The sequence below is a fragment of the Parambassis ranga genome, unplaced genomic scaffold, assembly GCF_900634625.1.
Source record: "Parambassis ranga unplaced genomic scaffold, fParRan2.1 scaffold_21_arrow_ctg1, whole genome shotgun sequence".
In the NCBI taxonomy this organism is placed as follows: Eukaryota; Metazoa; Chordata; class Actinopteri; family Ambassidae; genus Parambassis; species Parambassis ranga.
The window spans coordinates 1,906,051-1,976,181 of NW_021144767.1; the positions used below are offsets into that span (position 1 = coordinate 1,906,051).

The following is a 70,131-nucleotide window of genomic DNA, read 5'->3' on the forward strand; positions in this document are numbered from 1 at the left end:
AAACGCCGAGGAAGAACAGGGGAACTCCGGTCTGGCCTTTGACACTGGTTGGAGTCTGCATAAACGGGGCACAACCGGTTGGATGAGGTCCGACAGATCTGGCCATTCTCCTGCAGACGCCCGTTTTGCCATCAGTCTGCGCTTCAGTGTCATCTTCATTTTCAAGGCATCCCCGACAAGTGACGTTCAAAACGCCGAGGAAGAACGGGGGAACTCCGGTCTGGCCTTTGACACCGGTTGGAGTCTGCATCAACGGGGCACGACCGGTTGGATGAGGTCCGACAGATCTGGCCATTCTCCTGCAGACGCCCGTTTTGCCGTCAGTCAGCGCTTCGGTGTCATTTTTACAAACAATCCCCAACAAGTGACGTTCAAAACGCCGAGGAAGAACGGGGGAACTCCGGTCTGGCCTTTGACACCGGTTGGAGCCTGCATAAACGGGGCACGACCGGTTGGATGAGGTCCGACAGATCTGGCCATTCTCCTGCAGACGCCCGTTTTGCCGTCAGTCAGCGCTTCGGTGTCATTTTTACAAACAATCCCCAACAAGTGACGTTCAAAACGCCGAGGAAGAACGGGGGAACTCCGGTCTGGCCTTTGACACCGGTTGGAGTCTGCATAAACGGGGCACAACCGGTTGGATGAGGTCCGACAGATCTGGCCATTCTCCTGCAGACGCCCGTTTTGCCGTCAGTCAGCGCTACCGTTTGCTGTTAATCTTCAAACAACCTCCAAAAGGTGGACGTTCAAAACGCCGAGGAAGAACGGGGGAACTCCGGTCTGGCCTTTGACAGCTGGTTGGAGCCTGCATCAACGGGGCACAACCGGTTGGATGAGGTCCGACAGATCTGGCCATTCTCCTGCAGACGCCCGTTTTGCCGTCAAGTAGCGCTACCGTTTCCCTTTAATTATTGAAATAACGTCAAACAAGTGGACATACAAAACGCCGAGGTAGAACAGGGGAACTCCGGTCTGGCCTTTGACACCGGTTGGAGCCTGCATCAACGGGGCACAACCGGTTGGATGAGGTCCGACAGATCTGGCTATTCTCCTGCAGACGCCCGTTTTGCCATCAATCAGTGCAACCATTCAGGTTTATTTTTTCAAACGGTCTCCAACAAGTGGACGTTCAAAACGCCGAGGTAGAACAGGGGAACTCCGGTCTGGCCTTTGACACCGGTTGGAGTCTGCATAAACGGGGCACAACCGGTTGGATGAGGTCCGACAGATCTGGCTATTCTCCTGCAGACGCCCGTTTTGCCGTCAGTCTGCACTTCTTTTTTAGGTCTGGGGCTGCGCTCTGTTTATTTACTATATTTGTTATATGTAGTAGCCTCATGACCAGGTTTTAGAATGTTCAAAACGTTGTAGGTGGACACAGAAAACGCTTAGGTAGAGCGGGAGAACCCCGGTCTGGCCTTAGACAGCTGGTTGGAGCCTGCATAAACGGGGCACGACCGGTTGAATGAGGTCCGACAGATCAGGCTTTTCTCCCGTCGACACCTGTTGTGTTCAGGTCTGGGGCTAATTGTTTTTGTTCATTGCTGTGTTTCATATGTTCAAATGTGTTCTTATGTATTTTATGTGCAGCACTAACCCAGTTTTCAGAATGTTCAAGATTTTTTAGGTTTCTGGGTGTCGCTGCAGTTCTGGGGAGAATAAAACAATGAGGGAAGAAAGTGAGGTAAATATGAAGATATTTTATGTTTGTGTGTTATCAGACAATGACGTTCCTTGTACCTGTTAACTTCATTCCAGTTTTGATGTTTTATTCAGTCCAAGAAGAGGCTTCTCAGATGGATCATCACAGTTTGTTCAAGGGAGAAAAAAAAAAACATAAAGATAAGTATTGTATTTATATTAAAAATTATTCATCAGATCACTTACATTGAACTGTGCACTGATGCAACTGTTTTTGTCTTTGCTGAATATGAAGCAGACCAAAGGATTCCAGGGACCCAGGCCGCACCACCAACACAAAGATAAGTATTTTACATTCAAACATATTGACCAGACTGCTCATAAAGAACTGTGCACTGATGCAATTGTTTTTGTCTTTGCTGGACAGGAAGCTGACCAAAGGATTCCAGGGACCCAGGCAGCACCACCAACACAAAGATAAGTATTTTACATTCAAACATATTCATCAGATCACTTACATAGAACTGTGCACTGATGCAATTGTTTGTTTTGTCTTTGCTGGACAGGAAGCTGGCCGAAGGATTCCAGGGACCCAGGCCGCACCACCAACACAAAGATAAGTATTTTACATTCAAACATATTCATCAGATCACTCATAAAGAACTGTGCACTGATGCAATTGTTTGTTTTGTCTTTGCTGGACAGGAAGCAGACCAAAGGATTCCAGGGACCCAGGCAGCTACACTGGAGCAGGAATAGCAGCTGGACTTCCTCTTTGGTCCAGGTACGTGTTGTAAATGTGACAGGAGGTTGTTTCATGCTCAAAATGTCCCATACACACAGTAACATTTATTTTCATGTTGACATACTTATTTATAGGACACGAGGAGTCCACGAAGATGATCCAGACCTCGGAGACCTCATCAGCAGCTGTTGCTCACAAACAGCCAGTAAGTTTGCAGACTGTCATGGCAGTTCTGACAAATGTGAGCAATGCTATTATATAATATTGTGGTTGATGATTTGTCTTTTTTGTGTCTTTCTAGAAAAACCTGAAGAGCACTGACCTCATGTTTAAAGTTCAATTGTAATCATAGTTCTATTTAGTGTAGAAATAAAATTGATTTAGACCTTTGAACTTGTCTGTGTGTGTTTCAGGGAAATGTTTGGTCTCCAGTAATCATAACATGTTGTGGTTTAAAACATAAAGTTATATATTTGGTAAGATGTTGGTCAGAAACCTTATCTCTCACTGATCATCCAGTATTCTATGAAGTTTAAAGAATCTCCATTCAAATTATGGTGAAACATGAAAAATGGACATTTATCAGGTGCAGGTTACATCTTGTGTGTTTGGAAGCATATGTTATACATTAGCATAAACACAGTAGCCTTTAATAGGTTTGTTAATATGTGTGTGGCCTTTTATACACTTTCTAAGACTTTATCCCACAGTGATCATCCAGTACTCCATTAACTTTAAAGGGGAATGTCCATTCAACTTAAGCCTGGTGACACATGACAGATGGACATGTTGTGTGTGGTTTGAACATCACAGCAGCTATCCATAGGTTTTTAATATCTTGTTTAGTCAGTCTAAGTGGTGAGTTCCTCAAAATGATGAAAAAATGTACTGAAGCCTGTTGAGGGGACACAGTGCTGAAGATGCCCAGAAGATCTCCAGTTGGTGTTCCCTGCAAATCCTGTCTGAGACATGGGAAGATCATGAAGCAGCATCAGTGGATTCATGGCAAGATGGTGGTCCCCCTGGGAAGGATTCTTTGGCAGCAGCACACAGAAGCAGACGGGAGGCTCAGCCAGCACAGTCAGAGGTCACAGGTACACACACACACAGTCTGGCATACCTTGATGCAGAATCTTTATTACAATCAGACATAAATCCAGTTACAGTCCATTTTCAAACAGACATTTTCTTACATGCACACTGCTGTGGATATTATGACTGCTTTGTTATTGTGGACACTCAGTTTCAAATCTGAATCTACATCTGACAGCTTTTTATGTCATTTTTAAACAGTGGATGAAAAGGATGAGGGACACTATGGACCAGGCAGAAAATCCAGGGGACAGGGAGGTCACATGACTGCAGGGAAGACAGCAGAATTCCATCTGGTGAGAGAAAGTAAAACACACAAACATTAGACCTCTGACATATTGAGTCCTCATGTCCGTGCCACTTACCTTTTTCACAGACAAGCCGCTTAAGCTGACCTAACCCTCCTCATAGGAAATAATGGAAAATCACTGACAACCCTGACAAAACCCAGCCAACTTTGGAAGCCTATCAGTCTGGCATGCCTCTACACAGAATATTAATTTCAAGTTTAGACTCAGTAGTAGTTGGACTATCTTATTGAATCAAAATGTTATGGTTTTGGCAAGTGGGATGGATGGACCGGCAGCAGAGTGTGGGCGAGCGCGCATTGGCCCACTCAAAATTTCTTGTGAAATTTTCTAGTATTTACTTATAACTGCACTTTCAGAAACTTTGACGCGTATCTCCTCCCGCAGTTTTGAGTCCAGCCACACATGTTATACATCAAATCGACCGGCTCGGTCTGGAATGGTGTGCTATGACTTTTGGTAGCGATTGGAATGATGGTGTGTGAGAACCGCCCCCAGAACTAAACTGAATTCTTCCCATAGGAAATACAGGGAAAACAGCCAAGTGAGGATGAAAACACACCTAAATTTGAAGGCATGCCGTTTGGGCATGCTTTCACGTAGAACCTTCATTCAAAATGTTAAATGTAGATAAAGATTAGACCTCTGACATATTGAGGCGCCATGTCTGTACCACGTACCATATTTACAGGCAAGCCGGTTAAGCTGACACAACACTCCTCATAGGAAATAATGGGAAACTGGTGAGATCCCTGACAAAACCCAGCCAACTTTGGAAGCCTATCAGTCTGGCATGCCTCTACACAGAATATTCATTTCAACTTTAGACAACTCAGAAGTAGTTGGACTTTATCATATTGAGTCCTCATGTTCATCTGTTTTGCCCAACTTGTCCTTATGGCTGCTTAAGTTGCATCCACATCTTTAGGATTTCTCCATTCATTCTGAATGGAGCAACTTAGGGCCTATTAAACCTTATATAAAACCAATCAGAAACACTGTAAAAGCATGAAATGTCATCAGTGAGACGTGGCAGTGATGGTGGTGCTGAGGCTATCAGGTTTTGGCAAGTGGGATGGATGGACCGGCAGCAGAGTGTGGGCGAGCGCGCATTGGCCCACTCAAAATTTCTTGTGAAATTTTCTAGTATTTACTTATAACTGCACTTTCAGAAACTTTGACGCGTAACTCCTCTCGCAGTTTTGAGTGCAGCCACACGTGTTATACATCAAATCGACCGGCTCGGTCTGGAATGGTGTGCTATGACTTTTGGTAGCGATTGAACAGACAGTGTGTGAGAACCGGCCCCAAAACTAAACTCAATTCTTCCCATAGGAAATACAGGGAAAACAGCCAACTTAGGATGAAAACACACCTAACTTTGAAGGCATGCCGTTTGGGCATGCTTTCACGCAGAACCTTCATTCAAAATGTAAAATGTAGATAAACATCAGACCTCTGACATATTGAGGCACCATGTCTGTACCACCTACCATATTTACAGGAAAGCCACCTAAGCTGACACAACACTCCTCATAGGAAATAATGGAAAAACGGTGACATCCCTAACAAAACCCAGTTAACTTTGGAAGCTTATCAGCCTGGCATGCCTCTACACAGAATATTGATTTCAACTTTAGACAACTCGGTAGTAGTTGGACTTTATCATATTGAGTCCTCGTCTTCATCTGTTTCGCCCAACTTGTCCTTATGGCTGCTTAAGTTGCATCCACATCTTTAGGATTCCTCCATTCAGAATGAATGGAGAGACTTAGGGCCTATTAAACCTTATGTAAAACCAATCAGAAACACTGTAAAACCATGAAATGTCATCAGTGGAGTCGTGCAGATGTGGCAGTGATGGCGGTGTCTTCCAAAAGCATTTATAGGGGGGCGAACCGGCAGCAGAGTGTGGGCGAGCGCGCATTGGCCCACTCAAAATTTCTTGTGAAATTTTCTAGTTAGTGGGCCAATGCCCTAGGGCAGAGCCTATTGTAAAGCCGCAGGCTTTACAATAGGCTCTGCCCTAGGGCATTGTTCCACTATTACTATTGCTCATACTTCTTCTTATTATTATTATTATTCTCCATCTTCCGGACAAAATTTCGCCGCGTAACTAGTCCCACAGCTTTCGCGCCAGCGACCTGAAACTTTCACAGAACGTCCGGCCATATCGGGAATGGTGTGCTATGACTTTTCTTTCCGTTCCGACGTACGGTTTTCGCGTTATTCGCGAAAAACCAGTGGGCGAACGACATAGACGATGAATGGGGAGAGCGAGAACCCGCTAGAGTGGGATGATGTCACGCACTCTAACTTTCCCTGTTTTTTCCAAAACAGAAAAAAAAGGTAAACTACTTCAATTTGTGGCCACACTGGGTGCTCCACATACATAAATATGCTATCAAAACGTAGGGATTTTTGTCCCGGACAAGCTGGTGCGCCCCTTTTTGTCATGTGACCCACGGTTTTTGGTCAGGTGACCCTCAAGCGAAGGGAGCGCCACTCCCTCCTCCCATCCGCTCCCATGTTAAACTTGGCCAAGATTTCAGATGAAAATCCTGATGGGCAAGGCATTTCTAACCTGCCAGAAAAATCACATACGTCGATCAAAACACATGAATTTGAAAATGGCATTAGTAGACAAGTGCCTGGCGCTCACGGTGAAAGAATTTTTTCTCTGTGACTTTTCGTTGTCCAGTAAAAAGAAGTTGTTTGGGAGGCTTTTTCTAGCTGCCTCTGAGTTTTCTCAGAAGCAGCTACAGAGTCTGTGCTCTCTCACTCTGCAACAGAAGGGAGGGGGGTGGGAGGGCCGAGGGGGCCGTTTCCAGGGTAACCTCCACAGGTGCTTTAACTGACTTGGAGGCTTCTCTGATGACATCACCTAACATGGCCGCTCCCATTGACAATGCATTGGGCTCATTCAACCCAATGTAACTAGACTGTATTGATCCATACAGAGGCAGACACACACACCTCTGCAACAGAAGGGGGGCTGGGGGGGTTGAGGCAGCCGTTTCCATGGTAACCTACACAGATGCTCTAACCGACTTGGAGGCTTCTCTGATGACATCACCAAAGATGGCCGCTCCCATTAACAATGCATTGGGCTCATTCACACCAATGTAACTACACTGCATTGATCCATACAGAGGCAGACACACACATACATACACAACCATACAGGAACATACACAACTACACTCACACATGCACACAGACACACACACACACACACACAGACACACACACACACACACTGATTTTCAAAATAAAAGCCTCCAAATCATTACAGACCTTACTAGGCCCGGCAAACTACACACAAGCCACCCAGAAATATGCAGACACACACTATACACACCTGCCAACACACAGACACACAAACAGGGATTTTCAAAATAAAAGACCCTGCACAATAACAGGATATGGCTGACATTGAGATTTTCAAAATATAACAGTTAAAAATGTTTTAACATGCATTAGGGAGTGTCCCCAACCCACCCCCGCACCCACACACACTTACACAGACACACACTGATTTTCAAAATAAAAGCCCCAAATTCATTACACAGCTAACTAGCGCTAGCCACCCCTACAAATTATACATCAAATCGACCGGCTCGGTCGGGACTACTACCCTCTGAGGTTTGGTGGCGATCGCACAAACGGTATCCGAAAAAATCCCGAAAAACTGCGATCAACCCTCCCCACAGGCATCAAATCACTGTCAAACTTTGAAGGCATGCCGTTTGGGCATGCTGTCCCACAGAACCTTCATTCAAATTGTTAAATGTAGATAAAGATTAGACCTCTGACATATTGAGGCGCCATGTCTGTACCACGTACCATATTTACAGGCAAGCCGCTTAAGCAGACACAACACTCCTCATAGGAAATAATGGAAAAACGGTGACATCCCTAACAAAACCCAGTCAACTTTGGAAGCTTATCAGCCTGGCATGCCTCTACACAGAATATTCATTTCAACTTTAGACAACTCGGTAGTAGTTGGACTTTATCATATTGAGTCCTCGTCTTCATCTGTTTCGGCCAACTTGTCCTTATGGCTGCTTAAGTTGCATCCACATCTTTAGGATTCCTCCATTCAGAATGAATGGAGAGACTTAGGGCCTATTAAACCTTATGTAAAACCAATCAGAAACCCTGTAAAACCATGAAATGTCATCAGTGGAGTCGTGCAGATGTGGCAGTGATGGCGGTGTCTTCCAAAAGCATTTATAGGGGGGCGAACCGGCAGCAGAGTGTGGGCGAGCGCGCATTGGCCCACTCAAAATTTCTTGTGAAATTTTCTAGTTATATATTATAATTATTACATATTGATGTCTATTTACCATCATTTACTTTAAAACCAAAATATGTATTTTATATATTGTATAATTTTGATTCAGTAGAAACTGTCCATGAAGAAAGTGACTTTAAACAGCTTCAACATTCCAACAGTAAAAACAAATGTTAGTTCTTACCTGTTACTATCAGTTTAGTTCCAGGACCAAAGATCCTCACACAGTGAAACAGGCTCATACAAAAACCTGCTGAGTGAAGCATCCAATCAGGAGGCAGGATTCTGTCAGAATTCCATGTTGCAGGAACGTCTGTGTAAAACAGAGACACTGAAAATCTCCATGTTTGTAAAAAGCACCACAGCGTCCTCATCATAGCTTTTTCCTGCTGGTTCTAAACGTCCTCTGTTAACATGTGAAGCTCCGACTGGAAGACTCCCAGTCAGCGCCCCCTCTGGTCACATGGACTCATTCCTTCCTTTGTTGGGATCAAACATGCATTTGTGCAGCTTTCGATGCTTCAGAGCTCTTTGAGTGTGTTTGAGTCTGAGATGGAGGTGAAACATGAAGCTGATGTGGTTTTCTGTTCTCTGCTGGTTTTTGTTCAGGCTGCTCCCATAATCTCTCACTGTGGGACCTTCCACTCCACCAACAGGAGCAGTAGGTGGCTGAATGATCCTCTTTAACTGTCTTGAGCTCCAGCTCCAGCCCTTCTGTGTTTGTACAGCTGAGAAATCATCTTTCTGAGGATGACTGTAACCTCCATAGATGTCACCATTATCATTATCAATATAGAGAATCAGTCTGAATGTGTCCTGGTCTTTCTTCTGGTACCAGAATACAAAGCTGTCACTACACTGTTGAAGCCCTCCACAGCTGAAGGACACATGTCCACTGACTCTCCTGGTCAGCGAGGCATCGTCCTGGGTCAGATCTGCTGCCATGGAAACCAGCGCTGCAGAGACAGGTGGAGGTCAGTGTTTGTTACAGGTGCGGCTCGTCGGCGCCTGATTGGCTGGAAACACTCACCTGAACACAGCCAGCAGAGAGCAGCAGCCGGCAGGAGAAGCATGTTTCCTCTGGTGAACTCACAGAGAAGTGACGCTCTGATGCAGCTGAGGCCAAACGAGGACGAGCTGCTCAAAACTCCCATCAGCCCCTGCTGCCCTCAGATAAGACTGCTGAGTGCTGTGGTTTGTAACCACAGCTTCAGATGAGACTGATCACTGCTAATAGAAAAGAAAAGAATTCTTATGAAGAGTTCAATAGTGCCATGATATCTGGACGGGAAATGAGGCAGAGCTGAGCCTGTCTGAGCATGTGGCTCCACCTAGTGGACAAAAGTGCAAACCACTGGCCCGGTCACAGAAGTCAGAGGCTCATGCAGATCATGGGGCATGTTTTGCAGTGCTTATCACGAGCGTGCTTCTCCTGCAGTTCACACACTTGTGAGGACAAACACTTGTTGCTGCAGGACTGACTGTCTGTGGTGGTTTGGCAGCGTCCTGATAGTTTTAGTCTCTCATCAGATGTTCAGGTGAGCCACACATCAAGACATCAGATAAAAACAGGACAGACTGCTTCAGATTCTCATGTTCCTGTTAACAACAAAGATCAACAATTCACTTCAGTGATGTAACTGCACATTGAGAATATTTCAATACACCAAGAAGACTTAAAAAGTACCAAGAAGCCCTGAAAGAAAATAAGATGATGATGTCACGTTGATTCAAAGTCAGGCAGAAGATTTAAAGGTAAGTATCTAAGGATCTGTTGGAAGAATTCTGGAAACAACCTAACCTGTGGCCTGCTGGACTTTGTGGAGACAGTCTGTCCATATGTCTTACTATGGAAATATATGTGGTGTTACTCCTATGATCTCATACATGATATGTTACTGTCATATATGATTGTGCTTGTGCCTATTCTAAGATGTGTGTGTTCAGAGAAGCTGTGTCTGTCAGATAACAGAGGGTATAAGAAGGGAGCTGCTCTGAAAAGACCTTGAGCACTCCTACAGAGGCGACTGTCTGTGTGTGTGACTGCTCCTTCCTGCAGGAATAAAAGCACTTGAGTGATGAACAGCTGATATTTTGGGTTTTATTCCTAACATAAATTGGTCCTTCGAGCCGGATCCCAATACGCACTTCTCTGGCGGCTGCTTGATAGTGCACACTGACAGGTCTTTGCCTCCGCTAGAAGCAGGGAGCCGCTGGAGGAGGGAGAGCTGACGGGATCCTCATTTGAACCTGCTGTCTTTCACTCTCGTGTACACCGGTGAGAAAAATGTTTTTTTGTTTTTAGGGTTATTCTTGGCCGTCTTTCTAATTCTAGCATGGACAAGTGCCGTTTGAATTCAGATGACATGAACAACATGAACAGATATTACAATCATATCAGACTGTCCTGCTATTGATGTGTATATATCAGTAAAAAGCTGATTAATAACATGACAACAGCCTTAACACACATCTGGAAGCTGTCACTTCAAAGCAGCTGTGTTCCAAAGAACATGAACATTGCTAAAGTTATAGCACTGTTCAAAAATGGAAATAAACACAACTTCACACACTACAGACCAGCCTCACTGCTGCCTCACTTCTCTAAAGTCCTTGAAACACTAATGATCGCTTAGAAACATTTATTGAGGAACATCAGTTATTAAATGAAAGCCAACATGGATTTAGACTGAAAACATCAACCTCAATGGCAACAACTGATGCAGCAGAAGAAATCTCAAATGAGCTGCACAATAAAGAAATCTGCCTGGAACTGGGTCAAAGTGGTTTAACTCAGTGGTCCCCAACCACCGGGCCGGGGACCAGTACCGGTCCGTGGGTCATTTGGTACCGGGCCGCACAGAAAGACTGAGCAAAACATATATTATTCATTATCTGAGTCTGACAGCTGTTTCATTTATAAATCGATCAGATTCATCCGCCTGTGCTTTTAAGCACCTGCCCAGACGCTTGTCTCGGTCACGGGATACGGCCCCAAAATTAAGCCCACAAGCAGCAAAAATGAATAAAAAACAAACGTCTTTGGAGAGCTTCTTCGGAAAGGGGAAAAGGCCTAACGAGGAGACAGAAGAAGAGGAGCCTACCCCTTCAAAGAAAAAGAAACCCGCATTTAAAAGACTATATCAGGAGTCCTATTTAAAATACGGATTTATTGCAACAGGTGATTCTCCCACACCAAGTCCGCTCTGAGTGATATGTGGCGACAGACTCGCAAATGAGGCAACGAAGCCTTCAAAACTGCGAGACCGAGCACCCTGCATTAAAAGACAAGCCATGGAAGAAAACATGAACAAGAACGACTGAAGCAATTAATGACGGCCAGAACAAAATTACGGAGTGGACTGGACATAAGAAACACACTTCGGGTGTCATGTCTCCCATTATCCCTAGATGGGACCGCCTCATTGCTGAGAAAGCTCAAAGGCTCCCACTAATTAAGCATAAGAGTAAGTTGTCTCTTTATACACTTTTTTTTCTGTGCCGGTCCGTGAAAGTATTGTTTTACATGATACCGGTCCGTGGTGCAAAAAAGGTTGGGGACCGCTGGTTTAACTGACAGAGTGCAATATGTGCAGATGGCAGTTTGCTTCTAGGTGTCCACCAGGGGTCAGTATTAGGTCCTTCTTGCTACATTCTGCACAGCACAGATCCTGTTTAAAGCATATAATAACTTCTTACCTGGTACCATCCAGAAACTCTTCACTCTGAGAGAGAAGTCTAACAGTCTGAGAGGTTATGGCAACTTTAAAGTCCTGATGGTGAGAAGCACCAGGAAGAGTCTGTGTGTCTGTATGTGGAGTCAAAGGGTTAATACTAATAATCAGTTATATTAAATTATGGATGATTATAGTATATTGTGTGATTCTCTGTTTCTATGCATAGATTCATCCTGTGCTGTTGTTATGTATGTGCTTACAGTATGACAGGAAGCAGCTACAGGTTATGTTCTATGAATGATGGAGACGGCTGGAGTCAGATCAGTTCTACTTCCTTCCACTCCCTTTCAAGCATATAGTGCAGACTTTATGTACAAGCATGTATCCAGGGTCAGTTCTGCAGGCTTGTTACACTGGCCCTTACACGGTCCTACAAAAAGTAAATGACTGTGATTTTATCTGCCATGGCATTTGTGACGGCCACAAAAGTGTCACATTTGTGTTTTGGGAATAACACGTTTGTAATGTATTGTTTGTTTTTTGGAATAGGTATATACTTGAGAAACGTAAAGTGTGTGTTTTGTAAGGCTTTTCCTTTAAAAAAATGGGTATGTAATAACCACTCCAGAACAGCAGGGGGCAGCGTCGAGTGCTGGGTTTCTCTGTGCTACAGGTGGATTTTCCTCATTACTGCAGAGAGCGCACTGTGAACTGACGCGCTGTCGCCCTGCCTCATCATTTCTTTCCTGAATTTCAGGTTAGTGATGTGTAAAATGACAGAATAAGGATAACACGATGTGAAAATGTGTTTAAGAGTTGAGTGAGTTATGTTGGCCAAATAGCTCTGTAGAAACATGGGTTTAATTAGTTGCTGTGCTCCGTGACGAGCAGGCTGTGCCTTTGATTCAAAGGCATACCTTTGATCCTGTGTCAGCCTGTCACCACGGTAACAGCCCAAAGGTATATAAAGGTACACCTTTTTGCAATAAAGGTATTGTTGGTAAGTTCCAAAGACAGACACAGCAGGATATTTTGGGGAGTTCCGTGGAGACGAACCTGCCTGAAGTGCAAAGCAATAGGCGTCCTAAAGGAGAATAATTTCAAGCGTGATTACTGGACTAAACGCGGAGAACAGAAGGATCAGAGAAGAAGGAGAAACACAGCTGCAGAGGAGGCTAACATCTTAGCAACAGGTTTCTTCATACAGTCAGATTCGTGGTGAGTACTAACAGTAGTGAGTGATAAGTGCAACTTCATCTCGTTCATTCAAAGAGAGAGAGGGAGAGAGAGTCGTGTGCATTTACGCACATGCTGTGTGTGTGTGTCTGTGCGTATTGGGGCGAACTCCATTCTGTGTGATAGAGAGACCAGAGAAATGTAAACCCAGGGACTGTAGAGATGGTGGAGCTCTCTGTGAAGTTACATTGATGTTAGACTCAACTCAAAAAAAAAGCTGGGAGGAAGCTGTTGTCTACTTAAAGTTATAGTAGATGGTATTATTTGGCTGATGATCTGTTGTTTGCCATATCTGCAATGGACATAAGGAGAAGGGTTACAGGCTGGAATCAGTAGATCTGATTCCAGAATCGCAAAACAACATGTCCACATAAAAATCATTTAGTCTCCCTAAGCCTCAGCTATTATTCCAAGATCAGACAATTCACCTCCTATTCAAAGCAATTATCCAGCTGCTGTTCAGATTAATTCAGCTGCTCTTATGACTGATTCAGCTTGTGTTCAGAGTAATTCAGCTCTTGTTCTGCCATTCAGCTTCTATTCATATGCATTCTGATGTGTTTTTTTTAATATTTTTAGAGTTCAAAGCAATGCTTCAGCTTCTGCAATCAAGAGAGAAGCGCGAGAAGAAAGAGCGCCAAAAACAAGAGAAGCGTGCGATGAAAGAGCGCCAAGAACAAGAGAAGCGTGCGATGAAAGAGCGCCAAGAACAAGAGAAGCGCGAGAAGAAAGAGCGCCAAAAACAAGAGAAGCACGAGAAGAACGAGCGCCAAAAACAAGAGAAGCACGAGAAGAACGAGCGCCAAAAACAAGAGAAGCGTGCGATGAAAGAGCGGCAAGAACAAGAGAAGCACGACAAGAAAGAGCGCCAAAAACAAGAGAAGCACGAGAAGAACGAGCGCCAAAAACAAGAGAAGCGTGCGATGAAAGAGCGCCAAGAACAAGAGAAGCAAGAGAAGAAAGAGTGCAAAGAACGAGAGAAGCGCGAGAAGAAAGGACAGACGGTGAAGCAGTTTATTGTGGAATCAGACGGCTTGATCACTGGACTGGAAAAGGCCAACGGGACCGTCCTCACAAAAGAAAATGAAAATCTCAGAAAGGCTGCCGAAGAACATACCCAGTGTTCTTCCAAGTATGAGGAGCTGGCCAACGAAGCCTGCACTCTGAGGAGTGACCTACAGAAGGCCAACAAGACCGTCCAGGAAAAAGACAGTGTGATAAACCAACTGTCAGAGGACAGGTCCTCCTCAGAAGATCAGTTGAAGGAGTGTGTACACCAGTCTCTGACTCTGCAGCAACAGGTGACTCTAGAGTCAAGGGTAAAGTTGGAACAGCTCAGTGAAAACCTCAGAAAGGCTACCGAAAAATATACCCAGTGTTTTTCCAAGTGTGAGGAGCTGGTCAACGAGGTCTGCACCCTGAGGAGTGACCTACAGAAGGCCAACAAGACCATCCAGGAAAAAGACAGTGTGATAAACCAACTGTCAGAGGACAGGTCCTCCTTCGAAGATCAGCTGAAACGTGAGCAGGAATCAAGAGAAAGCATTGAGATATACCTTGATGAGCTCAAGAAACATAACAGCAAACTTCATTCAGAGGTGGTTTATCACGCTAATGTCATTACTGACCTGTCTGCTGAAAACACTCATGTCTGCAACGAACTGGCCAAGAGCAAGGCCAGGTTCAGACAGTTGAAGGAGTGTGTAGACCAGTCTCTGACTCTGCAGCAAAAGGTGACTCTAGAGTCAAGGGTAAAGTGGGATCAGCTCAGTGAAAACCACAGAAAGGCTACCAAAAAATATAGCCAGTGGTTTTCTAAGTGTGAGGAGCTGGCCAACGAGGTCTGCATCCTGAGGTGTGACCTACAAAAGGCCAACAAGACCATCCAGGAAAAAGACAGTATAATAAACCAACTGTCAGAGGACAGGTCCTCCTTAGAAGATCAGCTGAAACAGGAGCAGGAAGCAAACGAACCAGAGGAGCTCAAGCAACGTGACAGTGACCAGATTGCTGAGAGCAAGGATCCCTGCAACCAACTGTCCAAGAGCAGGGCCAAGTATAGACCGTGGGACCAAAGAGCTGGTAGAAAGACTGCCAACACGATTAAAAACATGACTGACTGTCTGCAGCACTTTGGTCAATGAAAGTTGTTATTTTAAATGTGCTTTATAAATAAACTTGACTTCCATCCATCCATCTTCAAACCGCTTATCCGGGGCCGGGTCGCGGGGGCAGCAGTCTAAGCAGGGACACCCAGACTTCCCTCTCACCAGACACTTCCTCCAGCTCCTCTGGGGGAATCCCGAGGCGTTCCCAGGCCAGCCGTATATATAAGTGGGAAACACTATGCTGTCACAAAGAGGTCATTGCTGTAAAATTTGCAGTGATATTCAGAAGAAATGACGGATTTTTTTTGTTACTTTTAAATTTACAGAACAAAACCATTCAAAAACACATCTTCATTTGTACAAAATGAGATGTTTGTAGTGTTATACTTACAGTATAGTGTCACGGATTTTTTTTCTGGAAACACTGTAACAACCATTTGAATTTGCAGGTTGCATCATGCTTGTGTAAGGCTTTTAATAGTTGCAGTGTCAATGAGTGTGTTAATGGGAGGCGCTTACAAAGGTGCACAAACAGCTGCAAAGTTATTGTTATTCACAAAGCAATCATCTATAAACTAGATGATTTCTTAGTGAAGTTATCATCTTAAACACAAATGTTTATTTGACTGTATTATTTATTTATTATATACTTCCAATATATATTTCCATTTATTAATTGTTGAATATGCTTATTTAAATATACTGAAGCTCTAATCCTAGATCAAATACTGCAACTCAAATTCCACACCAAAAGGGGGCGCTTATAAATGTCATAGTTTTCCCATAGATACGGCTGCAGCTAACAGCTAATGGATACCTGCTTTGGACCGCTGCAGTGTCATTGCTTCAGGCCGTGACCGCCTCCATGCCGGGCGCCAAAACGCGTATGTGTGTGTGTGTGTGTACAGTTTACACATTTTGAACCCCCCAATGACGTCTCTAACGAGTCATCGAGTACTAAATTAGTTGTCGATGCATTTTGCCCTCGAATATTACTCGAGTACTTGTAAAGTAATCGTTGCAGCCCTACTGTGATGAAGACTTTCAAAGATATTCTGAATGAAGAAGAGGCGTCAGGGTGTCTGTCTGTGTTCATACCTGCACTGTGGGCTGAAGACAGTCGGCTCACTTCTTCATTCTCCTGTGCAGATGTGGGCTGCAGAGCTGCAGTCTCCTCAGAGACGGCGGTTGTTATGGTTTCATAGAACACACACAGATGGTGATGCTGCGAATAAAAAGGATGGAGGATACACAGAACCAAGACACAGGCAGGAACAACGAGGGCGGGCAGCCAATCACAGAGGAGGAAAGACAACAGGAAGTAAAACAAACTGCCTACCAAAACAAAACAGGAAGTAGAAAAAAACTGAAACAGAACCAACTTAACACAAGAGAACATCCACCCACCCATCATCTGAACCAGAACCAAAGACCTTTATACAGCACAAAGTGAACTTAATGACCAAAAGATGATAAACAAATGGAACACGTGTGACAGGAGCAGCTGTCCTTTAAAGGACCTGCAGTGGGACACAGCTGTGTGGTCCTCACCCGGAGCTGGTCTGGACCAGCCTGGCTGTGCTCAGGGACACAGCAGCATGTGCAGCATGTCTGCAGCAGCACATCCAGACTGAACAGCACCTCCAGCAGCAGGCCTGCACAGCTTGCACTGTCACTGTTTACTTGCTACATCTGGCCGCTAATGTTGTTATTCATAAATGATGATGATGATGGCCCAGCTTGTTATATCTGAGAACGACAGGAGCACCAGGAAACCAGCATTATAAAGAATCATTAGACTGGAGCACATGAAAGCCTATTTCCACACATTTAGGGCTGCATTCTCATTATCCACAGCATAAATCACTCTCTGCCAAGAAGAATCATGAGCTGGTAAAATATATACATGTCTATATAAACCTCCACAGGTTCTATCAGAGTCCTCAGGTGACTGGTCATGATTTAAATAAGCGTGGGAATATTTTATGAGCCAAGGACAGGCAGAAGCAGGAGCGGCACGTCGATATTCATACGATGCTCTCAATCGATGTTCTTTCTTCTACAGAGCTGAAGGCGGCTCGCTGAATGTGAGAGACGTGCTGCAGGAGGACAAAGACCGTCAGGAGGTGTGAGCTCCACAGCACAGGACGTGCAGACGTATCAGGATGCAGCCAGATGTTTGGTGGGATCCAGGTCATATAACAGCATCCTGCTCCCTCTGCTCTGTTAACTGCTAAGTGCTCTGTGCTTCAAACCTCGCTGACACCTGAGCCTTTTCCTGAAGAACACAGCCTGTTCAGAGGACCCTTATCTTTGGTCCCAAACCTCCCCTCACAAGCTACAACAAGCCCCGTTGACTTAATGTTGTCCTCCCAAGACGCACCGGTCTCAGCGCTCTCACACAGGAGCAGATAAAAATGCAGCGCGAGGAACGACACTGAGGAACTTTGGTGCTTTTCTGCTGAGAGCTATTGATTCATTCACAGCTTTGGCTCACCGTGTTCTCGCTGTGCTAACAACACGCACCGGACACGGTAAGAGGAGCTGAGACTGCAGGAGGCGCAGAGGAGGAGCTGAGCAACCAGCTGCTTACAGCCAATCAGGACTCCGTCAGCACACGGGGTCAGACATTAAACCACGTGTTAGGATAAAAATTTCTGGTTCAGATTCATATAAAACTCGATCAATACCGATGACCAGTCTGGTGTTAAAACTTGATTTCGGCCCCATGCATCAGCAGCACGTTGGTAGAGCTCAATGACAACAAGCACAGAGCAGCAACATAGGAAGCCAGCGGTATGGAGGTAATTCACAGTCACTGTGCCAATAATCAATCACTTAACTCTTCTCTATTTTCTCTTCTTTAATTACAGAAAAAAAACTGCTGCTTTTCCTGTTCAAAGGAAAATGTGACACAAGGTGACATCACCACAAGCCACTGTACAGCATCAGTCACCATCAGTCCTAATCTGAACTAACCAATCAGCAGCCATTAGCAGGATGCTAGCATGCTATGGTCCGAATTAGCTGTAAGGAAGAGGGGCGCTGTGGGATGGCTCTCCTCAGACGTCTCTAACTGGTTGCGAGGTGACCGTGACGTCGTTAATTTGGCGCAGCTGCTTCATATTGATCAGCAGCATCAGATCTTAGGTGAAACTTCAACAAAGCCATCCACCTAAAACTCCTTTTGAGAGAGAACAGTTCAGCTCGACATGCAAACAAACGCACAGCTTTGGTTTAGCAGCATCTGAGCAGACTTTACATGGAGTACTTTCTCAGAAAGCCTCTCTGAACTGTGTCATGTCGGGGTGAAAAATCCCCTTGTTTCCTTCTGATCACCCCCTGAATTAGTTTGTAAGGAAGGAGTGGATAAATTCTGGTATCAAAATTATAATTTATTAAACAATGAGGCAAATTCTGAGTCGCAGAGCTCTGGGTTGTTGCACACAAAGAACCAAACAAGAACAACACAAGAACAGGACAACCAACAAGAACAAACAACCACACAGCAACAACGAACAACGCAACAACAACTGGACATGGAATTCACACATTGATATACCACATGGGCGTTCGTGCCTGCCGGCCCACAGGGGCATCTACTGCCCCCCTGCAGACCCTGGGTCATACAGCGAATAGAACATTAGTGTTTACTGCCAAATAAGGTAAAACTTCAATTCCTTAAATCTCATAGGTTGTGAGTCCGATCTAGGGATGACCATAACATGGGGTACTCAGGAGAAAAACACATTCCTTTAGAATCTGGCTTTTATCAGGTCAGAGGTGCTGCTGTCCTTAGTCTGAATTTATGACCATCTCGTACCAACCGGAGCTCCAGAGAGCAGAAAAACAACTGATCTCATCTGCCACAGCCTGAACTGCAGAAAACAAAGTTATATGACACACTATGAAATGACTTCTTAATACATTCAGTATCCTCAAATTACTTTGATTTTCTATAAAATTTCCTAACACATAAACACTTATGAAAATCACATTATTAAGTGATAAACACATATAAACATGAATACTTATATATCTGAACACACTGCATGTTAACACCATGCAGAATAAATTCTTTCACCCAACAGTTGTTGTACCCAGCGTCCAAGCTCTACAGCACCATGTGACGCATCATGGCGACGCAGACAGTGAGCTGACAATAGTCTGCTCAGAACTTCACCTAAACGTTACACAATGAGTTTAAAAAAATAAGAACTGCCCATATAAAATCCGACGGCCAGACATTGCACACCTTATATACTACGATGCACCGGAGTGACGCCTTTTGTCATCCAGTCTCTCTGACATGGAGAAAGAGAGAGGAAAACAAACAAGCATGCAAATGTAATTTATTGTGGCTGGAGCCCATTTTAATTTAATGCTGCTATATAGAAAATAGCTGCTCCCATATATAATGGCAGAGGAAACACTGGTAAGTTTGCAATATGTTGTTCCATAACTGCACTTTCATGATGTGTATGGTCTGTGTTATAACAATTACAGTAGAGTTATTAGTGTGTGAAGCCCACACTGGGGCACACAGGCTCGGGTCGGGCAGCTCTACTGTAAAGTGGTTTGAAAAAATGAAATCGTAATCGGCTAAAATCAACAGCAGGTCAAACTCAATCAAAAACTGGAAATCAGAATCGGGATTCCTAGTTAGCATTAAGCACAGACAAATAATACAGAGATTAACACATTACTGTTGACGTCAGAAGCACAATGTGTATATTTAGGAGACCATGCAGTCTGAAACTGGAGAGATGAACATGTTTGTGCTGCTAACTAATGAAACAATCTAAACAGCCTTATGCTATTTATCTTATTTGACAGGCAGCAAATCATTAACTAATTCACTGATTAAATGTAACTTCATACAGTCTGCACATAGGACGCAGACACATGCGCACATACAGGTGAGCACACTTCCACCAGCGGATTGAGCTGGTGGATTAGGCTAAACTAAGCTAAGCTAAGCTAAACTAAGCTAAGGTAAGCTAACGGTTGTGACGCGACCGATCATGTGGCGCGCTTGACCGGCATAAAATTGGCATATCTCAGTCTGATCTGCGGACGGCGGTCATGGCCGATCAATCGCTGCATCTCTGATGCTAACTGATGGTAACTTCAACGGTAAATAAACAAAGCACAGAGCTCTGAGGAGCTAAAGCAGAGAGAGAACAGCTGGAGGGACACATCTGTAGCTCCAAGTCATGAAGTCAGTGTCCTCCTGTCAGAAACACTATGTGCTGAATGTCACTCTTTTCACACAGAGCCGTTGTTGTTCCGTGACATTGTCATGTTTACATACCTGTTCTGTGTAGCTTGATCTCAGGCTTCAGGAGCCGATCCAGCAGTTTGCGCTGACGGTCCAGCTCTCCCTCGTACTGGACGATAGTTTGTTCAAACACTCCCAATATTTCAGCAGCAGCAGCAGTTAGCCGCTCGCTGATAAAAGCTCTCAGAGACTCCGCAGCAGCCATTCAGATGTAATAAAACACTTACAGTGGAAAACTTCTGTTGAACTTCTGCTGTCGCTGTGCTCGTCTTTCTAGTTCCTCTTCCCCCTCCTTCTCCTTGTTCAGTTCATTTGTTTGATTGCCGTTGCTAGGCAATAAAACACTTGTTATTCACCCTCTTTCATCTTTTTTGTTTGATTTCCGTTGCTAGGCAACTTGCCGTTGCTAGGCAATCAACTCTTGTTATTCACCCTCTTTCTTCTTCTTCTTCTTTGTTTGATTGCCGTTGCTCATCTGTTGTTCATCTCACAGAGGACATTCCGGGTCAACTTCACGTTTTTTTCCAAAAATGATAGTTTTTCAAATATTAAGCAATTTCGGTGTCATCTGCCAAATGTATCTCCTCCTAGAAATTTCAAGCTGCAGACTCCATTTTAGTCTTAAAACGCTCATTAGATGCTGCTCTATCAAACTTGTATTCAGAATTTTCTAATTCCGAATCGTTTCCACACGCCAGGCGCAGCCACAGGTTCTGAGCGCTGTGTTTACTTGTTTTTGCTCCTTGCTTTATAGTTCTTTTACAAACCATACATTTTGTATGACTTACAAATGCCAATATTTCCTTCAGACTAGGTTTCTATTTTCTTTATATTTCATTATATTTCCATTTGAATGACTTAATTGGAATTGTGAAAAGTCTCCTACCCTGAAATGACTGAGCTGTTTCTGAGGTATTGCCGTCTCCTTCCTCCTCTCTGGCGCTTACTGTTTGTAAATGGCAGATTTCAAGCCCAGGAGACTGGTGGGAGTGCATGCAGCCTGTGGGAGTCAAATGAAAAAAACTGGAAGATTGTAAACAAGAAAGGTATATAAGAAATGTGAATAGCTGGTTCATAGAGTGGAGGCTGACCACCATTTTAAATCTGTCCTAAAGTGCATATTGTGCAGAATCAGAAAAACCTCATTAATCCCTGCAGATGCTGCTTTGTTCAGTCACTCAACATCATAAATTATCCTGGATAGTATGAGAGATGGATTGATTTCTCATGGTCACAGTCCTCCCAACATCAACAGACAAGTGCCTCATAATGCACCTGTAGGGGCTACTGCTGTAATAAAAGCAATGATGCAAAAATGTGTGACATCATCTTTCACACACACATTTCCAAGAATCCGTCTGTATATTATAATACAATAGGCATATTTTATAAATGCTGTTGCCCAGAACATATACATTGGTTTGTGATGAAACTGTACCCTAGCTTCTATATCGTATGCTCACTCAGACTTGATACGGGGCAGAATCTTGTATTCGTATATGTACTTCCAATATGAGGCGCCCTCACATTTAGGCTTTAGCTAGTTCTGTGTCTGAGTAAACGCTCTTACTTGACACACACATATGCATCAAATACAGCAAGCCATTGCCATCACACAAGGACATCTGGCATTCAGCACACCAGCTGTTTGTACTTCTATAAAATATAAGCGTTGTTGTTTTTCAGTGTTCTCAGGCACTGATGTGACATGAATAAGCATGTTTCTCACAAATGATGGTCTTGTTCCGCCTGCTATTGAGGAAACTGACAGTTAAGGTTGGTCAGATATGGGAGACAAAGCCTTATGTAGCCTTATGCCTTCGACCCTCAGATTGCCTCCTCTGCTGAGGCTTATTAACACAGACCTGTATCCATAGTAGTTCACATGTACAAGTGGCTTGGATGACGTCCCTGAAACTATGACAGGTGGAGAAATAAATTCAACTCTGAAGAAGATAATTGTGTTGTTACAAAGCTTGTTGTCAGTATAGACTTTCAGGTAGCATGTATATGATATACTCTACAAATCTGGATGTATTGAGTTGGACTAGTGCAGGGGTCGGCAACCTTCAGCATTAAAAGAGCCATTTGGGCCGGTTTCCCACTGAATAAAGCACACTCGGAGCCACAAACCCCTAACTACTAATCTACACCTATTTGACTAAGTTAAAGGCAAAATGAATCTATATATAGGCCTAATATAGATAGATATAGATAATATTTATCTGAACAAAAATGCCAGTTTATATGTTATTTTGATTTCAGTGTGCCGTCATAGTACAGTAGTCAACCTGAATATGAAACACGTTAGTTCAGGGTCCGATATAAAAATATGTATTTTCAGAATAACAGCTTGTTAAATTATTTCTTTCACCTGGTTAATGTGAGTTCTGCTCTGGAACTTCACTGCACAGCGTATCGTATCCACTTCAGGGCTGGAAGACGTCGCTTTGATTTTCACGAAGGATTGAGCTCTGATCTGTGAGGCTGGAGCGATGTTTACTTTTAATGTAGTTCATGATGGAAAACACCAGCTCGCTCAAGTATGAGGATCCAAAGATTGACAGGACTCAAAATGCAAACTTTTCCATGTTCATATAAGTGTCGGGAATGTCATTGCATGCAGGCTGTCGAACACCAGTTTGTCCGGTGTCACAGGTGCTGCGCACAGGACGCGACCGTGACGCATATTTTGACAAAATATTAAAAGTTTTATTTTAATCACGACAGCATCTCAATCTCCAAAGAAACAACAATTACTATGAAAAAACTAAATGAATAAAATAAAATACATTTAAATTAAACGGCCATTATTTATTCATATTATTATTATTTTTTTCCAAAAATGAGCTCGCTGCCTGGGAGCCACAACAGAGGGATGAAAGAGCCTCATGCAGCTCCGGAGCCGCAGGTTGCCGACCCCTGGACTAGTGGCTCAGAAGTGTAGGAGCAGCTCTGGGAGTGAGTAAAAGAGAGACAGGGAGATGAAGATTTGCTGAAGTACCATATATATTTAAATGACACACAAAAGACAAACAGTTAACAAACCCAGCAATGGGGGGGCCACACGCAGCGAGGGGACAAAAGTTCAAAATAAAGGGGGCTGCAGGAGCCTCCTACCACTCCTCCAACCAGAAGAGATCTGGGCCAGATCCAGACGTTGAGCTGAATCGTATTCTTCGAGCCTAAGCAGAGCTCAATCCTAGCTCGCCATCAACCCTGGCCTGCACACAGCACAGGACCAATTAATGTGCACACAGTCCATCTATCTAATAATAATGCAGTACAAATCGTATCATACATAGTTCTGAATTAGAGTTCTCATATCATCAAATATATACATACAAATATAGATATTCTATTAGTCAAATTGGGAAAATAAATGCTATATTATAATATCAATTCTGCTAGTGTAGCAATATCAAACATGATCAAACATTAAAGGTCAGACAGAAATACTTTACAGACCTCTCACATTGATTCAATGTAGCACAGTTAAGGATAGTCAGAGAGACCTGGCTTTTTTCTGGACTCAGTGCAGGAGGTGGGTGACAGGAGGGTCCTGACAAAACTGACTCCCATGATGCACCACTGAGACACAGGAAGTCATTCCTGCCTGTCTCAATCAAACTACTGAACTCTGAACTGGAAGATAAGACAAGATAAGACTTTATTAATCCCGAAGGAAATTCCTGTGCCGGAGGTATCAAGTTACATTAAATGCAGTTAAGTACAGAGTATAAGAGTAGAAGTGTCACTCAGACACTGTACATTCATACTGGTGCATTCATGTCCTGCTCTTTACTATGGAAAGGTTTTATACAGTAGTGAATATGTTCTTTAGATACAACTCAGGGATTTAAATGCTATCTAGGTATTTAGATATTTATTATATATTTCAATGTATCTTTAATTTCTAATGTCTGTAACAAAAAAGAATTTCCCCTCTGGGATAAATAAAGTCATTCTGATTCTGATTCTGATTCTGATGCTGGACAATGTGTCCACCCCCTGCAGGACCCTGTCAGCTCTGCAGAGCAGCTTCAGTGGCAGACTGCTCCACCCTCGGTGTGTGAAGGAGAGATACAGAAGGTCTTTCCTTCCTGCTGCTGTCAGACTGTATAATAACCACTTCTGATAGGAGCAATATTCACACACCACAGTGTGCAATACATATATATATATATATATATATATATATATATATATATATATATATATAGGAAAGATATATAGGATATATATATATATATATATATCTTTCCTAATTTATTCTTTGCTGTCTGTATCTGCTGTTGCAAAAATGCAATTTCCCTATTGTGGGACTAATAAAGGTTTCTTAATTCTTAATATCCTGTGCTAACCGCTCCATATAAACCAATGGAAGCGGCCAGGCTAACTTACCCTTGTTTACATTTACAGCACATAAGTTCATATTCCAACTTAGTCCCTGTAAACAGCTGTCTGCTCAAACTCTCAGAAGCAATCATTCTAGAACTGCACTGCACTGAGGACCAATGTCCAGGGAGAGCTGAGGAAGAAGTACAGGGGCTGTAAGGCAGGAGTGAAAGTAGAGGCTGCACGTAGACATTTTAAGCCAGTGATCCCCTCGGCAATAATAAGGAATGTCAACTCAGCTGGGCCATGAAGTTCAATGCAGCGGCTTTGTGGTGATCTGCAAGAAGTCATCATTCACCTTGAAAACAGTAGTAGTACAAAACAGTATTGTTAGTTGTAGTTACTCTCACACAGACTTGAATAGCTATAAAGAAATGTGTTTTCATTTTACATTAATTAATTACCAATTAATTAATTACTGTTGACAAGTAAAAATGTGATTTAGACTAAATCACATTTTTACTTGAGCTACTACTAAATCATTTAGTAGTAGCCTAATCCACGTATTAAAGTACATCTGCATGCAGGTGGTCCCCTTACAATAGAACACATTTATGCCTTTTCCTTTTACTAAACAAAGTCATTTCAGCACGTTTACAGGTCTCCCCTGCTGTCTGTCACGTACGGCGCAGTTCCAGCCTGATGCACACCCAGCAGCACAGACACACACGCAGGGGAGCAGGCACCAATATATCGTGAAAATATGCCGACTGCTTCACTTCAATAAATCGCGACTGTATTGTTTCACATTAACTACACTTAAGCACTGGCTGTACCCCTGCATACAAGTGCTGCTTAGGCTAACACAGAGCGTTAGCTCTGGGCTAACGTTAGCCTGTCAGCTACACTACAAAAGTAAAGCAAAGCACTTTTGGATTGCGTTAGCTGGCGGCGAGCTGCGCTCTCAGTGTGTTAAGGATGAATTCAACGTGCCTGTGTAGAAAACTCCAAGTACTAACCGTGTTCACCACTTACCTCTGACAGCTATATGACGCGACCATAGACGTTAGCTACAACGAATGCTAACTAATCTTAGCTGCTTGTAGCCTGTCTACCCCCATGTGAACAATGACTGACACTTCTTCTTAAGCTCAATGTCCATTTATCTTAAGGCATGCACATTGTTTCACATAAAGATAATAAACTTATTGAATAGAAGACAGAAAACTTACCAACAGTAGTTTCAAGCAGAGGCAGATGGCGGGTAGGACAGAGGCTGATCTCCTGCTCATGCTCTTGCTCTGCTAGTTGAACTCATTCGGTTTGAGAGGGCCACGGGAGTCAAAGCAAATATATATTTATGTTACATCTGCTAAACATATTTGGGTATTGTTGGAATTAATAACATTTTCATAAGACAAACAAAATAATAATGTTTCACCTCTAAGAGGGGCTTGAATCAGTTTTTTGAGTGCAGTGAGTCTGCTCCCCTATGTCCTCAACATGTGTTTTTAGCATTACATCCCAGTCAGTGGTGTCAAAGCAGTCCCTCAGACCATCCTCTGCCTCAGCTGACCACTTCCTGATTGAACGTGTGGTTTTAGACATCCTTTTGACCAGGGGGGTGTACTGTGGCTGCAGGTGAACCAGGACCATAAACGCCTCGGGGTGCTTTGTCTGCAGTCTTGCTGTTACTGTGTGTATCTTCTCATAGGCAGCTGATGCGTCCGCGCTCGGTGGGGCGTAAACACAGAGCACGATCACATGACTTAGCTCCCTCGGCAAGTAATATGGCCGCAGGCTAACAGTTCCAAGTCCTGACAACACAGTACCTACCTATCATATCAGTGAGCCACGTCTCTGTGAAGATGTATAAGCTGCACTCACGGTAACTCTGTTGATTGTTCAGCGCAAACAGCTCATCCATCTTATTCAGTAGTGAGTTGACATTCCTTATTATTGCCGAGGGGATCATTGGCTTAAAATGTCTACGTGCAGCCTTTACTTCCGACGTTAGTCCTCAGTGTAAAGACTTCTTCTCTTGAAGAAACAATATCAGTTCTAGAATGATTGCTTCTAGGAGTTTGAGCAGACTGCTGTTTACAGGGTCTAAATTGGAATATGAACCTATTTGGGTTGAAGATTATTCCTGTAAATGTAAACATGAGACAGACTATCTAATCTACTGAATTTCAAAGATAAGGGATTTCGGGCTTTGAACCCCGGACCTCTCGCACCCAAAGCGAGAATCATACCCCTAGACCAACAAGCCACATGTAACTTCTTGCTTTTCATGTTTCAGTTGGTGGAAGAACAACACAAAGCACATGTTTTTCTTAGTTTGACATTGGAATTCTGCCTATCATTCCGGAATACTGATGTCTATACTGGAATGCTACTGTTTATTCTGGATTTTTGCATTTCATTCCAAAATTTTGTCTTTCATTAGGGAATGCTTTTCATTCTGGAATGGTGTCTTTCATTCCGCAAATCTGCTTTTCATTCTGTTATGCTGACTTTTGTCCTGGAATGTTGCCTTCCATTTTGGAACGCACGCTTCCATGACATCACAGGCCGCTGTTGGGTTAGGGGTTTAATCCCAGAATTTTGTCTACCATTCCAGAATCCTGCCTATCATTCTGGAGTGGGTGGATGGATGTCTATTCCAGGATGCTCTCATTCTAGATTTCTGCCTTTCATTTGGGAATGCTTTCTTCCATTCTGGGATGCTTTTCATCCCAGAATGATGTCTTGCTGACTTCTGTTCCACTATACAGAGTGTTATTCGGGAATTCTGCCTATCATTCCAGAATACTGATGTCTATTCTGGAATGCTGCCACTTAATCTGGATTACTGCCTTTCATTCCGGAAATTTGAATTTCATTCTGGAATGCTTTTCATTCCGAAATGCTGCCTTTCATTCTGCAAGTCTGCTTTTCATCCAAGGCGCTGTGTTAAAGTTGCAGTCTCCACTGGAGGACAATCCTGAGACAGAAACTGGTACACCCAAAGGATAAAACTCCCAGGGAGAAACACAGCAATATCATATATGCAGTCCAGTGCAGTGAGGAATGCTCTGAACTGTACATTGGAGAAACTAAACAACCACTCCACAGGAGAATGGCTCAGCACAGGAGAGCCACCTCCTCAGGACAAGACTCAGCTGTTCACCTCCACCTCAAAGACAAAGGACACTCCTTTGAGGACAACAATGTTTACATTTTAGACAGAGAGGAAGTCAAGGAAGCCATCTATGTTAAGCTGGAAAAACCTTCTCGAGGTGGTGGCCTCATCTTTTTACCACATACAAAGCAGTTATTTCATCCATTCCCAGGAAGTTTCACTCCGAGTCACATGCTAACAGCAAGAACAATGGGCTGTCTACCAGCAGTCTCATAGTCGTTAGCCAGTCATTAGACACACCTGGCACAGGCAGCCAGATCATCACAGGTAGTTATGGAAACATTTAGTGCTATTGTTTGTGAGTTTTATCCAGACCACCCACTGAGGTCTGCAACCACATATAAACCATGTTTCCCCACCAACAGATCAACAACTGATGAAGCTGCTTGGATGAGCAGTGAAACCTCTTCAGGAAAACTCTACAAGTCCAGACGCCTTGCTTCAATCTTCTCTACAAACATGCCAAAGCAAACAGTTTTTACCAACAATGTTACACACTGAGTTTTGAAGGTCTTAACCACTAGTCTGGAATGTTTACGACATGTGTGAAAAATTGTAATTCACGCGTGTTATTACCCATAGACTCCCATGTTAAAATGTCCAACTTCACAGCAGAAATTAACATGTTTACAGCCTGGTACAAAAAAACATTCTGGTCTCAAATGATAGGTTCTCTTCTAGTGTCAATTGTATGGGGGGTGAATTTTTTTTTACAACTCACTTGTTTTAATTCAAAGTCAGCTTTATTGTCAAATCTGCTATATGTGCTGGACATACAGAGAATCGAAATTGCGTTACTCTTCACTCCATATATAACATATAACTAAAAACTTGTGTAAGTGTAAAAAAATGAGGCACACACAAAATACAAGGCACAAAATGAAGGCACAATGCAGTAAGAGTGCAAAAGATGTATAGTGCAAGACAGTGCAGTTGGCATAATGTAAACAGTCCAGGAATGGTTTAAGTTATAGCAGCTTATATGAGACTGAATGACATGACTAGGGTGCAAGAGAATGCACAGGGTAAAGTGGCTGGTGCACAGAGTTCCTAACTTGGGGGGGTTCTTTTGTAGAGGGAAGGGGGAAAAAGTGGGGCACAGCAGGGAGAGAGTTCAGCTTCCTGACAGCCTGGTGGATGAAGCTGTCCCTCAGTCTGCTGGTCCTGGCCCGGAGGCTGCGCAGTCTCTTTCCTGATGGCAGCAGACTAAAGAAGCGGAGTAAAGGGTGGGTGGGTCTCCTGTGATGCAGAGGGCCTTTCGGATGAGACGGCTGTCGTAGAGGTCTTGGAGGGAGGGGAGAGGGACGCTGATGATCCTCTCAGCTATGAGCAGCACTATGCGATGAAGCGTCTTCCTGCAGGTGGCGGTGCAGGCTCCGTACCACACAGTGATGCAGCTGGACAGGATGCTCTCAACAGCCCCTCTGTAGAAGGTGCACAGGATGGAGGGAGGGGCTCTGGCTCTTTTGAGCTTGCGGAGGAAGTAGAGGTGCTGCTGTTCCTTCTTGGTCAGGGATGCAGTGTTGTTAGTCCAGGAGAGGTCCTCAGTGATGTGCACACCCAAGAACCCTGTCGATGGTCAGAGGGGTGTGCACCTCATTCCTGTAGACGCCTTGCTTCAATCTTCTCTACGTATGATGACCTGGATGACTGAGAATCTTCATCAACATCCTCCTGTAGTTTGTTTCATCTCCACCGGAGATGAGACCCACCACAGTTGTGTCGTCCACAAACTTCACAAAGATGTTGGAGTTGTGTATCTTTGAAGAACTTGTTTCTGTCACAGCTTTTGCCTTAAACATAAGCATCTTGTTTGAAGACAAACTTTGACAAACATTGAAGGCCAGTGTTTGGAGTAGTTGTTTGGTTTCTCCATTGTACAGAACAGAGCATGCCGCACTGCACTGGACTGCATATATCCAGGGGTGGCAGTAAAAAGCAGCTTCCCTGAGGGGAAACTCAGTGATGCTGTAACCTCTGTTATGCTGACTTTTTAAAAAAAAATACTTTAATAATCCCAGAAGGGAAATTGCTTAAGGCTGCTGCCAAGCAGTGTCATACAATGACCAGCACTGGAGGCAATGTGGGTAAAGGACACACAACCCTGCTCTACCACTGAGCCACTGCTGATGTTAGCTTCCCTTCTGGACTGCTGACTTGCCAGAATACTGACTGTTACTCCTGAATTCTACGTATAATTCCGGAATTCTGTTGACTATTCTGGAATGCTGCTGCTTATTCCGGATTTCTGCCTTTCATTCTAGGACAAACAAACAGACTGCTTTGTGGCTCTGTGGCGCCTCCGGCCGCCCGTGTGTCGAGCAAGCCGCCTCCTCCTACAGCCAATCGCGAGGCCGAGTGCTACCACGAATCTACCACGAATTGACCAATGACGGAGCCGCCCTCTACCACGATTCGCCAGCTCCCGCCTACCTCCGCCGACGGCCAACCACGAGGCCGAGTGCTACCACGAATTGACCACGAATTGACCAATGACAGAGCTGCCCTCTACCACGATTCGCCAGCCCCCGCCCCTGGCAACGAGCCGGCCAATCACAGCTCGGACCACTGCTTGAGGCGGATGTGGCCCGGTCACGACGCTGTTGCTATGGCTTCGTCATTGCCTTTTACCGAGCTACGTCGCCGTGGACGGCTATCAGGATAATTTACCCCAGTAACCGTCTGCAAGATTAATTTCTACCGGAGATTCCGACGTGTCGCGGAGATTCCGACGTGTCGGTGAGTGAGTGTCGTTGTGTACATGCTGGTATGTGATTGTAAAGCGCTACGTTTGTGCAGCAATGTATGTATGAACGTACCTAGCCGGTGCTCTACTGGCTAGGATAAATTCACAGTTACCGACGGCTCAGATGGAATAATTGATCATAGACTGGCCTCTGTGTTGTTTACACCTATAAAGCATTTGACTGGGAGAACGCTACATTTAGTGTGTTTTAGCAAACATTTCCATTTACAGCGTTAGCTTCGGCTAATCAGCTACAGACAAGCCTCTTGTTATTGTTAGCTTTAGTTAGCTCTCTCTTTGTCTTCAGTTAGCGTAACTTTCAATGGACTTTTATTACTGCAGTGTAGTGTAGTATTACTGTGTCATAGCATCACTGTATTGGTTTTCAATATCCTATGATCATGTAGTTGTTATAATTAAATTATTGTTTTGTGTTAAAGTGAGGAACTCTCTCTTAGTGTTCTGATAAACATTATGCTTCTCCTCCTTGTTCTTCTATTGTTGTTCTTTTAGGACTAGTTACTGACAGACATGGATCCTGAAGCTGGTGGACTACACACCACCAAGGAAATACACTGGTACAGTTTCCTAATGTCTGGAAAAACTCATTTGTATTTAGGTTTAGTGCATATATTAGTACATGACATATGATTTGATGTGTTTGTGTGTATGATTTTCAGGAGAGCTTATGGGGTGGAGTATCTATATGACCAGACAGGCTACGCTTTGCTGGAGCCAGAGGAGTTTGAGGACGGCACTGTCCCCTTGCTGGATGCTCCTCCACTCACTGGTGCATCTGCCACAGCACCTCCACTCACTGCAGGCTTTATAATTGTGAATTATAAGACAGCTACTGTAATATCTGGTCATTATTTTTCAAACTAGCATGTACACTTATCTTTTACTGCTATATTTCACACTGCCTTAATTTTCCAGGTGTTTCATCGGGTCCCAAGGGCAGCCAGACCTGTTCGACTCCATTCAAGAAAACTCTACAAGTCCTTGCCTTGCTTCAATCATCTCTATGATTATGACCTGGATGACTGAGACTCTTCATCAGCATACACCAGTGTGTTGCCAACAAAGCCTGTGTGATGGCTGAGACCACCATCCAGCTGCCTGAGGTGAACACAGCAATGCTGGCATGACGGTGAGTAAATCATGTGACATGTGAACCATGTCAGCTGTATTTGTGGAATATATTGCTTCTGTAAAACTACTGTTTTGTTGTTGTTGTTTTTTTCAGGTACAACAAGCAGAGTCGGGCTCGGGAGACCGAGGTGCTTCAGCAAGCCATTGAGTCTCCAAAGCCATACACACCTCAGAGAGAAGCTCTCTTGACCATGGCTGCAGGGGACAACCTGCACAGCTTTACCGTGCCAGCCAATACAGCAGCATGGCCAGGTTTAAAAGGCAGCTGGTGTTTGGGGGAGACAGACCCCCATCTCTTCTCTGAATCTTGAGGCCAGCCCGGCATCTGCTTCACTGCAGCATCCTGCCACCAGCGCAGCATCTTTGCTGCAGTGTATATCAGTGTGTATATAGTGTAAACAAACACATTCTTTTGGTATCAGTTTCGTATCAGTTTCCCCCTCTGTGTAATTCAGTTAATAATAATAATGTTCAGGTAGTTGGGCATGTACAGCTTCATAGAATGATAGTAGATTGAACAACAGGTCTGCCAGACAGTATTGTTTGACCTCTGGAATGTGTGGATTCTTAAAACTGTGAATCTGCCTTTATCACAATTAAATGAGGCTATAAACATTACAAAAGCTTTTGTTCGGTTTTTACAGGATTTGTAAATACAGTCTGATTTCAGTGTTTGTAAATACCATTTAATTTCACAAAATACTTTGATAAAAAATGATGTTTATCCAAATATGAATTTAGACTAATATTAAGAGGCTTTATGAGCAGTAAAGACTGCAAATAAACTCCTACTGGTCCTTTACATGTGCTCAATGTGAGCAATATTCCCCCCAAAAAGTTACTGAAATGGTAATAACACCTAAAAGGTTTTTTTCCATTGTTCTTATATATTTGGGTTTGTGGGGGTTAATCAAGAGTCTGGAGCCATTGATGAGCCTTATATTGCAGACAAGGTCGGTATACAAAAAAGGATTTTAAGAAAAATGCAGATTAAAACATTACAGCTTGTTACTAAGGATACAATTATTGTATGCAATCCTGTTCCTCTCAAGCTCTTTCCATATTAGCTAAACAGCGAGCAGATTGCATTTATCCCATTCAATGCATGCATGTGCAATTGGACTATTACAGCAAATGACACGTGAAATTTGTCACATACAAACGGTGTGCATCACTCTCCTTTCGCTTTGTTTTTAATTATAACGTCACCTCGGTAAAATGTCATACAACGACCGATATGTTTCGCGTAATTTCAGTGCAAAATATTAACGCACCTAGCGGGATTCGAACCGGCGCTCTCGGCGCGATTTGTGGCGCGATTTGTGGCATCAACGTCGACACATGGGCGCTAGCCTTGGCGCAGTAGGCAGCGCATCAGTCTCATAATCTGAAGGTCGTGAGTTCAACCCTCACACGGGGCACAACTTTTAGAGACAGCATTGAATAAAGAGTACACACACTCACCATTTACAGGTACATAATATTACATAGTAGCATCAACAAGCTAATTTACAGAGGAAATGACCATAAAAGCAGGTGTCTGTCAGTGCTTACTATACAATCCGGTGGTTGCCTACCCATTGTGCATGTGTGGAACACAGACCTTAAGGGGCCCCACACTGAACAGACTGTGTGACAGAGGCTGGGGATCAATGCCACCATTGTGAACACAATACCAGGAAGTTTAAGGCCTTTTTTTCATATACAGTGCCCATGTTAGTGCCAATATGTCTCGTATACGTGCTGGCTACTACTCTTTTTAACCTATGAGACTGACGCGCTGCCTACTGCGGCTGTGGTTGCTCAGAAACAAGTGAAATATGGTCCTTTTTTTAACAAAGACATCTACATTGCAGTATGTTAGTGAGAATATCTCTCATATGCGCGCTGACTACTGCACCAACAAAAATTATTAATTTAACCTTTAGGAGTATGTACACACCTTAAAACTGCTGTGAAAATATGATATGTTAATATGTAGAGAAGATTGAAGCAAGGCGTCTGGACTTGTAGAGTTTTCTTGAAGACGTTTCGCTGCTCATCCAAGCAGCTTCATCAGTTCTAACTGTTTGGTGGGGAAACATGGTTTATATGTGGTTGCAGACCTCAGTGGGTGGGTCTGGGTAAAACTCACAAACAATAGCACTAAATGTTTCCATGGCTGCCTGGGCCAGGTGTGTCTAACGACTGGCTAACGACTGTGAGACTGCCGAAGGGGGGCTGGTTGACAGCCCTTTGTTCTTGCTGTGAGTATGTGCAAACTTCCTGGAATGGATGGAATCACTGTATTGTATGTGGTAGAAAGATGATGTCTGAGGCCACCACCTCTGTTAAGGGAAGGTTTTTCCAGCTTAACATAGATGCTTCCTTGACTCCTCTTTCATACCACCTTTCCTCCCTGTCTAAAATGTGGACATTGTTGTCCTCAAAGGAGTGTCCTTTGAAGATCCTGCAGAGTTTCTCTGATACTCCTGACACATATGGAATGGAGATGTTCTTTCTCCGCCGGTTGTTGTGCTTCTTCTTGTTGTTGGGGGGTCTTGTTTTAGTGGCTTTGATGAGTGCCCACTTCGGGTAGCCACAGGTTTGCAGGGCCTTCCTGATGTGGTGTTGCTCCTTCTTCTTCCCCTCTGAGCTGGTTAGTACAGTTTGTGCTCTGTGCTGCAGGGTCCTGATGACTCCCAGTTTGTGTTCCAGTGGGTGGTGTGAATCAAACAACAGGTACTGGTCCGTGTGTGTGGGTTTTCATGCACACTTCCATGTTGAGGCTCCTGTCCTCAATATGTACTGTGCAGTCCAAGAAGGCCAGATTGTTCTCCCTGATGTCCTCCCGAGTGAACTTGATGTTGTTGTCCACTGCGTTGATGTGTTCTGTGAACCGTTGCACTTCATTGGTCACCCAGGTGTCATCCACATATCTAAACCAGTGGGTGGGGGTGGTTCCAGAAAAGGAACTCAAGGCTCTTCTCTCCACTTCTTCCATGTAGAGGTTGGCCACAATAGGAGACACAGATGATCCCATCGCGCAGCCGTGCTTCTGTCTGTAAAAGTTCCCATTGTACTGGAAATAAGTGGTGGTCAGGCAGAGGTCCAGCAGGTCACAGATGTGGTCTGGCGTGAGGTTGGTTCTTTCCTTGAGTGTGCTGTCTTGTGTGAGGCACGTCCTTACCATCTCTGTGGCTTCTGATGTAGGGATGCAGGTGAACAGGGAGGTGACATCAAATGAGGCCATAGTGTCGTCTGGGTCCATTCGGATCTTCTCCACCTTGTTCACAAAGTCCTACCAGTGGTGTCAGGAGTTCAGCCAAGTGCTTAGCCATGTTGTATGTGACTGAGTTTGTGCTGCTGACGATGGGTCTGAGGGGGACTCCTTCCTTGTGAATCTTGGGGAGTCCATACAGGCATGGAGTGGCTTCCCCAGGAAGCATACAATGCAGTGATTCCATCCATTCCCAGGAAGTTTGCACATACTCACAGCAAGAACAAAGGGCTGTCAACCAGCCCCCCTCCGGCAGTTTCATAGTCGTTAGCCAGTCGTTAGACACACCTGCCAGATCATCACAGGTAATTATGGAAACATTTAGTGCTATTGTTTCTAAGTTTGACCCAGACCCACCCACTGAGGTCTGCAACCACATATAAACCATGTTTCCCACCAAACAGTTAGAACTGATGAAGCTGCTTGGATGAGCAGCGAAACGTCTTCAAGAAAACTCTACAAGTCCAGACGCCTTGCCTCAAAGTCTATATTCTATTCTATTCTATTCTATTCTATTCTATTCTATTCTATTCTATTCTATTCTATTCTAGTATGGTCAAGATGTAAAGTGGTCATACTGCCACAAAGTCTTAAGCTGCATTCCAGGATAATGAAAATCTTGTCTGATTTTTTTCAGGTCTTTATGAACACACAAATCCAATCCACATTCCTGACTTTCAAATCAAGCACAGATGACCTGTGTTTGAGTCAACTATGAACGCTCGGCTGTGCTTGGGCATTTCTTTCTCAGCCCACCCTTCGATAGCTCAGTTGGTAGAGCGGAGGACTGTAGTGAGACAATAAAACTGAAATCCTTAGGTCGCTGGTTCAAATCCGGCTCGAAGGAGTGACTTTTAACCCTCGAGAGTTTCATCATAATGTCACATCATTTTTTCACTGGTTTTTTGGCTAAAGGGCCGATGTGACATATATGTCACAATGATTTTTATCTGATTTGATTTTTTATCTGAAGTGCATTTGTTCAATACATGTGTTTACAACACGTTTATGTAATAAAGGATGTGTTATGTAGTCATTAGAATCCTTGACTGGTCAAATCTTACCTTTAGCAAGTCGATAGAGCCTTTTTAAAATTTGCTAGCTCTGCATCTGTAAACACAAAATCACCTACAAACAAACCAGCCTGTTTGACCCCAATGGTACAGCAAATCACTCATTAAGGAATATGACATGCAGTTTTTATTTAGTAAACAATGTTTAGCTTTTAATCTTAGTGAAACTGAGGGGAAATCGCTGCATATCAGTTTACGATTAATGAATTCCTCGATAATTTGCATCCCTATTCTGACCTGGAAGATTGAGAAGATCGGACCAGTTGTATTTTGGAATATCTGAATGCTTTTTTGTGGAATACTTGATGCGGCCCAGCCTCACCCAGCCTCGACCCCCATCGCCCCCCGGGTAAGTTGAGTTTGAGACCCCTGCTGTAGATCTTTGTTTAAAAAAAAAAAAAAAAAGACCATATGTCCCCTTTTTTGGGCCTCGTTGGCGCTACCTGGCTCACGACAGTCTGTCCAATTCCAATCTCCTCGGCCTATCGCGTACGCCGCCGTCCAATGTAAGATTGGATTTCATCCAATCGCGCGGCGCGACGACGCTCGACAGCGCCAATGGCGGCGCGCATTTCCATTCTACATTGGATGACGTAGCGAGCCCATACCTCACGGTTCGGGTCAAAGCGGAGTCAAAGCCAGTCATTCATTCTCACGAAGGATTAAACACACCTAAAAAAGTAAGTAAAGAAAGATGCAAAATAGGTGTTTTACTACTATAGTGTCTTATCACGTTGTAACGTCACAGTGTCTTATCACGTTATGTTATAATGTAATAAGACACTATCTTGTTTTAACGCTATCACGTTATAACGAGATAAGACACTATCATCGTAAATACTGAAAATATGTATTACAGTTAGAAGGCATTTTCTGTTTATTCCAACATGCCCGTGTTGTGAAGCATATTACTTTTCGCTGTACAACACCAACTTCTGTCAGAATAGCTAACAATCGCTAATGCTCGCTGAATAGCGTACCGCTAGTCACGTTTTTCTGACGTTTTTGAATGAAAAACCAGGATCATGTGTTCTTTATATTACACGTACGTAGTGTAACATGTAGTGGCATATTAAGTGTTTATTTATTGCAGCAGTGTCACAGCGTGTTGTTCATTATTGCATGCTCAGTGTTTTTTTTATTGTTGTCCATGACCTTGTTGTCTTTAGATGAGTACTAAGCCCAAGAGCCACAAGGCTATCGGAGACAATGAGTGGATGGCCAGGCTTAGGACATATGCCAGGACGGGTGTTTGGCCTGCTGGAGGCAACAGGCCAGCTCCTAGGCAGCGGAAGTGGCATGACCTCTATGAGAAGGTAATGTGGTAAATGGATGAAGAATCTGCCTTGATCACCATATGCTAACCTTTTGTTGTCTACCCCCATTGATCAAGCCAATATACATTCCTTTGTTATGCTGTCACAAAGCGTCTAGAAACCTGGGCCTATTTCCTACCCCTAGTGGTTGAGGAGGTGTTGCTTATCCTGCCTATTGTTAACTGTCTCCCAGATGTGATGCGTGACAATTACTTCCAATACACACAGAAAACATCAAAAATACTCTTTATGAAAATAACACAATAGAATAAACTACAAGATTATTGAGGTTAAATGATGATGTGATTTCCAATCCTTTAGATTGAGAAATGCCCCATGCAGGTCCGTGGGCAGACCAGTCTCTTTGGAGAGTCTGTGGCCTGTAACTGTGGATTCCACACTACTAAGGTGAGATTGCTTTCTGATTAATCCTGTGTAACATGTCTACTGCAATGCTGTGTCTGTTACATCACGTGTCCTATCATATTGCTGTACCAGCCTGCCACTCAGTCCCCTGCTGCAGCCCAGCAGTCTATGGCCTCCTCCTCAGACCCTGGTACAACAGCTGCTGCCCCACGGTCATTCCTGCGGCCCCCTCCAAGTTTGGCAATGGTGAATATGAATGCTTTTGTATTGGTATTTTTAATTTGTTCCATCATTAAAATGAACATTTTTTCTCTTCAGTTCACTAAATCACGTTTTGGTGGGGTGCACTCTGCTGAATTAAAGCCCAACTTAGTGACTAGGAAGACACCCAGCCCCTCTCCATCCTCTGTGAGGTCTACCTCTCCCTCTCCATCCTCTGTGAGGTCTACCTGTCCCTCTCCATCCTCTGTGAGGTCTACCTGTCCCTCTCCATCCTCTGTGAGGTCTACCTGTCCCTCTCCATCCTCTGTGAGGTCTACCGCTCCCTCTCCTGTGAGGTCTACCTGTCCCACTCCTTCCTCTATGAGGGCCACCTGTCCCTCTCCATCCTCTGTGAGCACGTCTACCAAAAGGAGTCTCGGCCCTGCTGTGAACACCACCATGGCAGTACCCCTTGTAAGTACAACAGTTTTTATTCATTGGTTCGGTAGTACCTTCTGTAGCTTATCTTAATATTTTGTGGTTGCCTTTTAAATAGACCGAGTCAGAAGGGCTTCAGTCAGCTTCTGCTGGAGCTCCAGCTTCATTTTGGTTGCCAGGAGAAATGAAGAAAACCATCCCTGTCCAGGACCAGAGGTGGATTTCCAGCACCCTTTTTCACTCTGGTAAACTGAGGCCAGATTTAAAGCTGTGGTATGAGCCTCCTGTCCCAGCCTTAATCTACCATCAAGCCCCAACACCAGACCGCTTCTTCACCCATCGGCTGATGGTCTGGATGCCATACCACCTGTGGAAGGTGAGGGTGAACTGTCCTCGCTGTGGGAAGCAGCTGACAGGGGCCGGTGTCCATAAACGGGCTCGTAAGGTCCTGGACATTGACAGGTATTACCTGTTGATAACAGAGACACTCAGGTGCACTGTGTGTTCTCTAAATTACCTGTCGACCAGCCAGACTGTCCGGAACCAGTTAGATGTGCCACATCAGAAGATGTTCCGGCTGATCCTGACCTGCAAGTGAGTACAACAGTATTCAAAGATGGTGACACATATGCTCACATAAGCCCCCAGCCCATCACTATGACACTTACACATGTATAGCCCTAATATACAGCCACATACAATCCCCCACTATGACACTTTTGTTGCTATTATGGTAATTACACTCGTGTGTATGGGACACACACATCTCTCAAGCACACACACACACACACACACACACACACAAAGACACAGTCCCCACAAGACTTAAAGTACCTAAATTACTTTTTTATTAATGTGTAATTAACCACAGCAATAATATGCATTTTCAGGTATTCCTGTGACATCCGTGTGATTCGGCTGTTGCGTGACCGCACTCTTGGCAACAGTCCAGCACGCGTGGTCAAACAGCTCAAAGAGAATCATGGGGAGGAATGGTTGTCCAGGTTGGCACATTATCTGGGTGAGTGTGCTGATTTTGTGGATCGGCCAAGCCTCTTCCCTGTGGTGTGCCAGGAGCCCCCAGATCCCATTGATGTGCCAAGCAGTCGCTGGTTGCTGTCCGTGTATGGCAGGGACATCCTCTCTCGCCTGGACCACATCAAGGCCAGCATCACTTCAACGTTTGGCTCCATATTAAAAATGGATTCAACCAAAAAGGTAATAATCTGTAGCTGATAGACATGTAACCCATGTAATGTGATATTCTTCAAATTTGGTCTATCAAAACATTTTGAAGTAAAATAACTAAAAGTTCAGATTACTTATTTCATATACATGTTTGTACAAATTGCTGAATTTTCAACATTACTGTTGTCAAATTTCAGATCACAAAAAAGCTGGCTGGCTATGGCAGGGGAACCGGTCTCTGGTTGACCTCCATTGGAAATGAAGTTGGCCAAATACTTAACAGTGTGCTAACCGTGCAGGAGGGTCCAGGCCTGGACAGGATGGTAGCTGGTGTGATGGCCCGCTATTCCCAGGCAGCAGTAGCACCCCCTGTGTTACTTTATGTGGACTGTGGTTGCTGTGTGAATGAGGGGACGAGCAAGCTACAGAGTAGGTTTGGGGGGTGGCCAGACCTCCACATACGGCTGGACATTTGGCATTTTATGAGGAGGCTGGCTGTTGGCTGTACAACAGACGCCCATCCCCTCTACCCAACCTTCATGGGCTGCTTATCAGCTTGCATTTTTGAGTGGGATGCAGGTGACCTCACTCTGTTGCGGCAGGCAAAGAGAGGGCAGCTTCACCAGGAGAGTGGACTACTTCTTACTGATGCCCAGGTGGATGCCAGGATCAGTAAGAAAGAGCTAAGCCAGTACTGCCGCAGGAGGACACGCAGTGAGGAAGTTACCATCGGGCTTATTGAGCGGCTGCTGCAGGAGCTAGGAGGCGCAAAGGGGCGGGATCTCATGGGCGTGCCACTACTGGACCAGGTGCGCATGGAGCATATCTGGTGTGTGCAAAAGCGCCATGTGAAGTGCATCCAGGATGTTCCTGGGATGCAGCTCTACACAGAGACAGGCACCACCACAAAGGGCGGTGTGGTCTTGACCAGGTATCGCTGTGCCAGAGGGTCCACATCCCTGGAATCTTTTCATTGCCACCTGAACAGGTTCATTCCAGGTTGGTGTCTTTCCTATGTAAAAAGCTAAAAACAGATATTTTTTTTTAAATTTTGTTTTATTAAGCATTGCCACAGTGTACATGTAAAGTGCATCAAAATACAGAACATTGGTAATCATGAGGTAGGCAAAAAGAATAGCAATTAATATTTTCTGGTATTCCTAGGTACTAGTGCAAATGCACTGAATTTCCAGCTGTACCTCCTAGAAGGCCTAAACAGATGGAATCAGGATCGGGCAGCTGCGGCAGTCACTAGCAGACCATCGTCTCTTTTGACCTACTCTGGGGATGTGGTGCACTGTGTCAACACCAACAGCATGAAGGTGTTTGGCCGGGCTTTTGTGTCAACCTTCAGGCCCCCTTCCAAATACACTGGTATGCTATTTGACTACATATTATTTTTGTTTAGTTGGCTTTCACTTTTGTCAACTTTTGTTTAGCAAACTGTTGTAGTAACTGACGTGCTTGTGTCTGTATGTGCACATATGCATGTGTCCACTCGTCTTTCCCATAGGAGAGCTGCTTGGTGTTGACTACCTGCTGAGTCAGACTGGACAGCCCCTGCAGATCAACCCTGACTCAGAGGAGACAGAGGACATGCTGGAGGATTTGGACGAGGGCGAGGAAGAAGATGAGGGCTTTGAGGAAGATCCACCTGGAGATACATCTGATTTAACTGTGTTGAGTCTCTTTGATGGCCAGAGTTTTTCCACCCAGCCTGCTGCCGCCTCCTCACTGGATGTGTCCTCCCAGCCTGCTGCCGCCTCCCCACTGGATGTGTCCTCCCAGCCTGCTGCCGCCTCCCCACTGGATGTGTCCTCCCAGCCTGCTGCCGCCTCCCCACTGGATGTGTCCTCCCAGCCTGCTGCCGCCTCCCCACTGGATGTGTCCTCCCAGCCTGCTGCCGCCTCCTCACTGGATGTGTCCTCCCAGCCTGCTGCCGCCTCCTCACTGGATGTGTCCTCCCAGCCTGCTGCCGCCTCCCCACTGGATGTGTCCTCCCAGCCTGCTGCCGCCTCCTCACTGGATGTGTCCTCCCAGCCTGCTGCCCAGCCCACTGCCATCTCATCCCAGCCTACCACCTCCATGCCACGGCCTGATGTATCCTCAGCATCTGCGGTATGTAAAAGCACATTGACATGTAGTAATATTAGTTGTTATTAACAAAAATTATTCTGTGATTTGTGCTTTCTGGGTTCTTAAATTTCTCATCTCTGTTTTTCCCCCAGGCTGTGGATGATGCTGGTGTGCCAGGCATAGACAGGGTTGACAGCTTGGCAGAGTATCTGGTGGAGCTGAGGAAGCAGTCCTCTCTAGCCCTCACTAGTCAGCAGGTCAGATGTTTGTGTGTGCTTCTGCGCCTGTCATACATGTCCACACTTATATTTTCTTTTCTCATGTGCCTGTGTTGTCATTCTGCTCTCTCTCAGGTCAGCACCATTGTTGCGTCGTGGCAGAACCTTCTGGACTACGGCAAGCAAAGGGTGGTGTTTGCTGCCAGGCACCAGAGCAGGCTGAATACAGGCAGGTTTAGGTCGCCAAAGAAGAGGCAGGACTTTACACCCGGGGTGGAGAGCGACAAGCGCTCACCACTACTGCACCACTGGCTCAGTGGCCAGATTGCTGTCGTCTAGTGGAAATGATCTTCATTAGGCTCTGTGCTATCCACCGGAGTCCCAAGAAAAGGGGGACAAGCACATTTTCCAGATGGGACCACATCTTGGAGGATTACCGTAAAATAAGGCAGCTTATTCTGTGTAATGGGGCTGTCATGCAGCAGACTAGTATGCAGCTGGTGGACATTAACCACACTACTCTGGTGCAGTGGCACAACAAGAGGGTGAAGAGGCAGGACAGTATGGTACTGATGCAGGTGCTGGACCTCCCCAGTCGTGGCAGCTGACCCTCTGCCCCATGCAAATGTGCCCCCAGCATCTGCCCCAGCCTGTCCTTCTCCTGCCCCTGTGACTACTGCTGCTCCTGCACGTACACTGCAGCGTGAAGTACTGCACAACACGTGTAAGAAGTGTGGACAGTACAGGACAGCAGAAACGGGGCACAGCCAGTACAAGGGGACAGTCTACTGCCCGAAAGTAGAGACTGTCCCAAAAGAGCAGTGGCTGGACAACATAAAACAAAAAAAGTAATATGAGAGAGGCATAGATGACCCCTCGGACAAATACCCTCAGCACTGTGCCAGACCTATTTTTATAAATAATTGTTTTTGTTATAATTTATTACTCTGTAAAATGCTTGTGACAACTATAAATAAAGTTTGGTAAAGTGAGTAATGTATTGTTTTCTGTGTGTTTTGTGTTGAGATTAGAGTCTGTTAAGTGCTGTGTACATGAGAAGTCTTTGCTTAATGCTGTTGTGTGGGCGTGTAGAGGGCGATGATGGATCTCACCACACACCACAAATGCAGACATAAAAATATCAATGTATCAGTAACGTAAGGTTAATAATCAGCAAAATCGGTGTTAAAGTGATGTCCAGTTACACATTTTTTTAAATCAGTCCAAATCTAATGCATTAATATTTGGCGTTTGTGGGACTCGAACCGGGAACCTTGGGGTCGAAGCATAAATTAATATAAAAATGGAAAACATGTAGGGAGGGAGAGAGGGGGGTGAGAGGGAGAGAGAGAGGGGGGGAGAGAGGGAGAGAGAGAGGGGGGAGAGAGGGAGAGAGAGGAGAGAGCAAGAGGGAGAGAGAGAGAGGGAGGGAGAGAGAGAAAGGGAGGGAGAGAGGGGGGGGGAGAGAGAAAGGGAGGGAGGGAGGGAGAGAGGGAGAGAGAGAGGGGGGGGAGAGGGAGAGAGAGAGAGAGAGAGAGAGGGGGAGAGGGAGAGACAGAAAGGGAGGGAGAGAGGGGGGGGAGAGAGGGAGAGAGAGGAGAGAGCAAGAGGGAGAGAGAGAGAGGGAGGGAGAGACAGGAGAGAGGGAGAGGAGAGAGAGAGTGAGAGGGAGAGAGAGAAAGGGAGGGAGAGACAGGAGAGAGAGAGAGAGGGTGGGAGAGAGAGAGAGGGAGGGAGAGACAGGGAGGGAGAGAGAGGGGGAAAGAGGGAGAGAGGAGAGAGAGGGAGGGAGAGACAGGAGAGAGAGAGAGAGGGGGGGAGGGAGGGAGAGACAGGGAGAGAGAGAGTGAGAGGGAGAGAGAGAGAGAGGGGGGGAGGGAGGGAGAGGGGGGGAGAGACAGGGAGAGAGAGAGAGAGAGGGAGAGAGAGAAAGGGAGGGAGGGAGGGAGGGAGAGAGAGACAAGTTATGTTACAAGTTGGGAGGCTCAGGCATTATTTTATATCTGTCATGTCAAAGTTTATCCAAAATATTGAGTTGGAGTTATTAGTGTTTGTATTGCAGCAGTTTTAAATGGTGTTTTCCACTTAGGTCCATTAACTCCTATTATAATACTACATTTTAATATCAGAGCCATAACAACATGGAATCATGCATTTCTTAATGTAAGGGTTTCATTTGTGAGGACATGTCAAAGTTCATGATCATAAATTCAGCTTCACATTCTTCATTTCACTGCTTCTAAGACAAAAACATGTTCTGACCTGAAATCACAGTCAGTGATTCAAATGAAAGTGAAACATCATCAACATTTAAAGCACAAAGTTGAAGCTGCTGTCACTTCCACACACTCTGCTTCTACACACAGCACAGACTCACTGAGGAACCAGGACCCAACAAGAACCCAGCATGTAGAGGCTGAGTGAATGTGGTGCTGAAGGTGTGGAGGTGGATCAGTGTGTCAGAGGAGACTCTGTAGAAGGACAGAGTGCCAGCAGGACAGTCCACATACACTGCTGCTCTGTCAGAGACAGAGGAGGAGGAGATGGATGTTCCTCTGTTATTGTGATAGACAGAGTAACCATCATCAGAGCAGAACAGACTCCAGGACTGATTGTTTCTTCCAAACATGCAGTCATCACTGTCTCCTTTCCTTCTGATTCTTCTGTAACTCACTGATATATAAACCCCTCCTCTCCACTCGACCTCCCAGTAACAGCGACCAGTCAGAACATTTCTACACAGCAGCTGAGGACACCAGTCAAATCTGTCTGGATGATCAGGATATGGCTGCTCCTCCTCCTCCACATGTGTCACCTTCCTGTTGTTGTCAGACAGTTTGAGGTTTGTGTTCACTGAGTTTGTGTCGACTTCAAGTTGACAGAAATCTGATGGAGAGAAAAAGACACAGCTGCAGTTTATCATCTGACACATCTGATGGCTTCATTCTGTCTTTACTGACTGATGTGTTGTTCATTCATACAAAGTTTATCATCAGACTTTTTGTCACTAATGTTTGAATGAACAAACACACAACTATCAGCTTTGTGTTCAAACACAAACTGGATATTTGCAGCAATGTGAGTAAAGACAGACGACACATTTAGAACATGAGAAGAACAGCAGCATCAACTGTATCATTGGATAAAGAGCATCATCCAAAAGCTCCTTCATCAGAGTCTGGAGGAGGATCTGGACTGAAAGACCAGACTCAGACCTCCTGATCTATCCTGATATTGTTCCACTGTTACTATTGTAAATACTTATTCCGCTTCTGTATTATTCTCCTTCTTCTGGACACATTTTCAGCAGAACTAGTCCCACAGCTTTAATGTGAGCGACCTGAAACTGTTACAGGACGTCCGGCTGTACCGGGACACCTGTGCTGTGACTTTTCTTTCCGTTCCGACGTACGGTTTTCACGTAAATCGCAAAAAACCAGTGGGCGAACGACATAGACGGTGAATGGGGAGAGAGAGAGAAAAAGGCAAAAGTCACAAAACCAGGAAGCCGAAAACTGAGGGAGCTGTTTCCATGGTAACCGTAACAGCAGCATCAACTGTATCATTGGATAAAGAGCATCATCCAAAAGCTCCATACAGGAACATACACAACTACACTCACAGACACACACACACACACACACACACACACACACACACACACTGATTTTCAAAATAAAAGCCTCCAAATCATTACACACCTTACTAGGCCTGGTAAACTACACACAAGCCACCCAGAAATATGCAGACACACACTATACACACCTGCCAACACACAGACACACAAACATGGATTTTCAAAATAAAAGACCCTGCACAATAACAGGATATGGCTGACGTGTAGATTTTCAAAATAAAACACTTAAACATGTTTTAACATGCATTAGGGAGTGCCCCCCCCCCACACACACACACACTTACACAGACACACACTGATTTTCAAAATAAAAGCCTCTAATTCATTACACAGCTAACTAGCGCTAGCCACCCCTACAAATTATACATCAAATCGACCGGCTCGGTCAGGACTACTACCCTCTGAGGTTTGGTAGCGATCGGATAAACGGTGTTTGAAAAAATCCCGAAAAACTGCGATCGACCCTCCCCACAGGCATCAAATCACTGTCAAAACTTTGAAGGCATGGTGTTTGGGCATGCTTTCACACAGAACCTTCATTCAAAGTGTAAAATGTAGATAAACATTAGACCTCTGACATATTGAGTCCCCATGTCTGTGCCACTTTTTGTTTTGACAGGCAAGCCACTTAAGCTGACCTAACCCCCCTCATAGGAAATAATGGGAAACTGGTGAGATCCCTGACAAAACCCAGCTAACTTTGGAAGCCTATCAGTCTGGCATGCCTCTACACAGAATATTCATTTCAACTGCAAACTGCTCATAAGGAGTTGGACTTTATCATATTGAGTCCTCATGTTCATGTCTTTTACCAAACTTCATAAAATAGCAGCCAAAGTCCCATCCACATCTTTAGGATTCCTCCATTCAGAATGAATGGAGAAGCTTGGGGCCTATTAAACCTTATATAAAACCAATCAGAAACACTGTAAAAGCATGAAATGTCATCAGTGGCATCTTTCACATCTGCCGGTGATCAGGAATGAGGTTTGGTGGTATATAATGGGGCGGACCGGCAGCAGAGTGTGGGTGAGCGTGCATTGGCCCACTCAAAATTTCTTGTGACATTTTCTAGGTTATATATACAATAGTTATTTCTATTTTCTTTCCTGTTTGGTTCTTCTGTCCTTATGTTCCTTTCTTTGGTTGGGATTGTTGGTGCATTATCATTGAGGGTTCTTCCTGTAGAACAGACCAAAAGTCCAGTTCATATGTTCACTGGGCCGAAGCCTCTGTCATAAAATCAATAATGTCATAATATGCCACCAGTACTGTTGTCCACAGGATGAAATCACACCTTTAAAAATGATTATTATTTATATATATTTAACATTTCACCACAAGATGGCAGCAAACATGGTCAAACTCTCACCACCCTGTTTGCCAGTGATCTGTGTTTTTTTACTGTGTGAACCCCTCACTACACACTTTATACTCCTTTCTCTCCTGTTCAAACACTGTCAGAGTTCAAACCTTCATAAAAATAAGTCCAGTGTTACAGAATGAAACCAAAGCACAAAGCAAAATAAAAGGAAATATAATAACTGAACATTAAAAAATGGTTTGTGAAATGGAAGTTGTGGCGGCTGCACTAAAATGAATGATAAGTTAATGTGGTCTGTTCAGAGCTGTCAGTAAAAGCTTGTTTAACTGGTTTCGGCTGTCCCGCCTAACAAATGAAGAGATTGCTTCCAAAACGCTATAAATCCAGAAAAAAGTGTTTTCTTTCCAAAAAGGGTTTATATGAAACTTCTAGTTTATGTTTCAAACTGTAATATATCATCATGAGTTTGTCATAACATCAAAAAATCTGATCTATATTTTGATTTTAAACATTTATTAAACACCCAAAAAGCTATAAATCCATTTAATCAAAAACTCATTTTATGTATTTATATATGTATTTCTAATAATATTATTTCGCCGGCTGTCAGTTGATCCGCATGACAAAAGTTTTTCTCTTTAGTATGTGAACAGGAAGTGGCCGGTATTTTCCCTCCAGCTGAGTTTCGGGATTCTGTATGGAAGGCTTCCACTTTTTTCCCATGGAAGAAAAGAGGACTGCCTCATGGATACTGCCAAAGTTATTCATGTCACACAGCTAAAACACTCATTTAAAAGACGACTGGACATACTTTCTATCTACTGACAGGGCGCCGCCATGACAGTTGGAAAGCTGCCCCGTGATTGGTTGAATGGAAATGCTGCATTGTGCTGAAAATCAGGGTGTTTGCAGCAGATTGGGAAAAAAGGGAAGAAGCGGTGCAGGGAAACATGGAAACGTGTTTTGTTACTAATTGATTAAAAGCTTTAAACAGAGACCCCGTGTGAAACTTATTTTGGTGGTAACTCGTTTTCTTAAACAGTGGCGTTTCTCGCCCTAACCCTAACCCTAATAATGCTGCTCACAGCTCAGTGTCTCAGTGTCTCCACTCTTCAGTCCATCAGTCCAGTCTGACCCTTTGGATGAGATTCTTTGTGTCTGAGTCCTGCCTGCTTTTGGACTGTGGAGCTGTTTCTTCCTGTGTTTGGACCTTTTCAACCCTTTGTGGTCTCTTATTGGATTTTGTCTTTTGTCTGCTTTGGTTGTCTCTGTTATGTCCCAGGCTGAGGGGAAACCCACACACAGCATGTCTGCACCTCCCCACTTGTCCCCACTCTCAGATCGGCAGCTACACAGGCTGGTTTCAGTGTTAGGCTGCAGTTCATGAACTCAGAGCTGAGCAGTGCCCAAACAAACACAGAGACACTACAACACACTAAAGCTCCCTAACAAGAGAAAAAAGGAAAACCAATGACAAAGCTGGAACCTAAAACTCCTGCTGGGGAGTAATAAACTCCAGTAAACACCAAAGAAATCCAACCGCCGAGGCTGCGCTACAACAGCTCTGATGGACTGATAGAACACTGACTCATGCACAATAACATGAGGAAAGACTGAGTCAAACTTACACTTCCTCAGCCCAGGTTTTAACCACTGCTCTCCACCATGCTCCACCCTGCAGGAAGAAACACAGTCAGAATGATTTTCTAACCAACATGAGTCCAAACTGCTGATCAACATGAAGCAGAGTTCCTCAGTTTGTCAGAGACACACAAACAGACTGAAACTCATCTGTGTCGACTCCAGAAGAGTCTCTCCTGATCTGCTCTGTGTTTATTCATGTCCTCCATTCTGTGAAATATTGCTCTCTGTCAGTGCTTTACTGTAAAATCCTCTTCATGCAGCAACAGTGTAGGTTTGATCTCAGCATTGTGCATTTATCCAAAGCAGCAAACAAGCCACACTGTCTCTGACTGTTTGTTCCTTTCACTCTATATGCAAACACAAGCCTGGTTCACATGTGTCATGGATGGAAGAGTTTCTGACACACTTCAAATAAATACATTCACTCATGTCTGTGTGTAGTTTTTACAGTGATAATATTGTAGTGTCTCCCTGCTCTCTGTCTCTGACTGAAGGAACTCCTCCTTCTACCATTGTGTTGTTGTCTCCTCTGAAGCTTCACATATGGATTGTTTCAGGAACATTTGTTTGTGGAAATAATTCAGTGGTTCTTACAGCTGAGGACATTAATAAGTAGGGCATCATTTTGTATTTGATCTGCACTAAGTGTAGCTGAAAATCAGTCTGTATGTATTTTGACATGAAGAACGTGTAGAAAGAAAAGTGAAGTTAACATGGTGGACACTTAATGATGGAGGAAGATGAACATCAGGGATCAGTGATTATTTCTTCTCTGCAGTTTCAGTCCATCCATCAACAGCTGTGGATATATGAGCTAAACTGACAGACTGAGGAGGACTCATGCTCTGTGGTCTCTGTGTACCTGAGAGTCTTCAGACTACAATCTGGACTGTTGAGTAAAGCAGACAGCAGCTCCACTCCTGAGTCTCCTGGATGATTGTAGCTCAGGTCCAGCTCTCTCAGATAGGAGGGGTTGGAGGTCAGAGCCGAGGCCAGAGAAGCACAGCCCTCCTGTGTGATCAGACAACCTGACAGACTGGAGGGACAAAACATGTCATGAACTCAAGAAGAAAGAAGGAAAATCCAACAGATCTTCAACATGAACAGAATTTAACTGATTGTTACGTGCTGGTACTCGTTTGTTGTGTGTGTATGTCTGTTATGTGTGTCTCTTTGTTTTCTGTGCAGGTTCCCATGTGCACTTCTGGTGAACCAAGTGGACTCAGCTGTTGATGATCCACTTGGTTCACCAGAAGTGCACATGGGAACCTGCACAGAAAACAAAGAGACACACATAACAGTCATTAACGTAACACAGATCATCAAAAAGCTGGATCCTGACCTGAGAGTCTTCAGTCCACAGTCTGGAGTCTCCAGTCCACGAGACAGCTGCTTTACTCCTGAATCCTGCAGGTCATTATTATCCAGATCCAGCTCTCTCAGACTAGAGGACTGGGAGCTGAGGACTGAGGACAGAGCTTCACAGCTTCTCTCTGAGAGGTTACAGCTGCTCAGTCTGAGAAAAAAAAGAATGAACACAAAGTCAATGTTTTGTTGTTCATATAAAAATCAACCATGTTTGAAATGGTTCATAAATCCACCTACAGAACTTTGTTGGAGGCTTTGACCACTGGCAGCAGCCTCAGAAGAGCCTCCTCTGAAGCAGAGTATTTCTTCAGGTCAAACACCTCCAGATCTTCTTCTGATGACAGTAAGATGAAGCCCAGAGCTGACCACTGAGCAGGAGACAGTTTATCTGTGGAGAGACGTCCTGATCTCAGGGTCTGTTGGATCTCCTCCACTAGAGAACGATCATTCAGTTCATTCAGACAGTGGAACAGATTGATGCTTCTCTCTGCAGACACATTCTCACTGATCTTCTCCTTGATGTACTCGACTGTTTCCTGATTGGTCTGTGAGCTACTTCCTGTCTGTGTCAGCAGGCCCCGTAGAAGAGTCTGATTGGTCTCCAGTGAAAGACCCAGGAGGAAGCGGAGGAACAAGTCCAGGTGTCCATTTGGACTCTGTAAGGACTTGTCCACAGCACTCTGGTGGAGGTGTTTTAGTTCAGCTTTGTGTCCAAAGACTTTAGACCACAGAGATGTTGTTTGTTGTTGTTCCAGCAGGTTGACAGCAGAGCTGATGAAGGTCAGATGGACATGAAGAGCAGCCAGAAACTCCTGAACACTCAGATGGATGAAGCAGAACACCTTGTCCTGGTACAGGCCTCTCTCCTCTTTAAAGATCTGTGTGAACACTCCTGAGTACACTGAGGCTGCTCTGATATCGATGCCACACTCTGTCAGGTCTGACTCATAGAAGATCAGGTTTCCTTTCTGCAGCTGATCAAAAGCCAGTTTTCCCAGAGACTGGATCATCTCCCTGCTCTCTGGACTCCACTGTGGATCTGTCTCAGCTCCTCCATCATACTTGATCTTCTTCACTTTGGTCTGAACCACCAGGAAGTGGATGTACATCTCAGTCAGGGTCTTGGGCAGCTCTGCTCCCTCTCTGGTTTCCAACATGTCCTCCAGAACTGTAGCAGTGATCCAGCAGAAGACTGGGATGTGGCACATGATGTGGAGGCTTCGTGATGTCTTGATGTGGGAGATGATCCTGCTGGCCTGCTCCTCCTCTCTGAACCTCTTCCTGAAGTACTCCTCCTTCTGTGGGTCAGTGAACCCTCTGACCTCTGTCACCACGTCCACACAGTCAGGAGGGATCTGATTGGCTGCTGCAGGTCGTGTGGTGATCCAGAGGCGAGCAGAGGGAAGCAGCTTCCCCCTGATGAGGTTTGTCAGCAGCACATCCACTGAGGTGGACTCTGTGACATCAGTCAGGGTCTCATTGTTGTGGAAGTCCAGAGGAAGTCGACACTCATCCAGACCATCAAAGATGAAGACCACCTGGAGGCGCTGAAAGCTGCAGATTCCTGCTTCTTTGGTTTCAGTGAAGAAGTGATGAACAAGTTCCACCAAGCTGAACTTTCTCTCTCTCAGCACATTCAGCTCTCTGAAAGTGAATGGAAATGTGAACTGGATGTCCTGGTTGGCTTTGTCTTCAGCCCAGTCCAGAGTGAACTTCTGTGTTAGGACTGTTTTCCCGATGCCAGCCACTCCCTTTGTCATCACTGTTCTGATTGGTTCCTGTCTTCCAGGTGAGCCTTTAAAGATGCCTTCTGGTCTGATGCTTGTTTCTGGTCTGTGTGCTTTCCTGGATGCTGCTTCAATCTGTCTGACCTCATGTTCCTCATTGACCTCTGCAGTCCCTCCCTCTGTGATGTAGAGCTCTGTGTAGATCTGGTTCAGAAGGGTCGGCTCTCCTGCTTTAGCGATGCCCTCAAACACACACTGGAACTTCTTCCTCAGGTTAGACTTGAGTTTACGTCCACACTCTGCAGCACGAGTTCCTGAACAAACAATAAATGTCATTAATAAGTGAACGCTACAATAAATGTGTCAAATATTTTCTGTCTCCATGAAATCTGTTCATCAGTTGTAGACAAACAGTTTGTGTTTTCAGTCAGAAGAATTCGCAGATGTCTGCATCATATTAACAGCAGAGTGTGTAAATGTAAACTTCATTTCCTCTTTCCATCATGTTAAAGCTCTTCAAATCCTCTTACTGCTCTGCAGACGCTCAGCCAGCTCCTCCTGCTTCATCCTCCTCAGGAAGTGCACTGTGATCTGCACTAATGACTCTCTGCTGCTCCTCTGCTCTTCATCCTCCTCATCCTCCCTCTGACTCTCTGAGCATTCTGGGTAATCTGGACTCAGGAGCTTCTGGATCTTCTTCAGCTCATCCTTCACAAACCTGACAATGTTCTCCTCCAGCAGCTGGATCAGAACAACAGAGTATAAACTCTCAGACTTTGAGGAGCAGAATAACAGTTTAGTGTTTCATGATATTACAGCTTATGTTCATACATGTATTACTTGAATCTACAACATTAGATATGAAGTGTTGTGTATGCACAGCTGCTGTAGTTATAAGTATTACTACCACAGTTCTGTCTCTGTGAATGCTTGCTCAGGGGTCAGGCTCTGGGTCTCTGTAGAGCACCAGGACTGTTGTGTTGTAGTTAGAAGCTGTTTGTACTCACCATAAATATGGCGTCCTGAGCAGGAGTCTGAACACTGGGTTGCTGCAGTCTGTGACAGAAACATCAGCATTTAACAACACAATCACTTCACTAAGTGTTTTGATGTGTTTTCACTTTAAACAGACACACAACAGTCAACAGACTGGTGACAAACAAGCATTGTTGTATTAAAAATGAAAACTATCCCAACTCCACACATCCAGCTCATGTTGAACCTGTTGCTGCTGCTTTAATGACTGAAGCACAGCTTTAAGAGTTCCATTCCACTTCCACTGTCATCATATGTTCACATTGATTTAGACCAGGGGGGTTCAATTAAAGTCACTGAGGTCCAGCTGTTCACATTTCCTCCAAGTCAAAGGTCTGAACTGATGTCTAGCTTGTGTCTTATTAGCTTCCCCTATGTCCACAATATGTTTCAGTAATATCTATTGTCAGTTTTCAGTGCAGGAAATGTTTACCTGGGGCACAGCTAGCTCTGTTACCATGAATAAAAGTAGTCCCAGGCAAACACATTGAAGGCCTTTATTTCAGATGAAAGAAACTGAAACCTCAGACTGAAATAAATACAAAGTGCAAACACAGCAGAATAACCCTTGTTCCTCTTAAACTACAGAGGTCCAGTCTAAACAGCTGAAGTCCTCACACTAAGAGCTGGACATTACCAGCAACATCTGCAGACTCATCAATGGCCAAACAGGCCTGGTGCACTCTGAATAGCTGCTTTAAGCTGTGCCAGCATCTGCTGATATTTCTGATTTATGGCCGATGTTGAAGCTGACATTCAGCAATTTTTCACACATCTTGTGTTTTATTATAGTTTTACTATAGCGGTAAAAACTTAAAGTAATAAGTTAAATATAACCTTCATCACTACATCCAGTGGTAACAGAAGTGTGATCTCTGTCTCTTTTTAACCTGGTTGTTATTGTCAGAACCTCCACAGCTGCTCAGCTAATGCTGCTGTCTGTAACAAGATGGCTGCAACAGCTCTGCTCTGAAGAAACTCCTTCATCTGATTATTAGGAATGGAAATAAATACACCCATGAAATACATGTAGCATTAAATATATACATTCTTATTGATCGATTGATTACTGAAATGGCTTTCTGTACTTCAGTGTGAATGGGTTCTCTGTGAGGCAGATTTTAAAGGGTTCATAAACTTGTATGAGGGACAGGCAGCCCCACATACAACCCCAAGAGTCCAGCAGAGCTCATCACAGCATGGAAACACTTCCAGAGTGATTCTTACCTTTGATCATCAGATGGCTGATCAGCTTTGAAATTAATGAGCCTACCCATGGACCAATCACTTTTCATGGACACACAGCTGGGTCCAGGTCCAGCAGAGTCTGCTCTCACATCCTGGATCCTGATAGAACAGGGATGTCAAAGTCAAATACACAGAGGGCCAAAAAAACAAATTGGCTATAAGCCGAGGGCCGGACTGATTCAATGTTTATTAAAACATATTGAAATGATTGCACGTAGCCTATTGAACCAAGACCTAACACAGTGTATTATTTAATGATTAAATGAATAATTGGGAAAACATTTTTCAGCAGGCACACAGACAAGAACAAACTGCCTTCACTTGACATCTGCTCTTACTGCTAATGAATGATGAAGCCGAAGTCCGCTTGCTGTGCTGCAGTGAGTTCGCGGGTTACCGTTGCATTGTGGGAAATGTAGAATTGGTTACGGCTACGGCCTGCGGGCCGGTTTTAATACTAATCAAATATCATCCCGGGGGCCATAGATAATTCATTCGGCCTTGACTTTGACATATGTGTGATAGAATCACAAACACTGACTCTGGTGATTTAATAATGATGGAAACAAACTGCAGCTGTGACATTAACTCTGACCTTTGACCCTCAGATGGATCAACATCTTTGAAATTAATGGGATGACCCTTTGACCGATCACTCTTCATGGACACACAGCTGGCAGGTCTGGGTCCAGGTCCAGGTCCAGGTCCAGGTCCAGGTCCAGGTCCAGGTCCAGGTCCAGCAGAGTGTGCAGTGTGCTGCTGCTTTGTTCTTGAACACACAGATGTGTGAATAATGTGAGTGTGAGCTCTGACATGGAGAAGAGTCATGGACAGTCAGAGACGGTCCTCTTACCTCTGAGCTTTGGTCCGGCTCTCATGGTCCCCACACAGAGGGCTTTTAGAGGGAGGGACTCCCTCCTCTCTGTCCTCACACTGACTCATAGCAGAGCTCACACCTTCACACAAACACAGCAACATGACACAGAAACACACAGTCAGCATGTTGTTATTGATCCTTCATGTAGATGCTAACAGGCTAATCATGCTGTTAGCTTAGCATCAGAGCCTCAGACCAGGTTTGGCTCTCAGGCTTTTATTTTGGTGAGTCTGTAAACACACCAACATCTCTGATGCTGTTATTATTGATGTCACATGCTGTAAGTGGAACAGTGCACACACACATTCAGTGTTTGCTTCAGAATTCTGTCACTTCTGTGATGTGTTCATGTGTGTTTATGTCACAGTGTGAACAGACTGTGAGTGAAACATGTTGACATGTAAACATAAAGGGTGCATACAGGGCAGGGCTCTACACTAACTTTCTGCTCTGGTTGCACCACATCACACAGCAATTTGTTTTTTAATCGCTGTCCATATATTTGATGGATCAGGCCTTAACTTGACACCTGTCTTAACGCAGAAGTTCTTTTCATCTTCTCTCATCATCTGCAGCTACATCTACTGTTTATCTACTGCTACAGGGCTGTAGCCAAAGATTTAGAAATACTGAGGTCCAAAAATTGATCTCCAGGTTTAATAATCACATATCATCCTAAACTGACTTTGGACCTTGTTTAATGAACACAGGTAAATAAAAATAAATAAATGTACCGATAATACTCATTCATATTATGGACAAACTATCCAACAAGTCTGCATGTCACAAATACATAATGAAGATTCAAAGTTCATACAGCACTCTTCAGTTCCCTGTTTGCTTTCTCTCTGTATTTTCAGGCTGTCACTCCTCACTTATCTATCTGCCAATGGGAATTAAAATTATTTAAATTATATACACCTTTATTTATTTAATAGTTGTGATTGATATATATATTTAGTTTTCTTCAACACGTTTCTAATGCAGCTACAGTATCTCTTCTCTCATCTTCCTCGCCTCTCTTCCTCAGTTTCTCCTCTGTCTCCTCTCTTTCTAAAGCTGAGCTCCAGCTGACAGACTTTTCATTCTGTCTGTTACAGTTTAGCTGTATGCAGATATCATCCTGGCAGACAATGGTCCACTATAGCAGGATAATAACAATACTTTTTAAATGGGCGTTCATCATGTAACCATGTTCTATAACTCCTTAAACCAGCTGACTGCTGTCAGTCAGAGTGACTCAGCCTTCATGGATGAACCACACAGGTCAGATAACACTGTCCTCAGACCTGTTGTTCAGTCTGTTATGATGCTACGAACACGTCACGCCCTGAACTGCGGATTCTGCTGTTCAGCAGCGAAAAGTCTTTAAAAACTGTCTGTGTGTGTGCGCTGCGCGGTGCAGTCAGAGGGCCGTATGAGTTCTGCACATGTTTCACGATTATGCTGACTATGTGACTGGGTACATCAGCACTTGTGTGGACAACATTGTGCCTACCATTCAAGTCAGGAAGTTTCCCAAGCAGAAGCCCGCAGACAGCCTGCCTGACGACCTCAACACATTCCAGTGTTGGGTTCATAATTTGTCCAGCATCAAAGGTTAATGTGTACACAACTAGTTATGCAGCCTGCAGGGGGCGCTAATTTGCCAATTCTCCACACAGTGATCAATAATATAATATAGATATGTGATGCCGCCCCGGCGACTGCCCGGTTTTGGGCAGTCAGGGTGCCCAAAACTGCCTGGTTTTGGGCAGTCGCCCGGGCGAACCAGGCGACTGCCCGGTTCGCCCGTGCCCAAAACTGCCACTGTGTAAACCTGTGTCACAGGTTTTCTGCTGTTTGCTGCTTTATATACTTCTGTAATTAACACAACATGAAACCAACAGATACAATAAATCTTCCAAATGAAGCACAACAAGCAAACACTTGAAGTCACAGTAACACAACAACACTCATCAATAAACTGCTGTTAGTTACCTCCTGATGGAGAAAAGAATCTGGATGAAGCCGAGGAGTGAAGGTGACGTCCATCAGCAGGAAAACAGCAGAGAAAGAACAAACATGGAACTCACAGCAGGAGCTTTTCAACGCTCTGTTGATGCACAGAAAGGCTCAGCTCTCTGGATTCATTGTCACACTCAAGGCTTCTTTAAGGAAACATAATGACAGCGTTCTGACCTTTGGAATAAAGAGCTCAGGTCAAACATTCACAGACTGAACCAGCACAGAGTTCTTATCAGTTACAGATACAGACCTTGATCTGACCGTAAGGAAGGAGAAACACACCTTCTTAATAAAGTGTGTTTCAGTGAAAACAAATCAGCTCCAAACATCATTTACACTCGCTATAAATGTAACATTTGATGTTCTTATCTGACTGTTACTATGAATAAACTGTGTGAGGACTTTGTGTAGTTAGATCACAACCCACAGCGAGACTGTGACAGAAGCAAAGAACAGATTTACAAATTTGCAGAAAATTATTATTTGATACGATCAGACACATCAATGCTTTGGTTGTTCTGCCAGCACAGTGGTCCAGATCCTGAAAATGAATAATCTGAGCAGATTGATTGTGGGTGGATGAAAGAAGTGAGCAAATGAGGTATTCTCAGTTTATATAATATGAAGGCAGGTTTCTGGAAACACTTCATTTTAAGAGACGGCCTCAGAATGCTGTTAGAAGTGTTGGTATGATTCCTGAACACCATCTGTGCATCATAACTCAATCTCTACAGCTGCATTGGATCTCTGCTTGTTAATCAGTGATGGATGATAACATGTTACTGCACAGGTTTCCACCATTTTATGGCTGCATTAAAGACTTTGAACCTGGCTGCTGCTCAGTAAAAGCTCCATCTACAGACCAACATGAATGAGTGACACAGTGAGAACATTACTTGAAGCTGATGGGGAGCTGTGTCACTGCACAGTGTTCTAGTGAACAATGCTGTCTGAATGAAGACACGTTCATGTAGTCACTATTATACTTAGGTCGAATGGTGGATTAAAAACAGACAGCATGCCAACACATTTGTATTCAAATATTAACCACCAGTTAGTTCTCCAGGCTTTACTGACACCTAGTGGAACTCATCAGTCCTGCCTCTAGCAGCTTGCTGCTTTCTTATTAAAGGGATGTTTGTGCCTACATTAAAACATATTCAACTGACAGATAACCTGACCAAACAGGCTATTCATTGTTCTACAGCCTAAAGTTCAACTTACAGCATTTATTTGGTCACCAAAATAACAGCAAATGAGGAGCTCAGAGGAAACAAAGCTGCCTGATGTGTGAAGAAAAACTCACCGTCCATCAGGAAAATAACCTGAACTGTGATCACTGGAGTAAACACAGAGAACGGAAGGTTCAGGGAGACTAGAGGAAAAACACATCAGGACACAGGGATGCCACACATGTACAGAGGTATCTGCCCCTCACTGCTTCCCAGCTCTGTCCTCTGCTTCCTAATATGGTCACAACACAGAGCAAAAGACAAACTGACAAGGAATAAAGGACACACAGGACTTAAATAGACCAGGTGAGAAACATTAGGGCGGGGAGAGCGATCACAAAGGAGGGAAAACACCAGGAAGTAAAACAAGGAGGGCACATGAGGAAGACAAGACTTTCAGAATAAAAGAGGAAATACAAGGAAAACAAACTAGAAGAAGTGAGGAAAAAGATTACAGTACAGAAAACCAAGAACAACATGAGACCAGGGATCATGACAACATTTAGACAAAGCAGCCTCTTTCAATGAAAGGTGGAGGAAGGCTGACTTTAGTCACATATCAGTAACACCCTCCATGTAGCTCATTTCATTCTCAACATTATACACACCTGCTACTTTTTGTGTCTCTGTGTTAGGAATAAAACCCAATATAACAACTGTTATTTACTCAAATACTTTTACTCTTGCAAGGAGGATACATGTCCCATATAACACATATGGGGAGGATACATGTCCCATATAACACATATGGGGAGGATACATGTCCCATATAACACATATGGGGAGGATACATGCTGCATTTTCACTGACCGTGTTTTAACTAAGAACACAAGCTCAACACATCACATTTTTGGGAGTCTCCAGGACAACTGTTCAAAAACACAGATAGGGTTTGTTCACACACTCCCTCCTGTTATATGAAGTAATGAAAACAACGATCAATAAAATGACAATGATTCATGTTAATTATATTACTAATGCAAATCATGTTCTCTTTAATATGCTTCATCAACACATCAGCTTGAAACTTCATGTCTGATGAGGTCTGATATATATAAGAATATCAGCTACACTGTAAAATGTAATTGTAACAGTACTTAAAAATATCAAGTGGTCTTAACTCGTATGTACTTACTTTGTTGACTCCACTAAGATACATTTAGTTAATAAAACGTTCTAATGTAGAAAGTATTAAACTCATCAGCCTCGAGTAACCTTAACTGAAAAACTGTGAGTGATGAAGAACGATCCACAAGACACACGTCATGATTTGCACCATCAGTGAGGAGGGCTGTTGTTTATATGTGTATTTGCTAATAGTAAGGCAGGTGAAGGTCTGGCTGGTTTATCTAAGCCCCCCTCCCCACCTATGTGGCTATGCAGACTGAGGTGGAGCTCTAAGTCTTGGAGTCTTGCATGCTGTAGTATGCAAGACTGCCTACTACTGACACACAGGTGTTGGTAAATAAAAATAAAAAAGACACTTTAAGCATTGTTGAGTGACACTATAAAAGTGTGGTCATAAAGTTGAATTGATCTGTGTAGTGTGTTCAAGACAATATTAAATTAAAGGTAATTATAGTCTTTTTGTTTGTCTGTAGACGTATCTTTACTCTCCCAACCACCTTCACTCATGGTCCCTCCATTCAGGGACGTAGTGTCAGCCTGTTACATGTTACAGTGCAGTGAAGAGCTGAAACATTGATTTGTACCATCAGTGAGGGGGCTGTTAGGGTACACATGTGTACGTGTTAACATCAGAACAAAGCACGGTCTGGGTGCGTGTGTAAACCCCCATCCTCACCTGATGTGGCCCTTGTGTTGTAGTTTTACATTCTACACACACACACACACATACATTTCACAACAATATCTTGGATGATAACGGCTACCTTAAAACATAGTTTTTATTTTTTGATCTGTAGACATTTCACTGCTCCCCCAACCACCTTCACTCATGGTGCAAATCCTCCATTCAGGGACTGAGGCATCAGTTTCCTCAGACTTGAGTAGTGCTTACTTAACATAACTCATACTTTTCATGTCATCTGAACTGATATTTTATAGTACACCAAACTAATTATTTTGACTTCACCATACTGAGTTTACTGTCATGGCATGAGTAGTCTAAACGCAGCTTTTTCAGCTTTACTGACTGAAAATTAATGACATACTTTACTAGACATTTTGAGGCAATCGGTTACCAAACTTTTTTAAGTAATGTCAACTTATTACACTTCACAGTGTACATACAACAATATCTGACTCTGAGGACCTTGTGAACCATTCTCCATTCTGTAGATGGAGCAGCCGTTTTAACAGGAAATAGAGGTGAATAAGCACACGCTCTATAACAGCTGATACTAGGACGGCTTTTATGGTCTAATGCCCTCAGCTGCTTCTGGCCTTATGGCATATTGTCTTTGGAAAAGCTTATATGAACTTTTAGGTGTTATTTTTACAGGTTGTGCAACTTCAACCTCAGCATGTGCTGGTCGAGTGGACCACAGGTTTTCTAACTTCAGGACCTGTCTCCTCCTCAGAGGGAGGGAGTGAAAATTAGTCAAATCTGTCTTAATGGCTGTAGCCTTTGAGTCAGAAATACTTTATGAATCCCAGGGGGAAACTGCTTACATGAAAGTACATATTTAGGTTGGAAGAGATAGAAGTCTCTAAAGGAATACTCAAGGTCTTTCCCGAGTGGCTCAGCCGTATTCACAAAGATTCCTAGAATTCCCTCTTATCTTAGCCTAAAAAATCTTAGAATGAACTCCTAGCTTACATGATTTAAGAACACTTGCAGAGCGACTCTGAGAAAGGAGCAGACTAAAACTTTGATCTTAGTGAGGAGGCGTGTTTGACCTCGTTGCTAAGTGTGACACATTTTTTAAGAAGATGTGGTTGCTAGACAGAAAAACATGAGAATACATTCCTAATATATAAGCAGCATTGATTAGAGTGTGACAGGATCCGTCTTCACAAAGATTATTAGTTTCCCTTAGTGGTGAAATTCTAAGAACATTCTTATAATTCTAGAGTTTCTAAGAATGTCCTCTTATATTTAAGCCTAACTCCTAGTTAAGATCAAAGTGATTCACAAGCCCTTAGAGGTCCTAAGGTTAAGAGTAGAGAGGAGGACTTTTAAGAGGCTTAAGTGTTCCTTAAACAGGAGGACAGAGAGTGAGCGATCTATTAAAACTAGGGATGTCCCGATCCGATCACGTGATTGGAAATTGAGACCGATTACGTGATTTCAGACTCGATCGGAATCGGACATTACCTCCCGATCAGGACTCGAATATATTTATTAGGACTCTCAAAGTGAATTCCTTCTGTGCAGGGTGGCTCTGTGTCCTGTAGTGTAGGGGTATGACAGCTGCTTTTGGCTCGAGAGATCCTGGTTCGAGACCTTGATGAGCTGCTGCGTGGGTGCAATCTCCTAGCGTGGCACTCTGGACACACACACACACACTCTGTATCGGCAGATACTCAAAATTCAAATGACTCGGAGGCAAAAAACCTGATCGGGACATCCCTAATTAAAACGTTATGGATACGCATAGCATTGTAACTTTTTATATATATTTATTACATAGAAGACACCCTGAAAATAATTCATTAAGCTTTAAGGGAATACGTCATTAGTACATTTTGTTCAAAAACTGTGCATACAGCCATCAACTGCACGAGCAGATCCCCGTTTATGCATAGCAATCTCCCACCTCATCTTACGTTGCAGACATCGCTTTTCACACTCCTCACAAAACTGCACCTGTTCCTGAGATCGCTTGTAGAGTGTTTTTCTCTTGTCAGCTGTGTGCAGAATGAACTTTGCTACTCTGTCCAGTTTAGTCTCTTTGTCCTTTCACCCGTTTCAGAAACATTTGGATATAACATCATTGACTCAAGCAAAACTCCCCAAAGGAACTTTTCCACACAGATGTTTCAGAACATTTTCCTCTTTGGCAAACATGGCTTCTTATCTATGCATCCTTCATGTGACAAATAGCATTCAATTTTAAAAACAACTGAAACAGTTCCCTCATATTGTGCTAGATAAAGGCTTCTCACCTGTATGGGTTCTGATGTGAACAGTTAAATCGTTATTTTGACTAAAACATTTGCCACATGTTTGGTTTCAAAATGGTTTCTCACCTCTGGCTGGAGTCTATAGTAGTTGTCAGTGGGAGACAGGCCTTGATGGGTGGCCAGTCTATCACAGGGCTGCCACAGAAAGACAAAGACAATGAACCTAACATGCACGTCTTGGAATGTTGGAGGACATGTCACATGACGCATCTGATGACTAAATATAAGAACAAGCACATAAAAAATTCTGAACTTTAAGGAAGCTAAAAGCAAATAAAACATCAATTTATGACAGAGCTTCTGACATTGAACTATAAACTGTAGCTGACCTACAACTGGTTATTATGAAAAATCCACTGTTATAATATGAGGTTATATATAAAGTTTACACACATGTAACAAATAACCAAACTGCTTTATAATGAATCTGTCACATATAATTCATGTTATTTAATCACTTCTGTTTTAATCTGTTTTAATTGGTCAGATTTATGTATGAAATATGATTCAAGTCCTCATATTACATATTTGAAGTTATGTCTCAATATTTTACTATAATAGTCATGATAACAAAAATATTGATTTAACAGACACGGGCAGTATGTGTGGATATGTCAAATATTATACATTTCTGTTCATGAAATATTATTGATGGACATGCTAGATAAAATATTTACCAGATCACATTTAACACATTATGATGAGTTATTATATATTATAATTATTACATATTGATGTCTATTTACCATCATTTACTTTAAAACCAAAATATGTATTTTATATATTGTATAATTTTGATTCAGTAGAAACAGTCCATAAAGAAAGTGACTTTAAACAGCTTCAACATTCCAACAGTAAAAACAAATGTTAGTTCTTACCTGTTACTATCAGTTTAGTTCCAGGACCAAAGATCCTCACACAGTGAAACAGGCTCATACAAAAACCTGCTGAGTGAAGCATCCAATCAGGAGGCAGGATTCTGTCAGAATTCCATGTTGCAGGAACGTCTGTGTAAAACAGAGACACTGAAAATCTCCATGTTTGTAAAAAGCACCACAGCGTCCTCATCACCAGCTTTTTCCTGCTGGTTCTAAACTTCCTCTGTTAACATGTGAAGCTCCGACTGGAAGACTCCCAGTCAGCGCCCCCTCTGGTCACATGGACTCATTCCTTCCTTTGTTGGGATCAAACATGCATTTGTGCAGCTTTCGATGCTTCAGAGCTCTTTGAGTGTTTGAGTCTGAGATGGAGGTGAAACATGAAGCTGATGTGGTTTTCTGTTCTCTGCTGGTTTTTGTTCAGGCTGCTCCCATAATCTCTCACTGTGGGACCTTCCACTCCACCAACAGGAGCAGTAGGTGGCTGAATGATCCTCTTTAACTGTCTTGAGCTCCAGCTCCAGCCCTTCTGTGTTTGTACAGCTGAGAAATCATCTTTCTGAGGATGACTGTAACCTCCATAGATGTCACCATTATCATTATCAATATAGAGAATCAGTCTGAATGTGTCCTGGTCTTTCTTCTGGTACCAGAATACAAAGCTGTCACTACACTGTTGAAGCCCTCCACAGCTGAAGGACACATGTCCACCGACTCTCCTGGTCAGCGAGGCATCGTCCTGGGTCAGATCTGCTGCCATGGAAACCAGCGCTGCAGAGACAGGTGGAGGTCAGTGTTTGTTACAGGTGCGGCTCGTCGGCGCCTGATTGGCTGGAAACACTCACCTGAACACAGACAGCAGAGAGCAGCAGCCGGCAGGAGAAGCATGTTTCCTCTGGTGAACTCACAGAGAAGTGACGCTCTGATGCAGCTGAGGCCAAACGAGGACGAGCTGCTCAAAACTCCCATCAGCCCCTGCTGCCCTCAGATAAGACTGCTGAGTGCTGTGGTTTGTAACCACAGCTTCAGATGAGACTGATCACTGCTAATAGAAAAGAAAAGAATTCTTATGAAGAATAGTGCCATGATATCTGGTATTATCCTGTCACCACAGTTTGTTGTGTGTGTGTGTGTGTGGTGGTGAGGAAGGCTGGAGAACAGGAGAGATGAGGGTTTGGACTAATTGGACTTATTAATGACTTTTTACTAACCAGACTGAAAACTGTGTCATCACACACCCACACATGTTGTGTTATAAACTACTACTCATACATATTTATACACATACATATGTTTTTAAAGCATGCTGTGTGGATGGGAAAGGAGGCAGAGCTGAGCCTGTCTGAGCATGTGGCTCCACCTAGTGGACAAAAGTGCAAACCACTGGCCCGGTCACAGAAGTCAGAGGCTCATGCAGATCATGGGGCATGTTTTGCAGTGCTTATCACGAGCGTGCTTCTCCTGCAGTTCACACACTTGTGAGGACAAACACTTGTTGTTGCAGGACTGACTGTCTGTGGTGGTTTGGCAGCGTCCTGATAGTTTTAGTCTCTCATCAGATGTTCAGGTGAGCCACACATCAAGACATCAGATAAAAACAGGACCTGCTCCTTCCTGCAGGAATAAAAGCACTTGAGTGATGAACAGCTGATATTTTGGGTTTTATTCCTAACAACTTCACACACTACAGACCAGCCTCACTGCTGCCTCACTTCTCTAAAGTCCTTGAAACACTGTTTAATGATCGCTTAGAAACATTTATTGAAGAACATCAGTTATTAAATGAAAGCCAACATGGATTTAGACTGAAAAGATCAACCTCAATGGCAACAACTGATGCAGCAGAAGAAATCTCAAATGAGCTGCACAATAAAGAAATCTGCCTGGAACTGGGTCAAAGTGATTTAACTGATAGAGTACAATATGTGCAGATGGCAGTTTGCTTCTAGGTGTCTTAGCATTGCTTGTGCTGTCCACCAGGGGTCAGTATTAGGTCCTTCTTGCTACATTCTGCACAGCACAGATCCTGTTTAAAGCATATAATAACTTCTTACCTGGTACCATCCAGAAACTCTTCACTCTGAGAGAGAAGTCCAACAGTCTGAGAGGTTATGGCAACTTTAAAGTCCTGATGGTGAGAAGCACCAGGAAGAGTCTGTGTGTCTGTATGTGGAGTCAAAGGGTTAATACTAATAATCAGTTATATTAAATTATGGATGATTATAGTATATTGTGTGATTCTCTGTTTCTATGCATAGATTCATCCTGTGCTGTTGTTATGTATGTGCTTACAGTATGACGGAAGCAGCTACAGGTTATGTTCTATGAATGATGGAGACGGGTGGAGTCAGATCAGTTCTACTTCCTTCCACTCCCTTTCAAGCATATAGTGCAGACTTTATGTACAAGCATGTATCCAGGGTCAGTTCTGCAGGCTTGTTACACTGGCCCTTACACGGTCCTAGAAAAAGTAAATGACTGTGATTTTATCTGCCATGGCATTTGTGACGGCCACAAAAGTGTCACATTTGTGTTTTGGGAATAACACGTTTGTAATGTATTGTTTGTTTTTGGAATAGGTATATACTTGAGAAACGTAAAGTGTGTGTTTTGTAAGGCTTTTCCTTTAAAAAAAATGGGTATGTAATAACCACTCCAGAACAGCAGGGGGCAGCGTCGAGTGCTGGGTTTCTCTGCGCTACAGGTGGATTTTCCTCATTACTGCAGAGGGCGCACTGTGAACTGACGCGCTGTCGTCCTGCCTCATCATTTCTTTCCTGAATTTCAGGTTAGTGATGTGTAAAATGACACAGAATAAGGATAACACGATGTGAAAATGTGTTTAAGAGTTGAGTGAGTTATGTTGGCCAAATAGCTCTGTAGAAACATGGGTTTAATTAGTTGCTGTGCTCCGTGACGAGCAGGCTGAGCCTGAGATACTTTGTTAGCTTGGCACACACATATCCCTCCGCGCAGTGTGTGCAAGTGAGCTCCGTATAAGTTTGCTCCCACTTGGTTATGAGTTGTTTCGCCAAATGAGTTGTGAATAAAATGTTTAGGATTGAATATGAGTAAGACAGAGTTAAGTAAAGAGTTGTTAACCTTGGTTTGATGGGTCTTTGCAGTATGGTGATTACAGTGAATGAGTTATGCTCATCGAAGGACAGTTTATATTAAAGACTGTTAATAGAAGTTGTAAAAACATTTTGAATAGCATAATATTACAATAGTCCATACATTTTGAGTATAAAGAGTAAGAAAAGACATTTTTGGAAATGTATGTTATTTTGGGATGGACTGTAATTTATTGATGTTGATTTATGATTGATTCATGTTGAACGGACATTCAATATTGCACATACATTGGACATAATGAGTCTGAACAATAAGAGTTATTGTTATAAGTATTTTCTGAAGGAAATGTCCAAATAAATGACTGCAGAGAACGCACTGTGAACTGACACGCTGTCGCCCTGCCTCATCATTTCTTTCCTGAATTTCAGGAGTTTATCTGGCAGCCCGGTGCCGTTGCTACGGTACCCATTACACATGATCACTACCTCAGATTGGTCCACGCTCACAACATCTACATGAGCATCAGTGAGACTTGGCTGCTGAGCGGGACCATGAGCGCTTATGGTCTGGCTTGGTGCTCAGCCAGATGAAGTTTGACTCCCAGCAGCAACCAGTGGTCTCGTGTGTGAGGCCGCCTCCCACTCGCCACAAAGGAGGACCTGCTGCTGTTTGGACCCCTGTCTGTAATAATGTGTCTTTGCATGCTGGCCATCTGCTACTGCTATGTGTGTGTGTATCGGGCTGCACTCAGCGTGAACACAATGTTGAAGTCCAGCAACCACCGAGCCAGATGCACCATAGGACTCTACCTCTCACTGTTGTTGCTCCAGCTGTCATCAATCATATTTCATATCATCTTTACCATGACGCTGAAGAGAGAAGCCCTCTGCAGCGTGACCACCTCCATGGTGCTGCCTCTGATAATCAGAATTCCCTCGTGTATCAATCCTTTCTTCAACGCCAGGAATCCACAAATCAGTTATCTCCTCTTTTCTGCATCCAGTCAGAGGAGACAGGCTGAAGAAGTGGTAGAGATGGAGGTGATTCAGTAGAGCAGGAGTCCTATTTATGTGCCTCATTTGTTGAACTTTAAACAGCATATTTATTGGATTTCTCCCTCAGACTTTGCAGGAGCAGGATAAATCTCAAAAATCAGAAATCTGAGTTTAGATTAAGGATTTTGGGGAAAGAAATTGTCTAAATTGTCAGAATTTAAAGTCAGAATTCTGAATTGAATCTAAATGAGCTATGAATATATGATTACAAAATAGATTTTTAATTTGTATGAATTTAATTTATTCATTGAAAAAGTATATACTCCATTATTGACTGTTTATCTTACTGTGTCAGGTCCCCATTAAAATGTACCCCCTCTTGTATTATTTGAACCTATTGTGTGCAGAGGCAGCTGAGTGATACTATCACACTGTATTAAAAAGAACAAAATAATTACAGAGAGCACAAAATGAACTGAGGACAGACTGCGAGCACCTCAAATAAGTGGACAACAGTGGCGCAGTGGGATAGCAGGGTTGTCTGGTAACCGGAAGGTTGGTGGTGTTGTGTGTTCTTGGGCAAGACACTTCACCCTAGCCTGTGGCGCGCCTTGCTAGTCATTGTATGACACTGCCGTAAAGAATTTCCCTCTGGGATTAATACAGTATCTAAAATAAAAAAAAAAAAATAACAAACTCTACATTGAATCTTTGTGGCATGTGTGATACGTCGCTCCATTTGAACGCTTGGTGTTTATTCTAGATATCATTAATATAAGTGTCCGTGCAGTTATCACAAATAGCTTTTCTGGCACTGTCAGGTTTCTGAGTGCATATCTATCAATCACAGAAGTATATCTGTGGATGCTCTCATTCATCAGGTCAGAGTCATTTCCAAGAGTTTAAATGGAGGCAGCTGGACTCCAGGACTGTTTTTGAAGATGTTTCCCACTCCCCCGAGTGGCTTCTTCAGTTCTGCTACTGCTCTGGTTGGAATCTGAGTTTTATGTGTTCAGGACCTCTGTGGGGTGGATCTTGCAGGAGCTACCAGACTAAGATCTCTCAGAAAGTGTGTCTGGGCCCTGTGCAGGACTAGTTGACGGCCCATCGTTAGAGTTTTTAAAAATTTGAATGGGAGTGACGTCTGCTAGGCAAAACTGTAGCATATCAATATTTATCTGCCATCAATAATGTATAGGAAAGCATGTCTACTGATTAAATCACAAAAACACGCTGTTATAAGTATCTTATAAGGAAACACATAACTAGGATCCATTTTCCTGCACACGCTGTTGACAGTGCCTAAAAACTGCAGTTGATCATGTGGCCACTTGGGGGTGGCACCAAAATTAAATCCCACAGGTGTTTATGTTCAAATGTCAACAGCAGAAATAAACAAAATTCATGTCTATAGATAATTATTCATGCAAATGGTTCTCAGGCTAATCAAGAACTGCGTCCCTCAAATGACCAAAATTCAGTCCCATGGTTCATGTTAAACTGTCAGTGGTAGAAAGTATCTATGTAAAGCTAAAGACAAACAAACAAAAAATCAATAAACACTGTAGTCTTTACCAGGTAACAACATAATACAGAGAGATGTGTCAAGGAGCAAATCTGCAGTTCCTTACATGGCCACTTGGTAGCTGGTCCAAAATAGGTTCTGTCCTGATAGACTTCCATATAAAATACTTTACAGCTAGAATTATTTTTTAATTAAATTTGAGCAGCCAGACCCCAAAAACCCCATATCCAAAACCACTGAGGAGAGATTGTTGAACTGTATATGCTTATCTAATTCAAAGTCATGTGGTTTCTGCAGATCAAAATAAAATCATGGTTGTATATCTGATTGGTTCTTAGCAGACATAGTTTGGTCTGATCTGTGTATAGGACATTGTTTCAAGTCTTGTGGCTTGTTCAGATGTAGTTTTGTGAACCTTTGAGCCAGTGTTGTGCCAAAAAGTGATCATGCCAAAAAGTGAGCCTTAAAGCTGTTTCGCCAGATGTCTGTAGTACAGATACTTGTAACTTCATGTCTACAAAACACTTTGTGAAAGGGAAATGCTTACAAGTGCTGCAGTCTGTCATGCTGGTAGGCTTTTGGTTGGAGGATTTCTGAGGCTGCTGTGTCTGATAAATGTCTGTATTTTGCTCCCTAGCCCAGTGAAGCTGAGAAACTGTGTTGAACAGTTAGAAATGGAGACTTGCTCGTTGGTCTTGCTCGGTAACCATGCTGAAGAAATCTTCAGTTTAAGGTTTGCCCAAATGCCAAAGGGCCACTGAACACATCCACACATTTGCTCTGAGCTCATGTGATGTGCACCAAACTCTCACACTGCCTGCAGCATCGCTGGAAGTGTCCCCCTCTGTCTTCTACAGTCTGATTTGAATGATGTCTGATATCAGCAAACAGTGGGTTTCACGCAGCTTCAATGGGAAATAAACACTAACAAGACAGATAAGATCAAATATAACATCAAACTCTCAGGCTCCACAAACTCTGAAACTACTAAATTCTTCTTTAAAGCATGCAAATAAATCACAGCTTATGATGTGTGGGGGAGCACAGAGCACCAATAACATGACAAACAACCATTCACACTCAAATTCACACCTACAGGATATTTAGTCACATTTAAACATGTTTGTGTTGCTATACCAGACCCTGTAGCAGTGATGAATTATTGCAATTTCAACATATGACCACCAGAGGGAAGCAGAGCGACGTGAGGCAGCAGTTGGCTTCATCCTCAGACTCTGGCCCCCATCAGTCCGGCTGCTCTGTCCTTTCTGTCTCCTGCAGCGTGCAGCTTTCTGTCCAGTTTGCTGACATGAACCAAAAACTTTAGCTTTGATCAAAGATGCTGTATTGACGGTAAGAGCTCTCACTGCAATGACTATTCGCCGTCACACATGTGAACATGACCACACAATGATACCAGGGGTCCGGAGAAAGTCAGACATCTGCTGTAAAGTTTTTGTCTTCCCATATGGTCTAGCGGTTAGGATTCCTGGAGGCAAGACACTTTACCTGCATAGCCTCCACTGT

At 43.7% G+C, this 70,131-nt stretch overlaps 1 protein-coding gene and 1 non-coding gene across 2 annotated transcripts; one reads left to right on the plus strand and one right to left on the minus strand.

Moving 5' to 3' along the window:
- Positions 1-35,823: 35,823 nt before the first annotated feature.
- On the plus strand, positions 35,824-35,914 carry trnay-gua (transfer RNA tyrosine (anticodon GUA)). Its single transcript is given in 2 exon segments — positions 35,824-35,860; positions 35,879-35,914. It is a non-coding gene; the product is annotated as a tRNA-Tyr (tRNA).
- An 8,409-nt stretch (positions 35,915-44,323) lies between these two features.
- On the minus strand, positions 44,324-53,336 carry LOC114429855 (NACHT, LRR and PYD domains-containing protein 12-like; the record flags this gene model as incomplete). The annotated part of the gene is made up of 7 exons (XM_028398470.1): positions 53,316-53,336; positions 52,174-52,375; positions 50,154-51,957; positions 49,891-50,064; positions 49,411-49,584; positions 48,533-48,579; positions 44,324-44,829 (listed from the first exon to the last, which is right to left on the minus strand). Coding segments are annotated over exons 1-7 (2,928 nt in total), but the record flags the coding sequence as incomplete, so codon positions are not given.
- Positions 53,337-70,131: the final 16,795 nt, after the last annotated feature.